A 72,089-nucleotide genomic window follows, 5' to 3' on the forward strand; every position below is an offset into this window, starting at 1 on the left:
AAGAAAAACACATAATAAGATAATATGAACACATGTTCCTTTTTTCACAGTAAATGCATACGGAATCAAAATAAATTATGTTGTCCTTCAACACTATGCAAAATTGAATGTTTCTAAAGTGGAATTGTTATTCTAACATAGTTTGATACATCACTACAGCTGAATCTTAAATAGCGACTTTCGTTACATTAGACCGTCAAAATTGACGCTACAGAGCAAGAAAAACACATAAACAGTAATAAGAACACATGTTCCTTTTTTCACAGTAAATACATACGGAATCAAAATAAATTATGTTGTCCTTCAACACTATGCACAATTGAATGTTTCTAAAGTGGAATTGTTATTCTAACATAGTTTGACACATCACTACAGCTGAATCTTAAATAATGACATTCGTTACATTAGACCGTCAAAATTGAGGCTTCAGAGCGAGAAATGCACATAATGAGACAATATGAACACATGTTCTTTTTTTCACAATAAATACATACGGAATCAAAATAAATTATGTTGTCCTTCAACACTATGCACAAGTGAATGTTTCTAAACTGGAATTGTTATTCTAACATAGTTTGATACATCACCACAGCTGAATCTTAAATAGTGACTTTCGCTGCATTAGACCGTCAAAATTGACGCTTTCAAGGGGAGAAATGCACATAAAGAGCAATATGAACACATGTTCTTTTGTTCACAGTAAATGCATACGGAATCAAAATAAACTATGTTGTCCTTCAACACTATGCACAATTGAATGTTTCTAAAGTGGAATTGTTATTCTAACATAGTTTGACACATCACTACAGCTGAATCTTAAATAATGACATTCGTTAAATTAGACCGTCAAAATTGACGCTTTCAGAGGGAGAAATGCACATAAAGAGCAATATGAACACATGTTCCTTTTTTCACAGTAAATGCAGACAGAATCAAAATAAACTATGTTGTCCTTCAACACTATGCACAATTGAATGTTTCTAAAGTGGAATTGTTATTCTAACATAGTTTGACACATCACTACAGCTGAATCTTAAATAATGACATTCGTTACATTAGACCGTCAAAATTGACGCTTTCAGAGGGAGAAATGCACATAAAGAGCAATATGAACACATGTTCCTTTTTTCACAGTAAATGCAGACGGAATCAAAATAAATTATGTTGTCCTTCAACACTATGCACAAGTGAATGTTTCTAAAGTGGAATTGTTATTCTAACATAGTTTGACACATCACTACAGCTGAATCTTAAATAATGACATTCGTTACATTAGACCGTCAAAATTGACGCTTTCAGATGGAGAAATGCACATAAAGAGCAATATGAACACATGTTCCTTTTTTCACAGTAAATGCAGACAGAATCAAAATAAATTATGTTGTCCTTCAACACTATGCACAAGTGAATGTTTCTAAAGTGGAATTGTTATTCTAACATAATTTGATACATCACTACAGCTGAATCTTAAATAGTGACTTTCGTTACATTAGACCGTCAAAATTGACGCTACAGAGCGAGAAAAACACATAAACAGTAATATGAACACATGTTCCTTTTTTCACAGTAAATACATACGGAATCAAAATAAATTATGTTGTCCTTCAACACTATGCACAATTGAATGTTTCTAAAGTGGAATTGTTATTCTAACATAGTTTGACACATCACTACAGCTGAATCTTAAATAATGACATTCGTTACATTAGACCGTCAAAATTGACGCTTTCAGAGGGAGAAATGCACATAAAGAGCAATATGAACACATGTTCCTTTTTTCACAGTAAATGCAGACGGAATCAAAATAAATTATGTTGTCCTTCAACACTATGCACAAGTGAATGTTTCTAAAGTGGAATTGTTATTCTAACATAGTTTGACACATCACTACAGCTGAATCTTAAATAGTGACATTCGCTGCATTAGACCGTCAAAATTGACGCTTTCAGAGCCAGAAAAACACATAATGAGACAATATGAACACGTGGTTGTTTTCACAGTAACTGCATACAGAATCAAAATAAACTATGTTGTCCTTCAATAATATGCATAAATGAATGTTTCTAAAGTGGAATTGTCATTCTAACATAGTTTGATACATCACCACAGCTGAATCTTAAATAGTGACTTTCGCTGCATTAGACCGTCAAAATTGACGCTTCAAAGCGAGAAAAACACATAATAAGATAATATGAACACATGTTCCTTTTTTCACAGTAAATACATAGGGAATCAAAATAAATTATGTTGTCCTTCAACACTATGCAAAATTGAATGTTTCTAAAGTGGAATTGTTATTCTAACATAGTTTGACACATCACTACAGCTGAATCTTAAATAATGACATTCGTTACATTAGACCGTCAAAATTGACGCTTTCAGAGGGAGAAATGCACATAAAGAGCAATATGAACACATGTTCCTTTTTTCACAGTAAATGCAGACGGAATCAAAATAAATTATGTTGTCCTTCAACACTATGCACAAGTGAATGTTTCTAAAGTGGAATTGTTATTCTAACATAGTTTGACACATCACTACAGCTGAATCTTAAATAATGACATTCGTTACATTAGACCGTCAAAATTGACGCTTTCAGAGGGAGAAATGCACATAAAGAGCAATATGAACACATGTTCCTTTTTTCACAGTAAATGCAGACGGAATCAAAATAAATTATGTTGTCCTTCAACACTATGCACAAGTGAATGTTTCTAAAGTGGAATTGTTATTCTAACATAGTTTGACACATCACTACAGCTGAATCTTAAATAGTGACATTCGCTGCATTAGACCGTCAAAATTGACGCTTTCAGAGCCAGAAAAACACATAATGAGACAATATGAACACGTGGTTGTTTTCACAGTAACTGCATACAGAATCAAAATAAACTATGTTGTCCTTCAATAATATGCATAAATGAATGTTTCTAAAGTGGAATTGTCATTCTAACATAGTTTGATACATCACCACAGCTGAATCTTAAATAGTGACTTTCGCTGCATTAGACCGTCAAAATTGACGCTTCAAAGCGAGAAAAACACATAATAAGATAATATGAACACATGTTCCTTTTTTCACAGTAAATACATAGGGAATCAAAATAAATTATGTTGTCCTTCAACACTATGCAAAATTGAATCTTTCTAAAGTGGAATTGTTATTCTAACATAGTTTGACACATCACTACAGCTGAATCTTAAACAATGACATTCGTTACATTAGACCGTCAAAATTGACGCTACAGAGCGAGAAAAACACATATGAACACATGTTCCTTTTTTCACAGTAAATGCATACGGAATCAAAATAAACTATGTTGTCCTTCAACACTATGCACAAGTGAATGTTTCTAAACTGGAATTGTCATTCTAACATAGTTTGACACATCACTAGAGCTGAATCTTAAATAATGACATTCGTTACATTAGACCGTCAAAATTGACGCTTTCAGAGGGAGAAATGCACATAAAGAGCAATATGAACACATGTTCCTTTTTTCACAGTAAATGCAGACGGAATCAAAATAAATTATGTTGTCCTTCAATAATATGCATAAATGAATGTTTCTAAAGTGGAATTGTTATTCTAACATAGTTTGACACATCATTACAGCTGAATCTTAAATAATGACATTCGTTACATTAGACCGTCAAAATTGACGCTTCAAAGCAAGAAAAACACATAATAAGATAATATGAACACATGTTCCTTTTTTCACAGTAAATGCATACGGAATCAAAATAAATTATGTTGTCCTTCAACACTATGCAAAATTGAATGTTTCTAAAGTGGAATTGTTATTCTAACATAGTTTGACACATCACTACAGCTGAATCTTAAATAATGACATTCGTTACATTAGACCGTCAAAATTGACGCTTCAAAGCGAGAAAAACACATAATAAGATAATATGAACACATGTTCTTTTTTCACAGTAAATGCATACGGAATCAAAATAAATTATGTTGTCCTTCAACACTATGCAAAATTGAATGTTTCTAAAGTGGAATTGTCATTCTGACATAATTTGATACATCACTACAGCTGAATCTTAAATAGTGACTTTCGCTGCATTAGACCGTCAAAATTGACGCTTCAGAGCGAGAAAAACACATATGAACACATGTTCCTTTTTTCACAGTAAATGCATACGGAATCAAAATAAACTATGTTGTCCTTCAACACTATGCACAAGTGAATGTTTCTAAACTGGAATTGTCATTCTAACATAGTTTGACACATCACTAGAGCTGAATCTTAAATAATGACATTCGTTACATTAGACCGTCAAAATTGACGCTTTCAGAGGGAGAAATGCACATAAAGAGCAATATGAACACATGTTCCTTTTTTCACAGTAAATGCAGACGGAATCAAAATAAATTATGTTGTCCTTCAATAATATGCATAAATGAATGTTTCTAAAGTGGAATTGTTATTCTAACATAGTTTGACACATCATTACAGCTGAATCTTAAATAATGACATTCGTTACATTAGACCGTCAAAATTGACGCTTCAAAGCAAGAAAAACACATAATAAGATAATATGAACACATGTTCCTTTTTTCACAGTAAATGCATACGGAATCAAAATAAATTATGTTGTCCTTCAACACTATGCAAAATTGAATGTTTCTAAAGTGGAATTGTTATTCTAACATAGTTTGACACATCACTACAGCTGAATCTTAAACAATGACATTCGTTACATTAGACCGTCAAAATTGACGCTTCAAAGCGAGAAAAACACATAATAAGATAATATGAACACATGTTCTTTTTTCACAGTAAATGCATACGGAATCAAAATAAATTATGTTGTCCTTCAACACTATGCAAAATTGAATGTTTCTAAAGTGGAATTGTCATTCCGACATAATTTGATACATCACTACAGCTGAATCTTAAATAGTGACTTTCGCTGCATTAGACCGTCAAAATTGACGCTTCAGAGCGAGAAAAACACATAAACAGTAATATGAACACATGTTCCTTTTTTCACAGTAAATACATACGGAATCAAAATAAATTATGTTGTCCTTCAACACTATGCAAAATTGAATGTTTCTAAACTGGAATTGTTATTCTAACATAGTATGACACATCACTACAGCTGAATCTTAAATAATGACATTCGTTACATTAGACCGTCAAAATTGACGCTTCAGAGCGAGAAATGCACATAAAGAGCAATATGAACACATGTTCCTTTTTTCACAGTAAATGCAGACGGAATCAAAATAAATTATGTTGTCCTTCAACACTATGCACAAGTGAATGTTTCTAAAGTGGAATTGTTATTCTAACATAGTTTGATACATCACTACAGCTGAATCTTAAATAATGACATTCGTTACATTAGACCGTCAAAATTGAGGCTTCAGAGCGAGAAATGCACATAATGAGACAATATGAACACATGTTCTTTTTTTCACAATAAATACATACGGAATCAAAATAAATTATGTTGTCCTTCAACACTATGCACAAGTGAATGTTTCTAAAGTGGAATTGTTATTCTAACGTAGTTTGATACATCACTACAGCTGAATCTTAAATAGTGACTTTCGCTGCATTAGACCGTCAAAATTGACGCTTTCAAGGGGAGAAATGCACATAAAGAGCAATATGAACACATGTTCTTTTGTTCACAGTAAATGCATACGGAATCAAAATAAACTATGTTGTCCTTCAACACTATGCACAATTGAATGTTTCTAAAGTGGAATTGTTATTCTAACATAGTTTGACACATCACTACAGCTGAATCTTAAATAATGACATTCGTTACATTAGACCGTCAAAATTGACGCTTTCAGAGGGAGAAATGCACATAAAGAGCAATATGAACACATGTTCCTTTTTTCACAGTAAATGCAGACGGAATCAAAATAAATTATGTTGTCCTTCAACACTATGCAAAATTGAATGTTTCTAAAGTGGAATTGTCATTCTGACATAGTTTGATACATCACTACAGCTGAATCTTAAATAGTGACTTTCGCTGCATTAGACCGTCAGAGCGTGAAAAGCACATACACAGTAATATGAACACATGTTTGACACATCACTACAGCTGAATCTTAAATAATGACATTCGTTACATTAGACCGTCAAAATTGACGCTTCAGAGCGAGAAATGCACATAAAGAGCAATATGAACACATGTTCCTTTTTTCACAGTAAATGCAGACGGAATCAAAATAAACTATGTTGTCCTTCAACACTATGCACAAGTGAATGTTTCTAAAGTGGAATTGTCATTCTGACATAATTTGATACATCACTACAGCTGAATCTTAAATAGTGACTTTCGCTGCATTAGACCGTCAAAATTGACGCTACAGAGCGAGAAAAACACATAAACAGTAATATGAACACATGTTCCTTTTTTCACAGTAAATACATACGGAATCAAAATAAATTATGTTGTCCTTCAACACTATGCAAAATTGAATGTTTCTAAAGTGGAATTGTTATTCTAACATAGTTTGACACATCACTACAGCTGAATCTTAAATAATGACATTCGCTGCATTAGACCGTCAAAATTGATGCTTCAAAGCGAGAAAAACACATAATAAGATAATATGAACACATGTTCCTTTTTTCACAGTAAATGCATACGGAATCAAAATAAACTATGTTGTCCTTCAACACTATGCACAACTGAATGTTTCTAAAGTGGAATTGTTATTCTGACATAATTTGATACATCACTACAGCTGAATCTTAAATAGTGACTTTCGCTGCATTAGACCGTCAAAATTGACGCTTCAGAGCGAGTAATGCACATAAAGAGCAATATGAACACATGTACCTTTTTTCACAGTAAATGCAGACGGAATCAAAATAAATTATGTTGTCCTTCAACACTATGCACAAGTGAATGTTTCTAAAGTGGAATTGTTATTCTAACGTAGTTTGATACATCACTACAGCTGAATCTTAAATAGTGACTTTCGCTGCATTAGACCGTCAAAATTGACGCTTTCAAGGGGAGAAATGCACATAAAGAGCAATATGAACACATGTTCTTTTGTTCACAGTAAATGCATACGGAATCAAAATAAACTATGTTGTCCTTCAACACTATGCACAATTGAATGTTTCTAAAGTGGAATTGTTATTCTAACATAGTTTGACACATCACTACAGCTGAATCTTAAATAATGACATTCGTTACATTAGACCGTCAAAATTGACGCTTTCAGAGGGAGAAATGCACATAAAGAGCAATATGAACACATGTTCCTTTTTTCACAGTAAATGCAGACGGAATCAAAATAAATTATGTTGTCCTTCAACACTATGCAAAATTGAATGTTTCTAAAGTGGAATTGTCATTCTGACATAGTTTGATACATCACTACAGCTGAATCTTAAATAGTGACTTTCGCTGCATTAGACCGTCAGAGCGTGAAAAGCACATACACAGTAATATGAACACATGTTTGACACATCACTACAGCTGAATCTTAAATAATGACATTCGTTACATTAGACCGTCAAAATTGACGCTTCAGAGCGAGAAATGCACATAAAGAGCAATATGAACACATGTTCCTTTTTTCACAGTAAATGCAGACGGAATCAAAATAAACTATGTTGTCCTTCAACACTATGCACAAGTGAATGTTTCTAAAGTGGAATTGTCATTCTGACATAATTTGATACATCACTACAGCTGAATCTTAAATAGTGACTTTCGCTGCATTAGACCGTCAAAATTGACGCTACAGAGCGAGAAAAACACATAAACAGTAATATGAACACATGTTCCTTTTTTCACAGTAAATACATACGGAATCAAAATAAATTATGTTGTCCTTCAACACTATGCAAAATTGAATGTTTCTAAAGTGGAATTGTTATTCTAACATAGTTTGACACATCACTACAGCTGAATCTTAAATAATGACATTCGCTGCATTAGACCGTCAAAATTGATGCTTCAAAGCGAGAAAAACACATAATAAGATAATATGAACACATGTTCCTTTTTTCACAGTAAATGCATACGGAATCAAAATAAACTATGTTGTCCTTCAACACTATGCACAACTGAATGTTTCTAAAGTGGAATTGTTATTCTGACATAGTTTGACACATCACTACAGCTGAATCTTAAATAATGACATTCGTTACATTAGACCGTCAAAATTGACGCTTCAGAGCGAGAAAAACACATAATAAGATAATATGAACACATGTTCCTTTTTTCACAGTAAATGCATACGGAATCAAAATAAACTATGTTGTCCTTCAACACTATGCAAAATTGAATGTTTCTAAAGTGGAATTGTCATTCTGACATAGTTTGATACATCACTACAGCTGAATCTTAAATAGTGACTTTCGCTGCATTAGACCGTCAGAGCGTGAAAAGCACATACACAGTAATATGAACACGTTTGACACATCACTACAGCTGAATCTTAAATAGTGACTTTCGCTGCATTAGACCGTCAAAATTGACGCTACAGAGCGAGAAAAGCACATAAACAGTAATATGAACACATGTTCCTTTTTTCACAGTAAATGCAGACAGAATCAAAATAAACTATGTTGTCCTTCAACACTATGCACAATTGAATGTTTCTAAAGTGGAATTGTCATTCTGACATAGTTTGATACATCACTACAGCTGAATCTTAAATAGTGACTTTCGCTGCATTAGACCGTCAAAATTGACGCTTTCAGGGGGAGAAATGCACATAAAGAGCAATATGAACACATGTTCCTTTTTTCACAGTAAATGCATACGGAATCAAAATAAATTATGTTGTCCTTCAACACTATGCACAAGTGAATGTTTCTAAAGTGGAATTGTTATTCTAACATAGTTTGACACATCACTACAGCTGAATCTTAAATAATGACATTCGTTACATTAGACCGTCAAAATTGACGCTTCAGAGCGAGAAAAACACATAATAAGATAATATGAACACATGTTCCTTTTTTCACAGTAAATGCATACGGAATCAAAATAAACTATGTTGTCCTTCAACACTATGCACAATTGAATTTTTCTAAAGCGGAATTGTCATTCAAACATAGTTTGATACATAAAAACAAATGAATTTCAAATGTGATTTTACATTCAAAACCACACTGTGTGAGCAACACAAGTACAAAATCCACACAAAAATCAAGACAAAGTCAAATTAAACCATGCTGTCCTTCAACAACCATTATAATTTCCAAGTTTCTAAAGTGGAATTGTCATTAGTGGACAGTTTGGCACATAAAGAAACAACAGTTCATTTACAAAATGGGGTCATTTGTTTTTTGTTTTTTTTTCTCTTCAAATCACACTATATAAGCTTGTCACGCTAGCTAGACAAGCATAATGAGCACATGTTGTTTTTGTCACAGGAACTGCAAAGGAATTCAGATTAACCATGCTGTCCTTCAAAAACATTCACACTTGAAGGTTTCTCAAGTGGATTTTTCATTCTAAGACAGTCTGGAATATAACAACAGCTGAACCATGTCAGGCCATGCTGACCTTCAAAAACATTCCCATTTGAGTGTTGTTCAGCTGCAGATTTATTTCTGAAACAGTTTGGCACATAAAAACAGCCAAACCTTAAATAGTGACTAGTGATATTAATGCTTCTTCTCGTAAGTTTGTATTTCCTTCTCGCGATTTGCTGTGTATGTGCAGCAACTGCAATGTAAATCAAATGAAGCCACATTTTAATTCATGAACATCCACATTTGAGTGTGTCTGAGATGGACATTTCATTTGAAAAAAAGGATTGTTTTGTTAATGTGTTCTTGTGTGCTTGTGTGTGTGTGTGCGTGCTACCACTGTAGAATGTGTACAGTCTGGAGATCTCATGTGTTCCATCCGATGCAGCCACAGGTATGATCAAGTAAGCTGAGCAGTGTAGATCACACTCTCCTCAGATGAAAGGGATCCTGGATTGCTGTGTTTCGCTTCATGTTGTTCCACAATATGAGGACACTAATGAAAAAAAGCTTTACAGAAATAATAATTTCCTAATTATCAAAATAATATTTTATAGCTACAGCTTATACAGCACTTTTCAGGGTACAACAGTGCAAGTAATGAAATAAATGAATAGATCAATACATACATACATACATACATACATACACATGGCAGTTGACATGCTCACAATCTTTGGCTCCTTTCTTCTTTGAAATGGTAAAACCTAAAACAACATACTCCACTACGAGACCTCTCCAGATTGCTGTCTCTCTGAATTTCCTCAGCCAAGGTAATGTGCTCTTCTCAAAGGTACTTAGTGTTTTTAATAACAGGCAAAGCTCACCAGAGAGAGCCTCTCTGGTGAGCTCATGTTGTAACTACACTTGTTAAAATTTACTGGCTGGTCATTGTATGTGGGCCACACTGATACCCGTCAAAAATATCCACAGTTGAATGTCTCTGAGCTCACATTTGTTTTATGCAGGGAACATTTCCAATTTAAGCAAAACAAAACTAAGCCATACTTCATTGATACTCACATTTGAGTGTGTCTGAGATGGAAAGAAAAAATGAGAATTTAAAATGAGAATAAGGGAGCAGCACTGGGTCAGTACTGGGATGTTCCTCAGTAAATTAATAAATCACCTCAGGAATGTGCCATATCATATCATATATTCACAATAATGCTAGTACAATTTCTGTGATTACAAAATTCATATTGTCTCGTCTCTCATCTCGTCGTCTTCTACTTATCGGGGTCTTATCAGCCTCAGCAACGACGCCCAGACAGCCCTCTCCACAGCCACTTCCACCAGCTCCTGCTGAGGGATCCCAAGGCGTTCCCAGGCCAGCCGAGAGACATAATCCCTCCTGCTTGTCCTGGGTCCTCCCTGACGGTCCGATCCCCAGACACAGAAGCTGTCTGAAATTCATATTGTGATAATAGTAACATTTTGACAAGCTGAAAAGAATCTGTTTGTGTGGAACTACAGTTTATCTTTGTGGATTGTTTTGCCAAATTGACAAGAAGACAGCCAAAATATAATATGCCCTTTATCTTGTGTTTCTGGAGTAATGTGTTTGTGCGGACACATACATATATGAATACATCAAATTTCTTGAAGGGAGATTGGTATAATGTTTTCCCCAGAGACCACAGGGAATTCAAATGCTATATATGTGTGTGTGTGTGTGTGTGTGTGTGTGTGTGTGTGTGTGTGTGTGTATTATATATATATATATATATATATATATATATATATATATATATATATATATATATATATATATATATATATATATATTTATTTATTTATTTATTTATTTATTTTTATTTTTTTTAAGGTTTTGTCACAACCACAAAAACAATAGGTAACTGCTTAAGTATGGCAGAGTTGTCTGACAGCTTAGTTATTGATTTGATTAATGGTTTACAGTCTAATAATTTGTTTGTATTGAATACTGACGGTGGCTGAAAAGGCTAATTACCAGCTACAAAAGCTAATATTTCTCTCTATTTATCTCCTCTTTTTGTGCTGCCGAACGCTGCCTAAATGCTGCATCTCCCGTGCCGTTAACATTATCAGGGACTCTTTACATCCCCACCATGGTCTGATCTCCCTGCTGGCCTCTGGAAAGAGGTTCTGCAGCATTCGCTGCAGGACCACCAGGTTCTGCAACAGATTTTTCCCTCAGTCCATCAGACTGCTGAACTCTAAATGAGCATCTTTGCACCACTGATGTCACCTCAGGTCATTCTTCTCTTATACATTTTAAAATTACTTATTACTTAAAACTTATTACTTGTATATTTGTGCTGCTTGTTTTTCACTTACCGCATATTTCTGCTGCTATTCCTTAACTTAACCTATATTCTACTGTTTATTGAACACACTGTTGATTTGACATACTGTTTATATATACACTGTATATGCAAAATTATACCGCCATTTATTTTAACATTCTTTACGATAATTGTAAATATTTTCACCACCTACTGTTCATTTATACATATACTGTACTGTGTATACACACACACACACACACACACACACACACACACACACACACATATATACTTTTTAACTATTTTCTACCCTGTGCTGAGCCTGCTGGATTTAGAAATGTCATTCAGTATACACCTGCTGTTTAATGAATGACAATAAAGTTTGTCTATGTCTCTTTTTGTCAGCTGCGTGTGTTTTATGTTTAGCATGTCAAAAATGATTTCATTCATTTTTGTGACTGCTCTTATGAGCTCAGACTCAGCTGCTAATAGTTACATGGGTGCTGAAACTCTACTGCCCTGTTGCACTGACCTCAACCATCATGATGCTTTGAAAGGCTCGCCATGCAACAAATAAATTCCAGCCTCCCACCTCTCCTGGACCCATTTCAGTTTGCATTCCAGGCCAACCGGTCCACTGATGATGCAGTCTCCTCTGCTCTCCACTCGGCTCTCGCCCACCTTCACACAAGAGAATCTTACATGAGAATGTTGTTCACAGACGTCAGTTTACCATCCAACACTGTCATCCCTCAGCAGTTACCAGCTTGGCCTGTGCAACCTCCTCTGGAATTGGTGGCAGGACTTTGTTACAGAGAGATCACATGCAGTACTGGTCGGCATCAGCAACAGAGATGAGACCAACTACAGGCACGAGGTGAACCCACTGGCCATGTGGTATGGAAATACCAATCTCTCCCTAAATGTGGAGACAACAAAGGAGATTGAAATTGACTTCTGGAGAACCCACCCCCAACACCCCCCACTTACCACAAATCATTCTACTGTGAGAGGGTGAGCAGCACCAAATTACTGAGGACCTCTCTTGAACAAGACACACTGCATCAGTGGCAAAGAAAGCCCAGCATTGCCTCTACTTCCTGCTCAAATTAAGGAGAGTGAGAGCCCCAGCACCCATCATATGCTCTTTCTACTGAGGCGCCATGCAAGCTCCACCAGACTAAACTATTTATCCTCACGCTTTTAACAATTACAATTAATTTGTCATTTGGCAGACGCTTTTATTCCAAAGCGCCATATATATGAGATTTTCATAACTCATAACATTTTTTTTTTTGGTTGTTTCGCACACAGGGGACTTACTTGGACCCCTCTTTATGTCCTGTACATGTGGTGTTAATGACACAAAGTTGATTTTTGACTTTGACCTGTAGCCCATCTATAGACTTAAGTTTATTGTTGAAATTTAACAATAACAATTGATATAATGATTTGCATTTTTAAAAATCAGCCAAGACAGAATTCTGTGGAAAGGTTGAATTTTCAGTTTGCAGTTTGAAGGTCAAGTGAATTTTATCTAATTTTATTTTCTATATAGCGCCAGCTCACAACAACGCTCCTAGTAATGAATGGACAGTAAAATCAACCGATCATATAACTTGGACTGCATTAAGAAATGTGTAATCGTGACATTAATTTTATGTCATGATGATGAACCTCAGCAAAATTAAATTAATTGCAACACAGCTTCAAAATGTTCGAACGTACCTCATTCATATGCCGATTATATTGATTTGCTTATTATAACATTTACTGTCCATGCTGTTAAGTTTACTACTTAATGTATTTGATATGAATGGTGGACACAGACTCAGCTGTCAGCAATTCCTGTGTTTGCTGGCGTCCTTGTAAAAGACGGTTAGATTTGGCAGAATGACCAAAACAGCGAACGAAAAGAGAACAAGAAAGCCAAGAGCAGTGCCTGCTGTTGGCACAGCTTATGGATGAAAATAAAAGAGTATTAAGAGGGAAAGTGGATTACAGACAAAGGGAAGAGGCAGACTTGGGAGCGCATTGCCCAGCAGATCAATGCGTCGTTCCCTCTCCTTTTACGCATGTGCGACGAGCGTGAGAAGCGCTGGTACGTGCTGCAATCCCTGTCTGTTTAAGACACTCTTAGGCTTCTTAAACGTCCTCCTTCCTCCTCCCTCCTCCTAACAGTTTTTCACAGTAGGAGCTCTCTTAAGGCCTAAGACGCTTTGTGAATAACTTTTATCTTACCAAGGGAAAATTCTAAGAAAAATCTTAGAATTCGAAGAATTTGGAGATTTTCGAGGGATGACGTCATTAAGAGCTACTTTTAGCCTTAGGATGCTTTGTGAATACGGGCCCAGGTCTATATCTTGTCCTTTTATGAAACAAACTAAATATCTTTATATTATTTATCTCATTTACAGGTTGGCATGCCATGTCTGTCTCTACATGGTCGCACGTTTACAATTCTCCTTTGCTCTCTGGATAGGTGCGCGCGTTGTGTGTTCTCCTCTGCAGCGGAGTTCCGCCCCGATGTCCGCCTGCGGCCCACTTTTGGACCGTGACCCGCCAGTTGAGAATCACTGATTTAGAGTACAGTTGAGAAAAGTTGAGAAAAAAAAATCACCACATAGAAATGCCCTTGCAGATACAGAGAGCATTAAGAGTGCATGATAAATTTACCTGGTGTGGGATCAATAAAGTCTTGTCAATGATAACGAATTCATTAAATTCATCATACCTAGTGACAACAAATCAGCCCTTCTTGTGTGTTGTCCTTTCTCTGTTATGAAATATTGCACATTTACACAAAAATTTGTATTATGTATCTCAGTGGAGCCAAACTGTGAGACTGCACCTTCAACATGTTCAGAGGAACACGGCAAGTTGCCTTTACGTTGTGAGGCAGGAGGACCAAGCTGATAAATAGGCCTCAAAATGTCTTTCTGAAAGAATGAAACATACATTTTTACAATTGTGCAAATGGCGTACTGATAACTCTTTCAGAAGCAAATTTAATCTATTCAAGGTACATGTCTGTCCTCACTCATGTACATTCTGAATCTCCTCATCAGTATTCTGAATAGCAGATGCTGGAATAAAATACCATTCCTCTAAATTTATGTAAAACATACACACATTTTAGAGACGCGATTCACTGAATTAAGACATGTCCCCAACAATGTCCTCAGTATCTGACACACTGACAGTTTCCTGTATGGCAGTTACATGAAAATACAAGTGAATGGATTCTGAAGCAGCAATAATATTACATCTTAAAAATCAAACCCGCATATATCCACCATGAAACTAACAGCGTAACGTTAACGATACTATATGGCACATTAGCCTTGTTCCATTTCAGTCATGCCTGGAAATGGAGACCACATTTTTTCAAAAGCATTTTTGCCAGACTCGCTAAAAACAGACTCACAATGTCCCATTATGGTGAGCATGCAGGACATCCACAAAAAAAAAAACAAAAAAACAAAAACCACCAGCTTTCAACACACATGAATATTCAAGCGAGCAGATTCTCCGCAAGTGAAACAGCAATAATATTACATCTTAAAAATCAAATCCGCATATATCCACCATGAAACGATCAGCGTAACGTTAACGATGGCACATTAGCCTTGTTCCATTTCAGTCATGCCTGGAAATGGAGACCACAGTTTTTCAAAAGCATTTTAGCCAGACTCGCTAAAAACAGACTCACAATGTCCCATTATGGTGAGCATGCAGCACATCCAAAAAAAAAAAAAAAAAAACCCACCAGCTTTCAACACACATGAATATTTAAGCGAGCAGATTCTCCGCAAGTGAAACAGCAATAATATTACATCTTAAAAATCAAACCCGCATATATCCACCATGAAACGATCAGCGTAACGTTAACAATACTATATGGCACATTAGCCTTGTTCCATTTCAGTCATGCCTGGAAATGGAGACCACATTTTTTCAAAAGCATTTTTGCCAGACTCGCTAAAAACAGACTCACAATGTCCCATTATGGTGAGCATGCAGCACATCCAAAAACCAAAAAAACCCCACCAGCTTTCAACACACATAAATATTCAATATGACAATATGACACACATCTAGCATGAAACTAACAGCATAATGTTAGCTAACTCTCAGCATGGCATTTTAGCCTGTAATGTCATGCAGCGAAACAAGGTCCACGTTTTACCAAAGCACTTTTGCGACAATCAGTAGTCACAGACAATTTTGTCGGAGACACAAAGAAAATAAATGCTTTCAGTGTTAACATTGGCTTAACATGCATGAACAATCTTAATGATTCCAATCATATTACAGTGCTTACCTTGCTAATATTGACTTGATCTTGCCGGTAACTGAAGATGTGCTGTAACAATGTCCAAAATTCAGACGAGGACAGTGGGCGCTGTCTCTGCTGTTTGAATGACGCTTCAAAGATGTTTGAATGTAAGCGCTCCTTCTGTTCACAAGAAGAGGGGGGGGGGGGGGGGGGGGCAACAAAAAAAAAAACAAAAAACAAGTGCACCTGGACTCCAGAATAGAAACAACTTTGATGTGTAGTTCATCCAGCACATCAAAAGACATCATGTGTGCACATGTCTGTGTGTGTGACACACACACACACACACACACACACACACACACACACACACACACACACACACACACACACACACACACACACACACACACGTGTGCACCCACCCACCAGCGGGCAGAGAGTGCTTTTTCACTGAATACATGTGGTCCACGATTTGGTTTTATTTTCTATATAGCGCCAGATCACAACATAAGTCATTTGAGAATAGTTTTCCTTTTGAACAGGTCTATACCTTGTGCCTTTATTAAACAAACTCAATAGCCTTATCTTATATCTCTCATTTACAGGAAGGCATGTCATTTGTCTCTACATGGTCGCACGTTTACACTTCTCCTCTGCTCTCTGGATCGCGCATGGCGGAGTTCCGCCCCGATGTCCGTCTGCAACCCACTTTTGGACCGTGACCCGCCAGTTGAGAATCACTGATTTAGAGGACAGTTAAGAAAAAAATCACCACACAGCAATGGCCTTGCAGATACAGAGAGCATTAAGAGTCCATGATAAATTTACCTGGTGTGGGATCAATAAAGTCTCGTCTCATGTCAATGAGTTCGAGTTCATTAAATTCATCATACGTAGTGACAACAAATCAGCCCTTCTTGCATGTTATCCTTCCTCTGTTATGAAATATTGCACATTTACACAAAAATTTGTATTACGTATCTCAGTGGAGCCAAACTGTGAGACTGCACCTTCAACATGTTCAGAGGAACACGGCAAGTTGCCTTTACGTTGTGAGGCAGGAGGACCAAGCTGATAAATAGGCTTCAAAATGTCTTTCTGAAAGAATGAAACATACATTTTTACAATCGTTCAAATGGCGTACTGATAACTCTTTCAGAAGCAGATTTAATCTATTCAAGGAACATGTCTGTCCTCACTCATGTACATTCTGAATCTCCTCATCAGTATTCTGAATAGCAGATGCTGGAATAAAATACCATTCCTCTAAATTTATGTAAAACATACACACATTTTAGAGACACGATTCACTGAAATAAAACATGTCCCCAACAATGTCCTCAGTATCTAACACACTGACAGTTTCCTGTATGGCAGTTACATGAAGATACAAGTGAATGGATTCTCCGCAAGTGAAACAGCAATAATATTACATCTTAAAAATCAAACCCGCATATATCCACCATGAAACTAACAGCGTAACATTAACGATACTATATGGCACATTAACCTTGTTCCATTTCAGTCATGCCTGGAAATGGAGACCACAGTTTTTCAAAAGCATTTTAGCCAGACTGGCTAAAAACAGACTCACAATGTCCCATTATGGTGAGCATGCAGCACATCCAAAAAAAATAAATGAATAAAAAAACCCACCAGCTTTCAACACACATGAATATTCAAGCGAGCAGATTCTCCGCAAGTGAAACAGCAATAATATTACATCTTAAAAATCAAACCCGCATATATCCACCATGAAACTAACAGCGTAACGTTAACGATACTATATGGCACATTAGCCTTGTTCCATTTCAGTCATGCCTGGAAATGGAGACCACATTTTTTCAAAAGCATTTTTGCCAGACTCGCTAAAAGCAGACTCACAATGTCCCATTATGGTGAGCATGCAGCACATCCAAAAAAAAAAAATAAATAAAAAAACCCACCAGCTTTCAACACACATGAATATTCAAGCGAGCAGATTCTCCGCAAGTGAAACAGCAATAATATTACATCTTAAAAATCAAATCCGCATATATCCACCATGAAACTAACAGCGTAACGTTAACGATGGCACATTAGCCTTGTTCCATTTCAGTCATGCCTGGAAATGGAGACCACAGTTTTTCAAAAGCATTTTAGCCAGACTCGCTAAAAACAGACTCACAATGTCCCATTATGGAGAGCATGCAGCACATCCAAAAAAAAAAAAAAAACAAACAAACAAAAAAAACCCACGAGCTTTCAACACACATGAATATTCAAGCGAGCAGATTCTCCGCAAGTGAAACAGCAATAATATTACATCTTAAAAATCAAATCCGCATATATCCACCATGAAACTAACAGCGTACTGTTAACGATGGCACATTAGCCTTGTTCCATTTCAGTCATGCCTGGAAATGGAGACCACATTTTTTCAAAAGCATTTTAGCCAGACTCGCTAAAAACAGACTCTCAATGTCCCATTATGGAGAGCATGCAGCACATCCAAAAAAAAAAAAAAAACCCACCAGCTTTCAACACACATGAATATTCAAGCGAGCAGATTCTCCGCAAGTGAAACAGCAATAATATTACATCTTAAAAATCAAATCCGCATATATCCACCATGAAACTAACAGCGTAACGTTAACGATGGCACATTAGCCTTGTTCCATTTCAGTCATGCCTGGAAATGGAGACCACAGTTTTTCAAAAGCATTTTAGCCAGACTCGCTAAAAACAGACTCACAATGTCCCATTATGGAGAGCATGCAGCACATCCAAAAAAAAAAAAAAAAAAAAAAAAACCCACGAGCTTTCAACACACATGAATATTCAAGCGAGCAGATTCTCCGCAAGTGAAACAGCAATAATATTACATCTTAAAAATCAAACCCGCATATATCCACCATGAAACGATCAGCGTAACGTTAACAATACTATATGGCACATTAGCCTTGTTCCATTTCAGTCATGCCTGGAACTGGAGACCACATTTTTTCAAAAGTATTTTTGCCAGACTCGCTAAAAACATACTCACAATGTCCCATTATGGTGAGCATGCAGCACATCCAAAAACAAAAAAAAACCCACCAGCTTTCAACACACATAAATATTCAATATGACAATATGACACACATCTAGCATGAAACTAACAGCATAATGTTAGCTAACTCTCAGCATGGCATCTTAGCCTGTAATGTCATGCAGCGAAACAAGGTCCACGTTTTACCAAAGCACTTTTGCGACAATCAGTAGTCACAGACAATTTTGTCGGAGACACAAAGAAAATAAATGCTTTCAGTGTTAACATTTGCTTAACATGCATGAACAATCTTAATGATTCCAATCATATTACAGTGCTTACCTTGCTAATATTGACTTGATCTTGCCGGTAACTGAAGATGTGCTATAACAATGTCCAAAATTCAGACGAGGACAGTGGGCGCTGTCTCTGCTGTTTGAATGACGCGTCAAAGATGTTTGAATGTAAGCGCTCCTTCTGTTCACAAGAAGAGGGGGGCTACAAAAAAAAAAAAAAAAAACAACAAGTGCACCTGGACTCCAGAATAGAAACATCTTTGATGTGTAGTTCATCCACACACACACACACACACACACACACACACACACACACACACACACACACACACACACACACACACAGTTCATCCAGCACATCAAAAGACATCTTTGAAGTATTCTCAGTAGAAGTGACGCCATAGTCCCTCTGAGTTCTCTGGACTTCGGACGTCGTTGTTCCAGCCCGTCTTCCCTTGCCGGTCAGGTCAAGTCAACGTGAGCAAGGTAAGCGTTTTAATATAATCTGACTCACTTAGATTATCCTCTCTCACATAGACTAAATTGATAGTACTTTGTTGTATTTCTTTCGCTGATGAAATTGAGTGTGATTAGCAAGTCTTGCTAGCAAAGGTGCTTTGCAGGCATGACTGAACTTATAACAGGCTAATGTGCCATATGGTATCGTTAACGTTACGCTGTTAGTTTCATGGTGGATATATGCGGTTTAATTTTTGAGATGTAATATTATTTCTGTTTCACTTGCGGAGAATCCATTCACTTGTATTTTAATGTAACTGCCATACAGGAAACTGTCAGTGTGTCTCCGACAAAATTGTCTGTGACTACTGATTGTCGCCAGTTTCCCTGCATGACATTACAGGCTAATATGCCATGCTGAGAGTTAGCTAAATTATGCTGTTAGTTTCATGCTAGATGTGTGTCATATTGTCATATTGAATATTCATGTGTGTTGAAAGCTGGTGGGGTTTTTTTTTTTTTTTTGGATGTGCTGCATTCTCACCGTAATGGGACATTGTGAGTGTTTTTAGCGAGTCTGGCAAAAATGCTTTTGAAAAATGTGGTCTCCATTTCCAGGCATGACTGAAATGGAACAAGGCTAATGTGCCATATAGTATCGTTAATGTTACGCTGTTAGTTTCATGGTGGATATATGCGGGTTTGATTTTTAAGATGTAATATTATTGCTGTTTCACTTGCGGAGAATCTGTTCGCTTGAATATTCATGTGTGTTGAAAGCTGGTGGGTTTTTTTATTCATTTATTTTTTTTTGGATGTGCTGCATGCTCTCCATAATGGGACATTGTGAGTCTGTTTTTAGCCAGTCTGGCTAAAATGCTTTTGAAAAACTGTGGTCTCCATTTCCAGGCATGACTGAAATGGAACAAGGCTAATGTGCCATATAGTATCGTTAATGTTACGCTGTTAGTTTCATGGTGGATATATGCGGGTTTGATTTTTAAGATGTAATATTATTGCTGTTTCACTTGCGGAGAATCCATTCACTTGTATCTTCATGTAACTGCCATACAGGAAACTGTCAGTGTGTTAGATACTGAGGACATTGTTGGGGACATGTTTTATTTCAGTGAATCGTGTCTCTAAAATGTGTGTATGTTTTACATAAATTTAGAGGAATGGTATTTTATTCCAGCATCTGCTATTCAGAATACTGATGAGGAGATTCAGAATGTACATGAGTGAGGACAGACATGTTCCTTGAATAGATTAAATCTGCTTCTGAAAGAGTTATCAGTACGCCATTTGAACAATTGTAAAAATGTATGTTTCATTCTTTCAGAAAGACATTTTGAGGCCTATTTATCAGCTTGGTCCTCCTGCCTCACAACGTAAAGGCAACTTGCCGTGTTCCTCTGAACATGTTGAAGGTGCAGTCTCACAGTTTGGCTCCACTGAGATACGTAATACAAATTTTTGTGTAAATGTGCAATATTTCATAACAGAGGAAGGATAACATGCAAAAAGGGCTGATCTGTTGTCACTACGTATGATGAATTTAATGAACTCGAACTCATTGACATGAGACGAGACTTTATTGATCCCACACCAGGTAAATTTATCATGGACTCTTAATGCTCTCTGTATCTGCAAGGCCATTGCTGTGTGGTGATTTTTTTCTTAACTGTCCTCTAAATCAGTGATTCTCAACTGGCGGGTCACGGTCCAAAAGTGGGTTGCAGACGGACATCGGGGCGGAACTCCGCCATGCGCGATCCAGAGAGCAGAGGAGAAGTGTAAACGTGCGACCATGTAGAGACAAATGACATGCCTTCCTGTAAATGAGATATATAAGATAAGGCTATTGAGTTTGTTTAATAAAGGCACAAGGTATAGACCTGTTCAAAAGGAAAACTATTCTCAAATGACTTATGTTGTGATCTGGCGCTATATAGAAAATAAAACCAAATCGTGGACCACATGTATTCAGTGAAAAAGCACTCTCTGCCCGCTGGTGGGTGTGTGTGTGTGTGTGTGTGTGTGTGTGTGTGTGTGTGTGTGTGTGTGTGTGTGTGTGTGTGTGTGTGTGTGTGTGTGTGCGTGTGTGTGTGTGTGTGTGTGTCACACACACAGACATGTGCACACATGATGTCTTTTGATGTGCTGGATGAACTACACATCAAAGTTGTTTCTATTCTGGAGTCCAGGTGCACTTGTTTTTTGTTTTTTGTTTTTTTTTTTGTTGCCCCCCTCTTCTTGTGAACAGAAGGAGCGCTTACATTCAAACATCTTTGACGCGTCATTCAAACAGCAGAGACAGCGTCCACTGTCCTCGTCTGAATTTTGGACATTGTTATAGCACATCTTCAGTTACCGGCAAGATCAAGTCAATATTAGCAAGGTAAGCACTGTAATATGATTGGAATCATTAAGATTGTTCATGCATGTTAAGCAAATGTTAACACTGAAAGCATTTATTTTCTTTGTGTCTCCGACAAAATTGTCTGTGACTACTGATTGTCGCAAAAGTGCTTTGGTAAAACGTGGACCTTGTTTCGCTGCATGACATTACAGGCTAAGATGCCATGCTGAGAGTTAGCTAACATTATGCTGTTAGTTTCATGCTAGATGTGTGTCATATTGTCATATTGAATATTTATGTGTGTTGAAAGCTGGTGGTTTTTTTTTTGTTTTTGGATGTGCTGCATGCTCACCATAATGGGACATTGTGAGTATGTTTTTAGCGAGTCTGGCAAAAATACTTTTGAAAAAATGTGGTCTCCATTTCCAGGCATGACTGAAATGGAACAAGGCTAATGTGCCATATAGTATTGTTAACGTTACGCTGATCGTTTCATGGTGGATATATGCGGGTTTGATTTTTAAGATGTAATATTATTGCTGTTTCACTTGCGGAGAATCTGCTCGCTTGAATATTCATGTGTGTTGAAAGCTCGTGGGTTTTTTTTTTTTTTTTTTTTTTTTTTTTTTGGATGTGCTGCATGCTCTCCATAATGGGACATTGTGAGTCTGTTTTTAGCGAGTCTGGCTAAAATGCTTTTGAAAAACTGTGGTCTCCATTTCCAGGCATGACTGAAATGGAACAAGGCTAATGTGCCATCGTTAACGTTACGCTGTTAGTTTCATGGTGGATATATGCGGATTTGATTTTTAAGATGTAATATTATTGCTGTTTCACTTGCGGAGAATCTGCTCGCTTGAATATTCATGTGTGTTGAAAGCTGGTGGGTTTTTTTTTTTTTTTTGGATGTGCTGCATGCTCTCCATAATGGGACATTGAGAGTCTGTTTTTAGCGAGTCTGGCTAAAATGCTTTTGAAAAAATGTGGTCTCCATTTCCAGGCATGACTGAAATGGAACAAGGCTAATGTGCCATCGTTAACAGTACGCTGTTAGTTTCATGGTGGATATATGCGGATTTGATTTTTAAGATGTAATATTATTGCTGTTTCACTTGCGGAGAATCTGCTCGCTTGAATATTCATGTGTGTTGAAAGCTGGTGGGTTTTTTTTGTTTGTTTGTTTTTTTTTTTTTTTGGATGTGCTGCATGCTCACCATAATGGGACATTGTGAGTCTGTTTTTAGCGAGTCTGGCAAAAATGCTTTTGAAAAAATGTGGTCTCCATTTCCAGGCATGACTGAAATGGAACAAGGCTAATGTGCCATCGTTAACGTTACGCTGTTAGTTTCATGGTGGATATATGCGGATTTGATTTTTAAGATGTAATATTATTGCTGTTTCACTTGCGGAGAATCTGCTCGCTTGAATATTCATGTGTGTTGAAAGCAGGTGTTTTTTTGTTTTTTTTTTGGGATGTGCTGCATGCTCACCATAATGGGACATTGTGAGTCTGTTTTTAGCGAGTCTGGCAAAAATGCTTTTGAAAAAAATGTGGTCTCCATTTCCAGGCATGACTGAAATGGAACAAGGTTAATGTGCCATATAGTATCTTTAACGTTACACTGATCGCTTCATGGTGGATATATGCGGGTTTGATTTTAAGATGTAATATTATTGCTATTTCACTTGCGGAGAATCTGCTCGCTTGAATATTCATGTGTGTTGAAAGCTGGTGGTGTTTTTTTTTTTTTTTCTTTTTTTTTTTTTTTTTTGGATGTGCTGCATGCTCTCCATAATGGGACATTGTGAGTCTGTTTTTAGCGAGTTTGGCTAAAATGCTTTTGAAAAAATGTGGTCTCCATTTCCAGGCATGACTGAAATGGAACAAGGCTAATGTGCCATCGTTAACGTTACGCTGTTAGTTTCATGGTGGATATATGCGGATTTGATTTTTAAGATGTAATATTATTGCTGTTTCACTTGCGGAGAATCTGCTCGCTTGAATATTCATGTGTGTTGAAAGCTGGTGTTTTTTTTTTTTTTTTGGATGTGCTGCATGCTCTCCATAATGGAACATTGAGAGTCTGTTTTTAGCGAGTCTGGCTAAAATGCTTTTGAAAAAATGTGGTCTCCATTTCCGGGCATGACTGAAATGGAACAAGGCTAATGTGCCATCGTTAACGGTACGCTGTTAGTTTCATGGTGGATATATGCGGATTTGATTTTTAAGATGTAATATTATTGCTGTTTCACTTGCGGAGAATCTGCTCGCTTGAATATTCATGTGTGTTGAAAGCTGGTGGGGGTTTTTTGTTTTCTTTTCTTTTTTGGATGTGCTGCATGCTCTCCATAATGGGACATTGTGAGTCTGTTTTTAGCGAGTCTGGCTAAAATGCTGCTCCTCCGCATCGAGAGGAGTCAGCTGAGGTGGCTCGGGCATCTCTATCGGATGCCCCCTGGACGCCTCCCTAGGGAGGTGTTCCAGGCATGTCCCACCGGGAGGAGGCCCCGGGGAAGACCCAGGACACGCTGGGGTGACTACGTCACTCGGCTGGCCTGGGAACGCCTCGGGATCCCCCCGGAAGAGTTGGAGGAAGTGTCCAGGGAGAGGGAAGTCTGGGCGTCCCTGCTCAGACTGCTCCCCCCGCAACCCGGCCCCGGATAAGCGGAAGACAATGGATGGATGGATGGATGGCTAAAATGCTTTTGAAAAAATGTGGTCTCCATTTCCAGGCATGACTGAAATGGAACAAGGCTAATGTGCCATCGTTAACGTTGCGCTGTTAGTTTCATGGTGGATATATGCGGATTTGATTTTTAAGATGTAATATTATTGCTGTTTCACTTGCGGAGAATCTGCTCGCTTGAATATTCATGTGTGTTGAAAGCTGGTGGGGGTTTTTTGTTTTGTTTTTTTTTACATGTACATGGGTGAGGACAGACATGTACCTTGAATAGATTAAATTTGCTTCTGAAAGAGTTATCAGTAGGTAATTTGCACAATTGTAAAAATGTATGTTTCATTCTTTCAGAAAGACATTTTGAGGCCTATTTATCAGCTTGGTCCTCCTGCCTCACAACGTAAAGGCAACTTGCCGTGTTCCTCTGAACATGTTGAAGGTGCAGTCTCACAGTTTGGCTCCACTGAGATACGTAATACAAATTTTTGTGTAAATGTGCAATATTTCATAACAGAGGAAGGACAACACACAAGAAGGGCTGATTTGTTGTCACTAGGTATGATGAATTTAATGAACTCGTTATCATTGACAAGACTTTATTGATCCCACACCAGGTAAATTTATCATGCACTCTTAATGCTCTCTGTATCTGCAAGGCCATTTCTATGTGGTGATTTTTTTTTTCCTCAACTGTACTGTAAATCAGTGATTCTCAACTGGCGGGTCACGGTCCAAAAGTGGGTCGCAGACGGACATCGGGGCGGAACTCCGCCGTGCGCGATACAGAGAGCCGAGAGCAAAGGAGAATTGTAAACGTGCGACCATGTAGAGACAGACATGACATGCCAAATTGTAAATGAGATAAATAACATAAAGATATTTAGTTTGTTTAATAAAAGGACAAGATATAGACCTGGGCCCGTATTCATAAAGCATCCTAAGGCTAAAAGTAGCTCTTAGTGACGTCATTCCTCGAAAAACGCCCCCCCCCCCCCCCCCTTTGGAACAACCAATCACAGTTTCTAGACGAATACGTCATACCTAGCAACGGGATCAACCACACCTCCTCACTAAGATAAAAGTTGCTCTCAGACACTTCCTGAATCACTCTTAAGCTAAGATTCCTTGCTCGGAATTTGAAGGCTAAGTTAGGAGGACTCTAAGAAGCTTTGTGAATACGAGCCCTGTTCTATAGGAGAGCTATTCTCAAATGGCTTATGTTGTGAGCTGGCGCTATATAGAAAATAAAATTAGATAAAATTCACTTGACTTTCAAACTGCAAACTGAAAATTCAACCTTTCCACAGAATTCTGTCTTGGCTGATTTTTACAAATGCAAATCATTATATTAATTGTTATTGTTAAATTTCAACAATAAAATTAAGTCTATAGATGGGCTACAGGTCAAAGTCAAAAATCAACTTTGTGTCGATAACACCACATGTACAGGACATAAAGAGGGGTCCAAGTAAGTCCCCTGTGTGCGAAACAAACAAACAAAAATGCTCTATATAAAGGTTAAAACAATAACAATACAAGAATAAAGACAAAAACATGACAAGTGTTTAAAATAAATACAGGGGTATACAAAACTACTGAAAAGTACCAAGACATAAAAAGTGATCATAAAAAACTGTGAGTTATGAAAATCTCATGTATACGGCGCTTTGGAATAAAAGCGTCTGCCAAATGACAAATTAATTGTAATTGTTAAAAGTGTGAGGATAAATAGTTTAGTCTGGTGGAGCTTGCATGGCGCCTCAGTAGAAAGAGCATATGATGGGTGCTAGGGCTCTCACTCTCCTTAATTTGTGCAGGAAGTAGAGGCAATGCTGGGCTTTCTTTGCCACTGATGCAGTGTTTCTTGTTCAAGAGAGGTCCTCAGTAATTTGGTGCTGCTCACCGTCTCACAGTAGAATGATTTGTGGTAAGTGGGGGGTGTTGGGGGTGGGTTCTCCAGAAGTCAATTTCAATCTCCTTTGTTGTCTCCACATTTAGGGAGAGATTGGTATTTCCATACCACATGGCCAGTGGGTTCACCTCGTGCCTGTAGTTGGTCTCATCACTGTTGCTGATGCCAACCAGTACTGCATGTGATCTCTCTGTAACAAAGTCCTGCCACCAATTCCAGAGGAGGTTGCACAGGCCAAGCTGGTAACTGCTGAGGGATGACAGTGTTGGATGGTAAACTGACGTCTGTGAACAACATTCTCATGTAAGATTCTCTTGTGTGAAGGTGGGCGAGAGCTGAGTGGAGAGCAGAGGAGATTGCATCATCAGTGGACCGGTTGGCCTGGAATGCAAACTGAAATGGGTCCAGGAGAGGTGGGAGGCTGGAATTTATTTGTTGCATGGCGAGCCTTTCAAAGCATCATGATGGTGGAGGTCAGTGCAACAGGGCAGTAGAGTTTCAGCACCCATGTAACTATTAGCAGTTGAGTCTGAGCTCATAAGAGCAGTCACAAAAATGAATGAAATCACAGAAAATAGTTAAAAAGTATACATATATATATATGTATGTGTGTGTGTGTGTGTGTGTGTGTGTGTGTGTGTGTGTGTGTGTGTGTGTGTGTGTGTATATACACAGTACAGTATATGTATAAATGAAGAGTAGGTGGTGAAAATATTTACAATTATCGTAAAGAATGTTAAAATAAATGGCAGTATAATTTTGCATATACAGTGTATATATAAACAGCATGTCAAATCAACAGTGTGTACAATAAACAGTAGAATATAGGTTAAGGAATTAAGGAACTAGTTAAGGAATAGCAGCAGGGATATGGGGTAAGTGAAAAACAAGCAGCACAAATATACAAGTAATAAGTTTTAAGTAATAAGTAATTTTAAAATGTATGAGAGAAGAATAACCTGAGGTGACATCAGTGGTGCAAAGATGCTCATTTAGAGTTCAGCAGTCTGATGGACTGAGGGAAAAATCTGTTGCAGAACCTGGTGGTCCTGCAGCGAATGCTGCAGAACCTCTTTCCAGAGGCCAGCAGGGAGATCAGACCATGGTGGGGATGTAAAGAGTCCCTGATACTGTTAACGGCACGGGAGATGCAGCATTTAGGCAGCGTTCGGCAGCGCAAAAAGAGGAGATAAATAGAGAGAAATATTAGCTTTTGTAGCTGGTAATTAGCCTTTTCAGCCACTATCAGTATTCAATACAAACAAATTATTAGACTGTAAACCATTAATCAAATCAATAACTAAGCTGTCAGACAACTCTGCCATACTTAAGCAGTTACCTAGTGTTTTTGTGGTTGTGATAAAACCTTAAAAAAAAAAAAAAATATATATATATATATATAAAATACACACACACACACACACACACACACACACACACACACACACACACACACACACACACACACACACACACATAGCATTTGAATTCCCTGTGGTCTCTGGGGAAAACATTATACCAATCTCCCTTCAAGAAATTTGATGTATTGATATATGTATGTGTCCGCACAAACACATTACTCCAGAAACACAAGATAAAAGGCATATTATATTTTGGCTGTCTTCTTGTCAATTTGGCAAAACAATCCACAAAGATAAACTGTAGTTCCACACAAACAGATTCTTTTCAGCTTGTCAAAATGTTACTATTATCACAATATGAATTTCAGACAGCTTCTGTGTCTGGGGATCGGACCGTCAGGGAGGACCCAGGACAAGCTGGAGGGATTTTGTCTCTCGGCTGGCCTGGGAACGCCTTGGGATCCCTCAGCAGGTGGAAGTGGCTGCGGAGAGGGCTGTCTGGGCGTCATTGCTGAGGCTGCTACCCCGCGACCCAGACCCCGATAAGTAGAAGACGACGAGATGAGAGACGAGACAATATGAATTTTGTAATCACAGAAATTGTACTAGCATTATTGTGAATATATGATATGATATGGCACATTCCTGAGGTGATTTATTAATTTTCTGAGGAACATCCCAGTACTGTCCCAGTACTGCTCCCTTACTCTCATTTTAAATTCTCATTTTTTCTTTCCATCTTAGACACACTCAAATGTGAGTATCAATGAAGTATGGCTTAGTTTTGTTTTGTTTAAATTGGAAATGTTCCCTGCATAAAACAAATGTGTATTTGGTGCCTCTGACACTGAGGCCATGTGATGTTGACACTTAGGTAACTTAGGTCTGAGTATCAAACTTCCAGCTCACAGACATTCAACTGTGGATATTTTTGAAGGGTATCAGTGTGGCCCACATACAATGACCAGCCAGTAAATTTTAACAAGTGTAGATACAACATGAGCTCACCAGAGAGGCTCTCTCTGGTGACCTTTGCCTGTTATTAAAAACACTAAGTACCTTTGAGAAGAGCACATTACCTTGGCTGAGGAAATTCAGAGAGACAGCAATCTGGAGAAGTCTCGTAGTGGAGTATGTTGTTTTAGGTTTTACCATTTCAGAGAAGAAAGGAGCCAAAGATTGTGAGCATGTCAACTGCCATGTGTATGTATGTATGTATGTATGTATGTATTGATCTATTCATTTATTTCATTACTTGCACTGTTGTACCCTGAAAAGTGCTGTATAAGCTGTAGCTATAACATATTATTTTGATTATTATTTTTGATAATAAGGAAATTATTATTTCTGTAATGCTTTTTTTCATTAGTGTCCTCATATTGTGGAACAACATGGAGCAAAACACAGCAATCCAGGATCCCTTTCATCTGAGGAGAGTGTGATCTACACTGCTCAGCTTACTTGATCATACCTGTGGCTGCATCGGATGGAACACATGAGATCTCCAGACTGTACACATTCTACAGTGGTAGCACACACGCACACAAGAACACATAAACAAAACAATCCTTTTTTTCAAATGAAATGTCCATCTCAGACACACTCAAATGTGGATGTTCATGAATTAAAATGTGGCTTCATTTGATTTACATTGCAGTTGCTGCACATACACAGCAAATCGCGAGAAGGAAATACAAACTTACGAGAAGAAGCATTAATATCACTAGTCACTATTTAAGGTTTGGCTGTTTTTATGTGCCAAACTGTTTCAGAAATAAATCTGCAGCTGAACAACACTCAAATGGGAATGTTTTTGAAGGTCAGCATGGCCTGACATGGTTCAGCTGTTGTTATATTCCAGACTGTCTTAGAATGAAAAATCCACTTGAGAAACCTTCAAGTGTGAATGTTTTTGAAGGACAGCATGGTTAATCTGAATTCCTTTGCAGTTCCTGTGACAAAAACAACATGTGCTCATTATGCTTGTCTAGCTAGCGTGACAAACTTATATAGTGTGATTTGAAGAGAAAAAAAAACAAAAAACAAATGACCCCATTTTGTAAATGAACTGTTGTTTCTTTATGTGCCAAACTGTCCACTAATGACAATTCCACTTTAGAAACTTGGAAATGTTAATGGTTGTTGAAGGACAGCATGGTTTAATTTGACTTTGTCTTGATTTTTGTGTGGATTTTGTACTTGTGTTGCTCACACAGTGTGGTTTTGAATGTAAAATCACATTTGAAATTCATTTGTTTTTATGTATCAAACTATGTTTGAATGACAATTTCGCTTTAGAAAAATTCAATTGTGCATAGTGTTGAAGGACAACATAGTTTATTTTGATTCCGTATGCATTTACTGTGAAAAAAGGAACATGTGTTCATATTATCTTATTATGTGTTTTTCTCGCTCTGAAGCGTCAATTTTGACGGTCTAATGTAACGAATGTCATTATTTAAGATTCAGCTGTAGTGATGTGTCAGACTATGTTAGAATAACAATTCCACTTTAGAAACATTCACTTGTGCATAGTGTTGAAGGACAACATAATTTATTTTGATTCCGTATGCATTTACTGTGAAAAAAGGAACATGTGTTCATATTGCTCTTTATGTGCATTTCTCCCCCTGAAAGCGTCAATTTTGACGGTCTAATGTAACGAATGTCATTATTTAAGATTCAGCTGTGGTGATGTATCAAACTATGTCAGAATGACAATTCCACTTTAGAAACATTCAGTTGTGCATAGTGTTGAAGGACAACATAATTTATTTTGATTCCGTATGCATTTACTGTGAAAAAAGGAACATGTGTTCATATTACTATTTATGTGTTTTTCTCGCTTTGAAGCGTCAATTTTGACGGTCTAATGCAGCGAAAGTCACTATTTAAGATTCAGCTGTAGTGATGTATCAAACTATGTCAGAATGACAATTCCACTTTAGAAACATTCAATTGTGCATAGTGTTGAAGGACAACATAATTTATTTTGATTCCGTATGCATTTACTGTGAAAAAAGGAACATGTGTTCATATTATCTTATTATGTGTTTTTCTCGCTTTGAAGCGTCAATTTTGACGGTCTAATGTAACGAATGTCATTATTTAAGATTCAGCTGTAGTGATGTGTCAAACTATGTTAGAATGACAATTCCACTTCAGAAACATTCATTTATGCATATTATTGGAGGACAACATAGTTTATTTTGATTCTGTATGCAGTTACTGTGAAAACAGCCACGTGTTCATATTGTCTTATTATGTGTTTTTCTGGCTCTGAAAGCGTTAATTTTGACGGTCTAATGCAGCGAATGTCACTATTTAAGATTCAGCTGTGGTGATGTATGTTAGAATAACAATTCCACTTTAGAAACTTTAGAAACATTCACTTGTGCATAGTGTTGAAGGACAACATAGTTTATTTTGATTCCGTATGCATTTACTGTGAAAAAAGGAACATGTGTTCATATTACTGTTTATGTGCTTTTCACGCTCTGTAGCGTCAATTTTGACGGTCTAATGTAACGAATGTCATTATTTAAGATTCAGCTGTAGTGATGTATCAAACTATGTCAGAATGACAATTCCACTTTAGAAACATTCAATTTTGCATAGTGTTGAAGGACAACATAGTTTATTTTGATTCCGTATGCATTTACTGTGAAAAAAGGAACATGTGTTCATATTATCTTATTATGTGTTTTTCTCGCTCTGAAGCATCAATTTTGACGGTCTAATGCAGCGAAAGTCACTATTTAAGATTCAGCTGTAGTGATGTATCAAACTATGTCAGAATGACAATTCCACTTTAGAAACATTCAATTGTGCATAGTGTTGAAGGACAACATAATTTATTTTGATTCCGTATGCATTTACTGTGAAAAAAGGAACATGTGTTCATATTGCTCTTTATGTGCATTTCTCCCCCTGAAAGCGTCAATTTTGACGGTCTAATGTAACGAATGTCATTATTTAAGATTCAGCTGTGGTGATTTACCAAACTATGTTAGAATGACAATTCCACTTCAGAAACATTCATTTATGCATATTATTGAAGGACAACATAGTTTATTTTGATTCTGTATGCAGTTACTGTGAAAACAGCCACGTGTTCATATTGTCTTATTATGTCTTTTTCTGGCTCTGAAAGCGTTAATTTTGACGGTCTGATGCAGCGAATGTCACTATTTAAGATTCAGCTATGGTGATTTACCAAACTATGTTAGAATGACAATTCCACTTTAGAAACATTCATTTATGCATATTATTGAAGGCCAACATAGTTTATTTTGATTTCGTATGCAGTTACTTTGAAAACAGCCACATGTGTTCATATTGTCTCATTATGTGTTTTTCTGGCTCTGAAAGCGTCATATTTGACGGTCTGATGCAGCGACTGTCACTATTTAAGATTCAGCTGTGGTGATTTACCAAACTATGTTAGAATGACAATTCCACTTTAGAAACATTCATTTAAGCGTATTATTGAAGGCCAACATTTTTTTTTTTTTGATTTCGTATGCAGTTACTTTGAAAACAGCCACATGTGTTCATATTGTCTCATTATGTGTTTCTCTGGCTCTGAAAGCGTCTGATTACAACGAATGTCACTATTTAAGATTCAGCTGTGGTGATTTACCAAACCATGTTAGAATGACAATTCCACTTTAGAAACATTCATTTTTGCATATTATTGAAGGCCAACATAGTTTATTTTGATTTCGTATGCAGTTACTTTGAAAACAGCCACATGTGTTCATATTGTCTCATTATGTGTTTTTCTGGCTCTGAAAGCGTCATATTTGACGGTCTGATGCATCGAATGTCACTATTTAAGATTCAGCTGTGGTGATTTACCAAACTATGTTAGAATGACAATTCCACTTTAGAAACATTCATTTATGCATATTATTGTAGGCCAACATAGTTTATTTTGATTTCGTATGCAGTTACTTTGAAAACAGCCACATGTGTTCATATTGTCTCATTATGTGTTTTTCTGGCTCTGAAAGCGTCATATTTGACGGTCTGATGCAGCGAATGTCACTATTTAAGATTCAGCTGTGGTGATTTACCAAACTATGTTAGAATGACAATTCCACTTTAGAAACATTCATTTATGCATATTATTGAAGGCCAACATAGGTTATTTTGATTTCGTATGCAGTTACTTTGAAAACAGCCACATGTGTTCATATTGTCTCATTATGTGTTTCTCTGGCTCTGAAAGCGTCTGATTACAACGAATGTCACTATTTAAGATTCAGCTGTGGTGATTTACCAAACTATGTTAGAATGACAATTCCACTTTAGAAACATTCATTTTTGCATATTCTTGAAGGCCAACATAGTTTATTTTGATTTCGTATGCAGTTACTTTGAAAACAGCCACATGTGTTCATATTGTCTCATTATGTGTTTTTCTGGCTCTTAAAGCGTCAATTTTGACGGTCTGATGCAGCGAATGTCACTATTTAAGATTCAGCTGTGGTGATGTATCAAACTATGTCAGAATGACAATTCCACTTTAGAAACATTCACTTGTGCATAGCGTTGAAGGACAACATAATTTATTTTGATTCCGTATGCATTTACTGTGAAAAAAAGAACATGTGTTCATATTATCTTATGATGTGTTTTTCTCGCTTTGAAGCGTCAATTTTGACGGTCTAATGTAACGAATGTCATTATTTAAGATTCAGCTGTGGTGATGTATCAAACTATGTCAGAATGACAATTCCACTTTAGAAACATTCAGTTGTGCATAGTGTTGAAGGACAACATAGTTTTATTTTGATTCCGTATGCATTTACTGTGAAAAAAGGAACATGTGTTCATATTACTATTTATGTGCTTTTCACGCTCTGTAGCGTCAATTTTGACGGTCTAATGTAACGAATGTCATTATTTAAGATTCAGCTGTGGTGATGTATCAAACTATGTCAGAATGACAATTCCACTTTAGAAACATTCAGTTGTGCATATTATTTAAGGACAACATAGTTTATTTTGATTCTGTATGCAGTTACTGTGAAAACAGCCACGTGTTCATATTGTCTTATTATGTCTTTTTCTGGCTCTGAAAGCGTTAATTTTGACGGTCTGATGCAGCGAATGTCACTATTTAAGATTCAGCTATGGTGATTTACCAAACTATGTTAGAATGACAATTCCACTTTAGAAACATTCATTTATGCATATTATTGAAGGCCAACATAGTTTATTTTGATTTCGTATGCAGTTACTTTGAAAACAGCCACATGTGTTCATATTGTCTCATTATGTGTTTTTCTGGCTCTGAAAGCGTCATATTTGACGGTCTGATGCAGCGACTGTCACTATTTAAGATTCAGCTGTGGTGATTTACCAAACTATGTTAGAATGACAATTCCACTTTAGAAACATTCATTTAAGCGTATTATTGAAGGCCAACATTTTTTTTTTTTGATTTCGTATGCAGTTACTTTGAAAACAGCCACATGTGTTCATGTTGTCTCATTATGTGTTTCTCTGGCTCTGAAAGCGTCTGATTACAACGAATGTCACTATTTAAGATTCAGCTGTGGTGATTTACCAAACTATGTTAGAATGACAATTCCACTTTAGAAACATTCATTTTTGCATATTATTGAAGGCCAACATAGTTTATTTTGATTTCGTATGCAGTTACTTTGAAAACAGCCACATGTGTTCATATTGTCTCATTATGTGTTTTTCTGGCTCTGAAAGCGTCATATTTGACGGTCTGATGCATCGAATGTCACTATTTAAGATTCAGCTATGGTGATTTACCAAACTATGTTAGAATGACAATTCCACTTTAGAAACATTCATTTATGCATATTATTGTAGGCCAACATAGTTTATTTTGATTTCGTATGCAGTTACTTTGAAAACAGCCACATGTGTTCATATTGTCTCATTATGTGTTTTTCTGGCTCTGAAAGCGTCATATTTGACGGTCTGATGCAGCGAATGTCACTATTTAAGATTCAGCTGTGGTGATTTACCAAACTATGTTAGAATGACAATTCCACTTTAGAAACATTCATTTATGCATATTATTGAAGGCCAACATAGGTTATTTTGATTTCGTATGCAGTTACTTTGAAAACAGCCACATGTGTTCATATTGTCTCATTATGTGTTTCTCTGGCTCTGAAAGCGTCTGATTACAACGAATGTCACTATTTAAGATTCAGCTGTGGTGATTTACCAAACTATGTTAGAATGACAATTCCACTTTAGAAACATTCATTTATGCATATTATTGAAGGCCAACATAGTTTATTTTGATTTTGTATGCAGTTACTTTGAAAACAGCCACATGTGTTCATATTGTCTCATTATGTGTTTCTCTGGCTCTGAAAGCGTCTGATTACAACGAATGTCACTATTTAAGATTCAGCTGTGGTGATTTACCAAACTATGTTAGAATGACAATTCCACTTTAGAAACATTCATTTTTGCATATTATTGAAGGCCAACATAGTTTATTTTGATTTCGTATGCAGTTACTTTGAAAACAGCCACATGTGTTCATATTGTCTCATTATGTGTTTTTCTGGCTCTTAAAGCGTCAATTTTGACGGTCTGATGCAGCGAATGTCACTATTTAAGATTCAGCTGTGGTGATGTATCAAACTATGTCAGAATGACAATTCCACTTTAGAAACATTCACTTGTGCATAGCGTTGAAGGACAACATAATTTATTTTGATTCCGTATGCATTTACTGTGAAAAAAGGAACATGTGTTCATATTACTATTTATGTGCTTTTCACGCTCTGTAGCGTCAATTTTGACGGTCTAATGTAACGAATGTCATTATTTAAGATTCAGCTGTGGTGATGTATCAAACTATGTCAGAATGACAATTCCACTTTAGAAACATTCAGTTGTGCATAGTGTTGAAGGACAACATAGTTTATTTTGATTCCGTATGCATTTACTGTGAAAAAAGGAACATGTGTTCATATTACTGTTTATGTGCTTTTCGCGCTCTGTAGCGTCAATTTTGACGGTCTAATGTAACGAATGTCATTATTTAAGATTCAGCTGTGGTGATGTATCAAACTATGTTAGAATGACAATTCCACTTTAGAAACATTCAATTGTGCATAGTGTTGAAGGACAACATAATTTATTTTGATTCCGTATGCATTTACTGTGAAAAAAGGAACATGTGTTGATATTATCTTATTATGTGTTTTTCTCGCTTTGAAGCGTCAATTTTGACGGTCTAATGTAACGAATGTCATTATTTAAGATTCAGCTGTGGTGATGTATCAAACTATGTCAGAATGACAATTCCACTTTAGAAACATTCAGTTGTGCATAGTGTTAAAGGACAACATAGTTTTATTTTGATTCCGTATGCATTTACTGTGAAAAAAGGAACATGTGTTCATATTACTATTTATGTGCTTTTCACGCTCTGTAGCGTCAATTTTGACGGTCTAATGTAACGAATGTCATTATTTAAGATTCAGCTGTGGTGATTTACCAAACTATGTTAGAATGACAATTCCACTTCAGAAACATTCATTTATGCATATTATTGAAGGACAACATAGTTTATTTTGATTCTGTATGCAGTTACTGTGAAAACAGCCACGTGTTCATATTGTCTTATTATGTCTTTTTCTGGCTCTGAAAGCGTTAATTTTGACGGTCTGATGCAGCGAATGTCACTATTTAAGATTCAGCTGTGGTGATGTATCAAACTATGTCAGAATGACAATTCCACTTTAGAAACATTCATTTATGCATATTATTGTAGGCCAACATAGTTTATTTTGATTTCGTATGCAGTTACTTTGAAAACAGCCACATGTGTTCATATTGTCTCATTATGTGTTTTTCAGGCTCTGAAAGCGTCATATTTGACGGTCTGATGCAGCGAATGTCACTATTTAAGATTCAGCTGTGGTGATTTACCAAACTATGTTAGAATGACAGTTCCACTTTAGAAACATTCATTTATGCATATTATTGAAGGCCAACATAGGTTATTTTGATTTCGTATGCAGTTACTTTGAAAACAGCCACATGTGTTCATATTGTCTCATTATGTGTTTCTCTGGCTCTGAAAGCGTCTGATTACAACGAATGTCACTATTTAAGATTCAGCTGTGGTGATTTACCAAACTATGTTAGAATGACAATTCCACTTTAGAAACATTCATTTATGCATATTATTGAAGGCCAACATAGTTTATTTTGATTTTGTATGCAGTTACTTTGAAAACAGCCACATGTGTTCATATTGTCTCATTATGTGTTTCTCTGGCTCTGAAAGCGTCTGATTACAACGAATGTCACTATTTAAGATTCAGCTGTGGTGATTTACCAAACTATGTTAGAATGACAATTCCACTTTAGAAACATTCATTTTTGCATATTATTGAAGGCCAACATAGTTTATTTTGATTTCGTATGCAGTTACTTTGAAAACAGCCACATGTGTTCATATTGTCTCATTATGTGTTTTTCTGGCTCTTAAAGCGTCAATTTTGACGGTCTGATGCAGCGAATGTCACTATTTAAGATTCAGCTGTGGTGATGTATCAAACTATGTCAGAATGACAATTCCACTTTAGAAACATTCACTTGTGCATAGCGTTGAAGGACAACATAATTTATTTTGATTCCGTATGCATTTACTGTGAAAAAAAGAACATGTGTTCATATTATCTTATTATGTGTTTTTCTCGCTTTGAAGCGTCAATTTTGACGGTCTAATGTAACGAATGTCATTATTTAAGATTCAGCTGTGGTGATGTATCAAACTATGTCAGAATGACAATTCCACTTTAGAAACATTCAGTTGTGCATAGTGTTGAAGGACAACATAGTTTTATTTTGATTCCGTATGCATTTACTGTGAAAAAAGGAACATGTGTTCATATTACTATTTATGTGCTTTTCACGCTCTGTAGCGTCAATTTTGACGGTCTAATGTAACGAATGTCATTATTTAAGATTCAGCTGTGGTGATGTATCAAACTATGTCAGAATGACAATTCCACTTTAGAAACATTCAGTTGTGCATATTATTGAAGGACAACATAGTTTATTTTGATTCTGTATGCAGTTACTGTGAAAACAGCCACGTGTTCATATTGTCTTATTATGTCTTTTTCTGGCTCTGAAAGCGTTAATTTTGACGGTCTGATGCAGCGAATGTCACTATTTAAGATTCAGCTGTGGTGATTTATCAAACTATGTTAGAATGACAATTCCACTTTAGAAACATTCATTTATGCATATTATTGAAGGCCAACATAGTTTATTTTGATTTCGTATGCAGTTACTTTGAAAACAGCCACATGTGTTCATATTGTCTCATTATGTGTTTTTCTGGCTCTTAAAGCGTCAATTTTGACGGTCTGATGCAGCGAATGTCACTATTTAAGATTCAGCTGTGGTGATGTATCAAACTATGTCAGAATGACAATTCCACTTTAGAAACATTCACTTGTGCATAGCGTTGAAGGACAACATAATTTATTTTGATTCCGTATGCATTTACTGTGAAAAAAAGAACATGTGTTCATATTATCTTATTATGTGTTTTTCTCGCTTTGAAGCGTCAATTTTGACGGTCTAATGTAACGAATGTCATTATTTAAGATTCAGCTGTGGTGATGTATCAAACTATGTCAGAATGACAATTCCACTTTAGAAACATTCAGTTGTGCATAGTGTTGAAGGACAACATAGTTTTATTTTGATTCCGTATGCATTTACTGTGAAAAAAGGAACATGTGTTCATATTACTATTTATGTGCTTTTCACGCTCTGTAGCGTCAATTTTGACGGTCTAATGTAACGAATGTCATTATTTAAGATTCAGCTGTGGTGATGTATCAAACTATGTCAGAATGACAATTCCACTTTAGAAACATTCAGTTGTGCATAGTGTTGAAGGACAACATAGTTTATTTTGATTCCGTATGCATTTACTGTGAAAAAAGGAACATGTGTTCATATTACTGTTTATGTGCTTTTCGCGCTCTGTAGCGTCAATTTTGACGGTCTAATGTAACGAATGTCATTATTTAAGATTCAGCTGTGGTGATTTACCAAACTATGTTAGAATGACAATTCCACTTTAGAAACATTCATTTATGCATATTATTGAAGGCCAACATAGTTTATTTTGATTTCGTATGCAGTTACTTTGAAAACAGCCACATGTGTTCATATTGTCTCATTATGTGTTTTTCTGGCTCTTAAAGCGTCAATTTTGACGGTCTGATGCAGCGAATGTCACTATTTAAGATTCAGCTGTGGTGATGTATCAAACTATGTCAGAATGACAATTCCACTTTAGAAACATTCACTTGTGCATAGCGTTGAAGGACAACATAATTTATTTTGATTCCGTATGCATTTACTGTGAAAAAAGAACATGTGTTCATATTATCTTATTATGTGTTTTTCTCGCTTTGAAGCGTCAATTTTGACGGTCTAATGTAACGAATGTCATTATTTAAGATTCAGCTGTGGTGATGTATCAAACTATGTCAGAATGACAATTCCACTTTAGAAACATTCAGTTGTGCATAGTGTTGAAGGACAACATAGTTTTATTTTGATTCCGTATGCATTTACTGTGAAAAAAGGAACATGTGTTCATATTACTATTTATGTGCTTTTCACGCTCTGTAGCGTCAATTTTGACGGTCTAATGTAACGAATGTCATTATTTAAGATTCAGCTGTGGTGATGTATCAAACTATGTCAGAATGACAATTCCACTTTAGAAACATTCAGTTGTGCATAGTGTTGAAGGACAACATAGTTTATTTTGATTCCGTATGCATTTACTGTGAAAAAAGGAACATGTGTTCATATTACTGTTTATGTGCTTTTCGCGCTCTGTAGCGTCAATTTTGACGGTCTAATGTAACGAATGTCATTATTTAAGATTCAGCTGTGGTGATTTACCAAACTATGTTAGAATGACAATTCCACTTTAGAAACATTCATTTATGCATATTATTGAAGGCCAACATAGTTTATTTTGATTTCGTATGCAGTTACTTTGAAAACAGCCACATGTGTTCATATTGTCTCATTATGTGTTTTTCTGGCTCTTAAAGCGTCAATTTTGACGGTCTGATGCAGCGAATGTCACTATTTAAGATTCAGCTGTGGTGATGTATCAAACTATGTCAGAATGACAATTCCACTTTAGAAACATTCACTTGTGCATAGCGTTGAAGGACAACATAATTTATTTTGATTCCGTATGCATTTACTGTGAAAAAAGAACGTGTGTTCATATTATCTTATTATGTGTTTTTCTCGCTTTGAAGCGTCAATTTTGACGGTCTAATGTAACGAATGTCATTATTTAAGATTCAGCTGTGGTGATGTATCAAACTATGTCAGAATGACAATTCCACTTTAGAAACATTCAGTTGTGCATAGTGTTGAAGGACAACATAGTTTTATTTTGATTCCGTATGCATTTACTGTGAAAAAAGGAACATGTGTTCATATTACTATTTATGTGCTTTTCACGCTCTGTAGCGTCAATTTTGACGGTCTAATGTAACGAATGTCATTATTTAAGATTCAGCTGTGGTGATGTATCAAACTATGTCAGAATGACAATTCCACTTTAGAAACATTCAGTTGTGCATAGTGTTGAAGGACAACATAGTTTATTTTGATTCCGTATGCATTTACTGTGAAAAAAGGAACATGTGTTCATATTACTGTTTATGTGCTTTTCGCGCTCTGTAGCGTCAATTTTGACGGTCTAATGTAACGAATGTCATTATTTAAGATTCAGCTGTGGTGATGTATCAAACTATGTTAGAATGACAATTCCACTATAGAAACATTCAGTTGTGCATAGTGTTGAAGGACAACATAATTTATTTTGATTCCGTATGCATTTACTGTGAAAAAAGGAACATGTGTTCATATTACTGTTTATGTGTTTTTCTCGCTTTGAAGCGTCAATTTTGACGGTCTAATGCAGCGAAAGTCACTATTTAAGATTCAGCTGTAGTGATGTATCAAACTATGTCAGAATGACAATTCCACTTTAGAAACATTCAATTGTGCATAGTGTTGAAGGACAACATAATTTATTTTGATTCCGTATGCATTTACTGTGAAAAAAGGAACATGTGTTGATATTATCTTATTATGTGTTTTTCTCGCTTTGAAGCGTCAATTTTGACGGTCTAATGTAACGAATGTCATTATTTAAGATTCAGCTGTGGTGATGTATCAAACTATGTCAGAATGACAATTCCACTTTAGAAACATTCATTTTTGCATATTATTGAAGGCCAACATAGTTTATTTTGATTTCGTATGCAGTTACTTTGAAAACAGCCACATGTGTTCATATTGTCTCATTATGTGTTTTTCTGGCTCTTAAAGCGTCAATTTTGACGGTCTGATGCAGCGAATGTCACTATTTAAGATTCAGCTGTGGTGATGTATCAAACTATGTCAGAATGACAATTCCACTTTAGAAACATTCACTTGTGCATAGCGTTGAAGGACAACATAATTTATTTTGATTCCGTATGCATTTACTGTGAAAAAAGGAACATGTGTTCATATTACTATTTATGTGCTTTTCACGCTCTGTAGCGTCAATTTTGACGGTCTAATGTAACGAATGTCATTATTTAAGATTCAGCTGTGGTGATTTACCAAACTATGTTAGAATGACAATTCCACTTCAGAAACATTCATTTATGCATATTATTGAAGGACAACATAGTTTATTTTGATTCTGTATGCAGTTACTGTGAAAACAGCCACGTGTTCATATTGTCTTATTATGTCTTTTTCTGGCTCTGAAAGCGTTAATTTTGACGGTCTGATGCAGCGAATGTCACTATTTAAGATTCAGCTGTGGTGATGTATCAAACTATGTCAGAATGACAATTCCACTTTAGAAACATTCATTTATGCATATTATTGTAGGCCAACATAGTTTATTTTGATTTCGTATGCAGTTACTTTGAAAACAGCCACATGTGTTCATATTGTCTCATTATGTGTTTTTCAGGCTCTGAAAGCGTCATATTTGACGGTCTGATGCAGCGAATGTCACTATTTAAGATTCAGCTGTGGTGATTTACCAAACTATGTTAGAATGACAGTTCCACTTTAGAAACATTCATTTATGCATATTATTGAAGGCCAACATAGGTTATTTTGATTTCGTATGCAGTTACTTTGAAAACAGCCACATGTGTTCATATTGTCTCATTATGTGTTTCTCTGGCTCTGAAAGCGTCTGATTACAACGAATGTCACTATTTAAGATTCAGCTGTGGTGATTTACCAAACTATGTTAGAATGACAATTCCACTTTAGAAACATTCATTTATGCATATTATTGAAGGCCAACATAGTTTATTTTGATTTTGTATGCAGTTACTTTGAAAACAGCCACATGTGTTCATATTGTCTCATTATGTGTTTCTCTGGCTCTGAAAGCGTCTGATTACAACGAATGTCACTATTTAAGATTCAGCTGTGGTGATTTACCAAACTATGTTAGAATGACAATTCCACTTTAGAAACATTCATTTTTGCATATTATTGAAGGCCAACATAGTTTATTTTGATTTCGTATGCAGTTACTTTGAAAACAGCCACATGTGTTCATATTGTCTCATTATGTGTTTTTCTGGCTCTTAAAGCGTCAATTTTGACGGTCTGATGCAGCGAATGTCACTATTTAAGATTCAGCTGTGGTGATGTATCAAACTATGTCAGAATGACAATTCCACTTTAGAAACATTCACTTGTGCATAGCGTTGAAGGACAACATAACTTATTTTGATTCCGTATGCATTTACTGTGAAAAAAAGAACATGTGTTCATATTATCTTATTATGTGTTTTTCTCGCTTTGAAGCGTCAATTTTGACGGTCTAATGTAACGAATGTCATTATTTAAGATTCAGCTGTGGTGATGTATCAAACTATGTCAGAATGACAATTCCACTTTAGAAACATTCAGTTGTGCATAGTGTTGAAGGACAACATAGTTTTATTTTGATTCCGTATGCATTTACTGTGAAAAAAGGAACATGTGTTCATATTACTATTTATGTGCTTTTCACGCTCTGTAGCGTCAATTTTGACGGTCTAATGTAACGAATGTCATTATTTAAGATTCAGCTGTGGTGATGTATCAAACTATGTCAGAATGACAATTCCACTTTAGAAACATTCAGTTGTGCATATTATTGAAGGACAACATAGTTTATTTTGATTCTGTATGCAGTTACTGTGAAAACAGCCACGTGTTCATATTGTCTTATTATGTCTTTTTCTGGCTCTGAAAGCGTTAATTTTGACGGTCTGATGCAGCGAATGTCACTATTTAAGATTCAGCTATGGTGATTTACCAAACTATGTTAGAATGACAATTCCACTTTAGAAACATTCATTTATGCATATTATTGAAGGCCAACATAGTTTATTTTGATTTCGTATGCAGTTACTTTGAAAACAGCCACATGTGTTCATATTGTCTCATTATGTGTTTTTCTGGCTCTTAAAGCGTCAATTTTGACGGTCTGATGCAGCGAATGTCACTATTTAAGATTCAGCTGTGGTGATGTATCAAACTATGTCAGAATGACAATTCCACTTTAGAAACATTCACTTGTGCATAGCGTTGAAGGACAACATAATTTATTTTGATTCCGTATGCATTTACTGTGAAAAAAAGAACATGTGTTCATATTATCTTATTATGTGTTTTTCTCGCTTTGAAGCATCAATTTTGACGGTCTAATGTAACGAATGTCATTATTTAAGATTCAGCTGTGGTGATGTATCAAACTATGTCAGAATGACAATTCCACTTTAGAAACATTCAGTTGTGCATAGTGTTGAAGGACAACATAGTTTTATTTTGATTCCGTATGCATTTACTGTGAAAAAAGGAACATGTGTTCATATTACTATTTATGTGCTTTTCACGCTCTGTAGCGTCAATTTTGACGGTCTAATGTAACGAATGTCATTATTTAAGATTCAGCTGTGGTGATGTATCAAACTATGTCAGAATGACAATTCCACTTTAGAAACATTCAGTTGTGCATAGTGTTGAAGGACAACATAGTTTATTTTGATTCCGTATGCATTTACTGTGAAAAAAGGAACATGTGTTCATATTACTGTTTATGTGCTTTTCGCGCTCTGTAGCGTCAATTTTGACGGTCTAATGTAACGAATGTCATTATTTAAGATTCAGCTGTGGTGATTTACCAAACTATGTTAGAATGACAATTCCACTTTAGAAACATTCATTTATGCATATTATTGAAGGCCAACATAGTTTATTTTGATTTCGTATGCAGTTACTTTGAAAACAGCCACATTTGTTCATATTGTCTCATTATGTGTTTTTCTGGCTCTTAAAGCGTCAATTTTGACGGTCTGATGCAGCGAATGTCACTATTTAAGATTCAGCTGTGGTGATGTATCAAACTATGTCAGAATGACAATTCCACTTTAGAAACATTCACTTGTGCATAGCGTTGAAGGACAACATAATTTATTTTGATTCCGTATGCATTTACTGTGAAAAAAGAACATGTGTTCATATTATCTTATTATGTGTTTTTCTCGCTTTGAAGCGTCAATTTTGACGGTCTAATGTAACGAATGTCATTATTTAAGATTCAGCTGTGGTGATGTATCAAACTATGTCAGAATGACAATTCCACTTTAGAAACATTCAGTTGTGCATAGTGTTGAAGGACAACATAGTTTTATTTTGATTCCGTATGCATTTACTGTGAAAAAAGGAACATGTGTTCATATTACTATTTATGTGCTTTTCACGCTCTGTAGCGTCAATTTTGACGGTCTAATGTAACGAATGTCATTATTTAAGATTCAGCTGTGGTGATGTATCAAACTATGTCAGAATGACAATTCCACTTTAGAAACATTCAGTTGTGCATAGTGTTGAAGGACAACATAGTTTATTTTGATTCCGTATGCATTTACTGTGAAAAAAGGAACATGTGTTCATATTACTGTTTATGTGCTTTTCGCGCTCTGTAGCGTCAATTTTGACGGTCTAATGTAACGAATGTCATTATTTAAGATTCAGCTGTGGTGATGTATCAAACTATGTTAGAATGACAATTCCACTTTAGAAACATTCAGTTGTGCATAGTGTTGAAGGACAACATAATTTATTTTGATTCCGTATGCATTTACTGTGAAAAAAGGAACATGTGTTCATATTACTGTTTATGTGTTTTTCTCGCTTTGAAGCGTCAATTTTGACGGTCTAATGCAGCGAAAGTCACTATTTAAGATTCAGCTGTAGTGATGTATCAAACTATGTCAGAATGACAATTCCACTTTAGAAACATTCAATTGTGCATAGTGTTGAAGGACAACATAATTTATTTTGATTCCGTATGCATTTACTGTGAAAAAAGGAACATGTGTTCATATTATCTTATTATGTGTTTTTCTCGCTTTGAAGCGTCAATTTTGACGGTCTAATGTAACGAATGTCATTATTTAAGATTCAGCTGTGGTGATGTATCAAACTATGTCAGAATGACAATTCCACTTTAGAAACATTCAGTTGTGCATAGTGTTGAAGGACAACATAGTTTATTTTGATTCCGTATGCATTTACTGTGAAAAAAGGAACATGTGTTCATATTACTGTTTATGTGCTTTTCACGCTCTGTAGCGTCAATTTTGACGGTCTAATGTAACGAATGTCATTATTTAAGATTCAGCTGTGGTGATGTATCAAACTATGTTAGAATGACAATTCCACTTTAGAAACATTCAGTTGTGCATAGTGTTGAAGGACAACATAATTTATTTTGATTCCGTATGAATTTACTGTGAAAAAAGGAACATGTGTTCATATTACTGTTTATGTGTTTTTCTCGCTTTGAAGCGTCAATTTTGACGGTCTAATGCAGCGAAAGTCACTATTTAAGATTCAGCTGTAGTGATGTATCAAACTATGTCAGAATGACAATTCCACTTTAGAAACATTCAATTTTGCATAGTGTTGAAGGACAACATAGTTTATTTTGATTCCGTATGCATTTACTGTGAAAAAAGGAACATGTGTTCATATTATCTTATTATGTGTTTTTCTCGCTCTGAAGCATCAATTTTGACGGTCTAATGCAGCGAAAGTCACTATTTAAGATTCAGCTGTAGTGATGTATCAAACTATGGCAGAATGACAATTCCACTTTAGAAACATTCAATTGTGCATAGTGTTGAAGGACAACATAATTTATTTTGATTCCGTATGCATTTACTGTGAAAAAAGGAACATGTGTTCATATTGCTCTTTATGTGCATTTCTCCCCCTGAAAGCGTCAATTTTGACGGTCTAATGTAACGAATGTCATTATTTAAGATTCAGCTGTGGTGATGTATCAAACTATGTCAGAATGACAATTCCACTTTAGAAACATTCATTTATGCATATTATTGAAGGACAACATAGTTTATTTTGATTCTGTATGCAGTTACTGTGAAAACAGCCACGTATTCATATTGTCTTATTATGTGTTTTTCTGGCTCTGAAAGCGTTAATTTTGACGGTCTAATGCAGCGAATGTCACTATTTAAGATTCAGCTGTGGTGATGTATCAAACTATGTTAGAATAACAATTCCACTTTAGAAACATTCAATTGTGCATAGTGTTGAAGGACAACATAGTTTATTTTGATTCCGTATGCATTTACTGTGAAAAAAGGAACATGTGTTCATATTACTGTTTATGTGCTTTTCACGCTCTGTAGCGTCAATTTTGACGGTCTAATGTAACGAATGTCATTATTTAAGATTCAGCTGTGGTGATGTATCAAACTATGTTAGAATGACAATTCCACTTTAGAAACATTCAGTTGTGCATAGTGTTGAAGGACAACATAATTTATTTTGATTCCGTATGCATTTACTGTGAAAAAAGGAACATGTGTTCATATTGTCTCATTTTTTTTTTTCTGGCTCTGAAAGCGTTAATTTTGACGGTCTAATGCAGCGAATGTCACTATTTAAGATTCAGCTGTGGTGATTTATCAAAGTATGTTAGAATGACAAACATAGTTTGGTAAATCACCACAGCTGAAGTACATAAAGAGCAATATGAACACAAGTTACTGTTATCACAGTAAATACATACGGAATCAAAATAAACTATGTTGGCCTTCAATACTTTGCATAAATGAATGTTTCTAAAGTGGAATTGTCATTCTAACATAATTTGGTAAATCACCACAGCTGAATCTTAAATAGTGACATTCGCTGCATGAGACTGTCAAAATTAACGCTTTCAGAGCGAGAGAAGTACATAAAGAGCAATATGAACAATTTTTGTTTTTTTCACAGTAAATGCATACGGAATCAAAATAAACTATGTTGGCCTTCAATACTATGCATAAATGAATGTTTCTAAAGTGGAATTGTCATTCTAACTTAGTTTGATAAATCACCACAGCTGAATCTTAAATAGTGACATTCGCTGCATTAGACCGTTGAAATTGACGCTTTCAGAGCCAGAAAAACACATAATGAGACAACATGAACACATGTGGCTGTTATCACAGTAAATGCATACGGAATCAAAATAAACTATGTTGGCCTTCAATACTATGCATAAATGAATGTTTCTAAAGTGGAATTGTCATTCTAACATAGTTTGGTAAATCACCACAGCTGAATCTTAAACAGTGACATTCGCTGCATTAGACTGTCAAAATTAACGCTTTCCGAGCGAGAGAAGTACATAAAGAGCAATATGAACACAAGTTACTGTTATCACAGTAAATGCATACGGAATCAAAATAAACTATGTTGGCCTTCAATACTATGCATAAATGAATGTTTCTAAAGTGGAATTGACATTCTAACATAGTTTGATAAATCACCACAGCTGAATCTTAAATAGTGACATTCGCTGCATTAGACCGTCAAAATTAACGCTTTGAGAGCGAGAGAAGTACATAAAGAGCAATATGAACAATTTTTGTTTTTTTCACAGTAAATGCATACGGAATCAAAATAAACTATGTTGGCCTTCAATACTATGCATAAAGGAATGTTTCTAAAGTGGAATTGTCATTCTAACATAGTTTGATAAATCACCACAGCTGAATCTTAAATAGTGACATTCGCTGCATTAGACTGTCAAAATTAACGCTTTCAGAGCGAGAGAAGTACATAAAGAGCAATATGAACAATTTTTGTTTTTTTCACAGTAAATGCATACGGAATCAAAATAAACTATGTTGGCCTTCAATACTATGCATAAATGAATGTTTCTAAAGTGGAATTGTCATTCTAACATAGTTTGATAAATCACCACAGCTGAATCTTAAATAGTGACATTCGCTGCATTAGACTGTCAAAATTAACGCTTTCAGAGCGATAAAAGCACATAATAAGACAATATGAACACATGTGGCTGTTATCACAGTAAATGCATACGGAATCAAAATAAACTATGTTGGCCTTCAATACTATGCATAAATGAATGTTTCTAAAGTGGAATTGTCATTCTAACATAGTTTGATAAATCACCACAGCTGAATCTTAAATAGTGACATTCGCTGCATTAGACCGTTGAAATTAACGCTTTCAGAGCCAGAAAAACACATAATGAGACAACATGAACACATGTGGCTGTTATCACAGTAAATGCATACGGAATCAAAATAAACTATGTTGGCCTTCAATACTTTGCATAAATGAATGTTTCTAAAGTGGAATTGTCATTCTAACATAGTTTGATAAATCACCACAGCTGAATCTTAAATAGTGACATTCGCTGCATTAGACCGTCAAAATTAACGCTTTCAGAGCGAGAGAAGTACATAAAGAGCAATATGAACACAAGTTACTGTTATCACAGTAAATGCATACGGAATCAAAATAAACTATGTTGGCCTTCAATACTAAGCATAAATGAATGTTTCTAAAGTGGAATTGTCATTCTAACATAGTTTGATAAATCACCACAGCTGAATCTTAAATAGTGACATTCGCTGCATTAGACTGTCAAAATTAACGCTTTCAGAGCGAAAGAAGTACATAAAGAGCAATATGAACAATTTTTGTTTTTTTCACAGTAAATGCATACGGAATCAAAATAAACTATGTTGGCCTTCAATACTTTGCATAAATGAATGTTTCTAAAGTGGAATTGTCATTCTAACATAGTTTGATAAATCACCACAGCTGAATCTTAAATAGTGACATTCGCTGCATTAGACCGTTGAAATTAACGCTTTGAGAGCGAGAGAAGTACATAAAGAGCAATATGAACACAAGTTACTGTTATCACAGTAAATGCATACGGAATCAAAATAAACTATGTTGGCCTTCAATACTATGCATAAATGAATGTTTCTAAAGTGGAATTGTCATTCTAACATAGTTTGATAAATCACTACAGCTGAATCTTAAATAGTGACATTCGATGCATTAGACCGTTGAAATTAACGCTTTCAGAGCCAGAAAAACACATAATGAGACAACATGAACACATGTGGCTGTTATCACAGTAAATGCATACGGAATCAAAATAAACTATGTTGGCCTTCAATACTTTTCATAAATGAATGTTTCTAAAGTGGAATTGTCATTCTAACATAGATTGATAAATCACCACAGCTGAATCTTAAATAGTGACATTCGCTGCATTAGACTGTCAAAATTAACGCTTTCAGAGCGAGAGAAGTACATAAAGAGCAATATGAACAATTTTTGTTTCTTTCACAGTAAATGCATACGGAATCAAAATAAACTATGTTGGCCTTCAATACTATGCATAAATGAATGTTTCTAAAGTGGAATTGTCATTCTAACATAGTTTGATAAATCACCACAGCTGAATCTTAAATAGTGACATTCGCTGCATTAGACTGTCAAAATTAACGCTTTCAGAGCGAGAGAAGTACATAAAGAGCAATATGAACAATTTTTGTTTTTTTCACAGTAAATGCATACGGAATCAAAATAAACTATGTTGGCCTTCAATACTATGCATAAATGAATGTTTCTAAAGTGGAATTGTCATTCTAACATAGTTTGATAAATCACCACAGCTGAATCTTAAATAGTGACATTCGCTGCATTAGACTGTCAAAATTAACGCTTTCAGAGCGATAAAAGCACATAATAAGACAATATGAACACATGTGGCTGTTATCACAGTAAATGCATACGGAATCAAAATAAACTATGTTGGCCTTCAATACTATGCATAAAGGAATGTTTCTAAAGTGGAATTGTCATTCTAACATAGTTTGATAAATCACCACAGCTGAATCTTAAATAGTGACATTCGCTGCATTAGACTGTCAAAATTAACGCTTTCAGAGCGAGAGAAGTACATAAAGAGCAATATGAACAATTTTTGTTTTTTTCACAGTAAATGCATACGGAATCAAAATAAACTATGTTGGCCTTCAATACTATGCATAAAGGAATGTTTCTAAAGTGGAATTGTCATTCTAACATAGTTTGATAAATCACCACAGCTGAATCTTAAATAGTGACATTCGCTGCATTAGACTGTCAAAATTAACGCTTTCAGAGCGAGAGAAGTACATAAAGAGCAATATGAACAATTTTTGTTTTTTTCACAGTAAATGCATACGGAATCAAAATAAACTATGTTGGCCTTCAATACTATGCATAAATGAATGTTTCTAAAGTGGAATTGTCATTCTAACATAGTTTGATAAATCACCACAGCTGAATCTTAAATAGTGACATTCGCTGCATTAGACTGTCAAAATTAACGCTTTCAGAGCGAGAGAAGTACATAAAGAGCAATATGAACAATTTTTGTTTTTTTCACAGTAAATGCATACGGAATCAAAATAAACTATGTTGGCCTTCAATACTATGCATAAATGAATGTTTCTAAAGTGGAATTGTCATTCTAACATAGTTTGATAAATCACCACAGCTGAATCTTAAATAGTGACATTCGCTGCATTAGACCGTTGAAATTAACGCTTTCAGAGCCAGAAAAACACATAATGAGACAACATGAACACATGTGGCTGTTATCACAGTAAATGCATACGGAATCAAAATAAACTATGTTGGCCTTCAATACTTTGCATAAATGAATGTTTCTAAAGTGGAATTGTCATTCTAACATAGTTTGATAAATCACCACAGCTGAATCTTAAATAGTGACATTCGCTGCATTAGACCGTCAAAATTAACGCTTTGAGAGCGAGAGAAGTACATAAAGAGCAATATGAACACAAGTTACTGTTATCACAGTAAATGCATACGGAATCAAAATAAACTATGTTGGCCTTCAATACTTTGCATAAATGAATGTTTCTAAAGTGGAATTGTCATTCTAACATAGTTTGATAAATCACCACAGCTGAATCTTAAATAGTGACATTCGCTGCATTAGACCGTCAAAATTAACGCTTTCAGAGCGAGAGAAGTACATAAAGAGCAATATGAACACAAGTTACTGTTATCACAGTAAATGCATACGGAATCAAAATAAACTATGTTGGCCTTCAATACTTTGCATAAATGAATGTTTCTAAAGTGGAATTGTCATTCTAACATAGTTTGATAAATCACCACAGCTGAATCTTAAATAGTGACATTCGCTGCATTAGACCGTTGAAATTGACGCTTTCAGAGCCAGAAAAACACATAATGAGACAACATGAACACATGTGGCTGTTATCACAGTAAATGCATACGGAATCAAAATAAACTATGTTGGCCTTCAATACTTTGCATAAATGAATGTTTCTAAAGTGGAATTGTCATTCTAACATAGTTTGATAAATCACCACAGCTGAATCTTAAATAGTGACATTCGCTGCATTAGACCGTCAAAATTAACGCTTTGAGAGCGAGAGAAGTACATAAAGAGCAATATGAACACAAGTTACTGTTATCACAGTAAATGCATACGGAATCAAAATAAACTATGTTGGCCTTCAATACTTTGCATAAATGAATGTTTCTAAAGTGGAATTGTCATTCTAACATAGTTTGATAAATCACCACAGCTGAATCTTAAATAGTGACATTCGCTGCATTAGACCGTCAAAATTAACGCTTTCAGAGCGAGAGAAGTACATAAAGAGCAATATGAACACAAGTTACTGTTATCACAGTAAATGCATACGGAATCAAAATAAACTATGTTGGCCTTCAATACTAAGCATAAATGAATGTTTCTAAAGTGGAATTGTCATTCTAACATAGTTTGATAAATCACCACAGCTGAATCTTAAATAGTGACATTCGCTGCATTAGACCGTTGAAATTAACGCTTTCAGAGCCAGAAAAACACATAATGAGACAACATGAACACATGTGGCTGTTATCACAGTAAATGCATACGGAATCAAAATAAACTATGTTGGCCTTCAATACTTTGCATAAATGAATGTTTCTAAAGTGGAATTGTCATTCTAACATAGTTTGATAAATCACCACAGCTGAATCTTAAATAGTGACATTCGCTGCATTAGACCGTCAAAATTAACGCTTTCAGAGCGAGAGAAGTACATAAAGAGCAATATGAACACAAGTTACTGTTATCACAGTAAATGCATACGGAATCAAAATAAACTATGTTGGCCTTCAATACTAAGCATAAATGAATGTTTCTAAAGTGGAATTGTCATTCTAACATAGTTTGATAAATCACCACAGCTGAATCTTAAATAGTGACATTCGCTGCATTAGACTGTCAAAATTAACGCTTTCAGAGCGAAAGAAGTACATAAAGAGCAATATGAACAATTTTTGTTTTTTTCACAGTAAATGCATACGGAATCAAAATAAACTATGTTGGCCTTCAATACTTTGCATAAATGAATGTTTCTAAAGTGGAATTGTCATTCTAACATAGTTTGATAAATCACCACAGCTGAATCTTAAATAGTGACATTCGCTGCATTAGACCGTTGAAATTAACGCTTTGAGAGCGAGAGAAGTACATAAAGAGCAATATGAACACAAGTTACTGTTATCACAGTAAATGCATACGGAATCAAAATAAACTATGTTGGCCTTCAATACTATGCATAAATGAATGTTTCTAAAGTGGAATTGTCATTCTAACATAGTTTGATAAATCACTACAGCTGAATCTTAAATAGTGACATTCGATGCATTAGACCGTTGAAATTAACGCTTTCAGAGCCAGAAAAACACATAATGAGACAACATGAACACATGTGGCTGTTATCACAGTAAATGCATACGGAATCAAAATAAACTATGTTGGCCTTCAATACTTTTCATAAATGAATGTTTCTAAAGTGGAATTGTCATTCTAACATAGATTGATAAATCACCACAGCTGAATCTTAAATAGTGACATTCGCTGCATTAGACTGTCAAAATTAACGCTTTCAGAGCGAGAGAAGTACATAAAGAGCAATATGAACAATTTTTGTTTCTTTCACAGTAAATGCATACGGAATCAAAATAAACTATGTTGGCCTTCAATACTATGCATAAATGAATGTTTCTAAAGTGGAATTGTCATTCTAACATAGTTTGATAAATCACCACAGCTGAATCTTAAATAGTGACATTCGCTGCATTAGACTGTCAAAATTAACGCTTTCAGAGCGAGAGAAGTACATAAAGAGCAATATGAACAATTTTTGTTTTTTTCACAGTAAATGCATACGGAATCAAAATAAACTATGTTGGCCTTCAATACTATGCATAAATGAATGTTTCTAAAGTGGAATTGTCATTCTAACATAGTTTGATAAATCACCACAGCTGAATCTTAAATAGTGACATTCGCTGCATTAGACTGTCAAAATTAACGCTTTCAGAGCGATAAAAGCACATAATAAGACAATATGAACACATGTGGCTGTTATCACAGTAAATGCATACGGAATCAAAATAAACTATGTTGGCCTTCAATACTATGCATAAAGGAATGTTTCTAAAGTGGAATTGTCATTCTAACATAGTTTGATAAATCACCACAGCTGAATCTTAAATAGTGACATTCGCTGCATTAGACTGTCAAAATTAACGCTTTCAGAGCGAGAGAAGTACATAAAGAGCAATATGAACAATTTTTGTTTTTTTCACAGTAAATGCATACGGAATCAAAATAAACTATGTTGGCCTTCAATACTATGCATAAAGGAATGTTTCTAAAGTGGAATTGTCATTCTAACATAGTTTGATAAATCACCACAGCTGAATCTTAAATAGTGACATTCGCTGCATTAGACTGTCAAAATTAACGCTTTCAGAGCGAGAGAAGTACATAAAGAGCAATATGAACAATTTTTGTTTTTTTCACAGTAAATGCATACGGAATCAAAATAAACTATGTTGGCCTTCAATACTATGCATAAATGAATGTTTCTAAAGTGGAATTGTCATTCTAACATAGTTTGATAAATCACCACAGCTGAATCTTAAATAGTGACATTCGCTGCATTAGACTGTCAAAATTAACGCTTTCAGAGCGAGAGAAGTACATAAAGAGCAATATGAACAATTTTTGTTTTTTTCACAGTAAATGCATACGGAATCAAAATAAACTATGTTGGCCTTCAATACTATGCATAAATGAATGTTTCTAAAGTGGAATTGTCATTCTAACATAGTTTGATAAATCACCACAGCTGAATCTTAAATAGTGACATTCGCTGCATTAGACCGTTGAAATTAACGCTTTCAGAGCCAGAAAAACACATAATGAGACAACATGAACACATGTGGCTGTTATCACAGTAAATGCATACGGAATCAAAATAAACTATGTTGGCCTTCAATACTTTGCATAAATGAATGTTTCTAAAGTGGAATTGTCATTCTAACATAGTTTGATAAATCACCACAGCTGAATCTTAAATAGTGACATTCGCTGCATTAGACCGTCAAAATTAACGCTTTGAGAGCGAGAGAAGTACATAAAGAGCAATATGAACACAAGTTACTGTTATCACAGTAAATGCATACGGAATCAAAATAAACTATGTTGGCCTTCAATACTTTGCATAAATGAATGTTTCTAAAGTGGAATTGTCATTCTAACATAGTTTGATAAATCACCACAGCTGAATCTTAAATAGTGACATTCGCTGCATTAGACCGTCAAAATTAACGCTTTCAGAGCGAGAGAAGTACATAAAGAGCAATATGAACACAAGTTACTGTTATCACAGTAAATGCATACGGAATCAAAATAAACTATGTTGGCCTTCAATACTTTGCATAAATGAATGTTTCTAAAGTGGAATTGTCATTCTAACATAGTTTGATAAATCACCACAGCTGAATCTTAAATAGTGACATTCGCTGCATTAGACCGTTGAAATTGACGCTTTCAGAGCCAGAAAAACACATAATGAGACAACATGAACACATGTGGCTGTTATCACAGTAAATGCATACGGAATCAAAATAAACTATGTTGGCCTTCAATACTTTGCATAAATGAATGTTTCTAAAGTGGAATTGTCATTCTAACATAGTTTGATAAATCACCACAGCTGAATCTTAAATAGTGACATTCGCTGCATTAGACCGTCAAAATTAACGCTTTGAGAGCGAGAGAAGTACATAAAGAGCAATATGAACACAAGTTACTGTTATCACAGTAAATGCATACGGAATCAAAATAAACTATGTTGGCCTTCAATACTTTGCATAAATGAATGTTTCTAAAGTGGAATTGTCATTCTAACATAGTTTGATAAATCACCACAGCTGAATCTTAAATAGTGACATTCGCTGCATTAGACCGTCAAAATTAACGCTTTCAGAGCGAGAGAAGTACATAAAGAGCAATATGAACACAAGTTACTGTTATCACAGTAAATGCATACGGAATCAAAATAAACTATGTTGGCCTTCAATACTAAGCATAAATGAATGTTTCTAAAGTGGAATTGTCATTCTAACATAGTTTGATAAATCACCACAGCTGAATCTTAAATAGTGACATTCGCTGCATTAGACCGTTGAAATTAACGCTTTCAGAGCCAGAAAAACACATAATGAGACAACATGAACACATGTGGCTGTTATCACAGTAAATGCATACGGAATCAAAATAAACTATGTTGGCCTTCAATACTTTGCATAAATGAATGTTTCTAAAGTGGAATTGTCATTCTAACATAGTTTGATAAATCACCACAGCTGAATCTTAAATAGTGACATTCGCTGCATTAGACCGTCAAAATTAACGCTTTGAGAGCGAGAGAAGTACATAAAGAGCAATATGAACACAAGTTACTGTTATCACAGTAAATGCATACGGAATCAAAATAAACTATGTTGGCCTTCAATACTTTGCATAAATGAATGTTTCTAAAGTGGAATTGTCATTCTAACATAGTTTGATAAATCACCACAGCTGAATCTTAAATAGTGACATTCGCTGCATTAGACCGTCAAAATTAACGCTTTCAGAGCGAGAGAAGTACATAAAGAGCAATATGAACACAAGTTACTGTTATCACAGTAAATGCATACGGAATCAAAATAAACTATGTTGGCCTTCAATACTAAGCATAAATGAATGTTTCTAAAGTGGAATTGTCATTCTAACATAGTTTGATAAATCACCACAGCTGAATCTTAAATAGTGACATTCGCTGCATTAGACTGTCAAAATTAACGCTTTCAGAGCGAAAGAAGTACATAAAGAGCAATATGAACAATTTTTGTTTTTTTCACAGTAAATGCATACGGAATCAAAATAAACTATGTTGGCCTTCAATACTTTGCATAAATGAATGTTTCTAAAGTGGAATTGTCATTCTAACATAGTTTGATAAATCACCACAGCTGAATCTTAAATAGTGACATTCGCTGCATTAGACCGTTGAAATTAACGCTTTGAGAGCGAGAGAAGTACATAAAGAGCAATATGAACACAAGTTACTGTTATCACAGTAAATGCATACGGAATCAAAATAAACTATGTTGGCCTTCAATACTATGCATAAATGAATGTTTCTAAAGTGGAATTGTCATTCTAACATAGTTTGATAAATCACCACAGCTGAATCTTAAATAGTGACATTCGCTGCATTAGACCGTTGAAATTGACGCTTTCAGAGCCAGAAAAACACATAATGAGACAACATGAACACATGTGGCTGTTATCACAGTAAATGCATACGGAATCAAAATAAACTATGTTGGCCTTCAATACTTTGCATAAATGAATGTTTCTAAAGTGGAATTGTCATTCTAACATAGTTTGATAAATCACCACAGCTGAATCTTAAATAGTGACATTCGCTGCATTAGACCGTCAAAATTAACGCTTTGAGAGCGAGAGAAGTACATAAAGAGCAATATGAACACAAGTTACTGTTATCACAGTAAATGCATACGGAATCAAAATAAACTATGTTGGCCTTCAATACTTTGCATAAATGAATGTTTCTAAAGTGGAATTGTCATTCTAACATAGTTTGATAAATCACCACAGCTGAATCTTAAATAGTGACATTCGCTGCATTAGACCGTCAAAATTAACGCTTTCAGAGCGAGAGAAGTACATAAAGAGCAATATGAACACAAGTTACTGTTATCACAGTAAATGCATACGGAATCAAAATAAACTATGTTGGCCTTCAATACTAAGCATAAATGAATGTTTCTAAAGTGGAATTGTCATTCTAACATAGTTTGATAAATCACCACAGCTGAATCTTAAATAGTGACATTCGCTGCATTAGACCGTTGAAATTAACGCTTTCAGAGCCAGAAAAACACATAATGAGACAACATGAACACATGTGGCTGTTATCACAGTAAATGCATACGGAATCAAAATAAACTATGTTGGCCTTCAATACTTTGCATAAATGAATGTTTCTAAAGTGGAATTGTCATTCTAACATAGTTTGATAAATCACCACAGCTGAATCTTAAATAGTGACATTCGCTGCATTAGACCGTCAAAATTAACGCTTTGAGAGCGAGAGAAGTACATAAAGAGCAATATGAACACAAGTTACTGTTATCACAGTAAATGCATACGGAATCAAAATAAACTATGTTGGCCTTCAATACTTTGCATAAATGAATGTTTCTAAAGTGGAATTGTCATTCTAACATAGTTTGATAAATCACCACAGCTGAATCTTAAATAGTGACATTCGCTGCATTAGACCGTCAAAATTAACGCTTTCAGAGCGAGAGAAGTACATAAAGAGCAATATGAACACAAGTTACTGTTATCACAGTAAATGCATACGGAATCAAAATAAACTATGTTGGCCTTCAATACTAAGCATAAATGAATGTTTCTAAAGTGGAATTGTCATTCTAACATAGTTTGATAAATCACCACAGCTGAATCTTAAATAGTGACATTCGCTGCATTAGACTGTCAAAATTAACGCTTTCAGAGCGAAAGAAGTACATAAAGAGCAATATGAACAATTTTTGTTTTTTTCACAGTAAATGCATACGGAATCAAAATAAACTATGTTGGCCTTCAATACTTTGCATAAATGAATGTTTCTAAAGTGGAATTGTCATTCTAACATAGTTTGATAAATCACCACAGCTGAATCTTAAATAGTGACATTCGCTGCATTAGACCGTTGAAATTAACGCTTTGAGAGCGAGAGAAGTACATAAAGAGCAATATGAACACAAGTTACTGTTATCACAGTAAATGCATACGGAATCAAAATAAACTATGTTGGCCTTCAATACTATGCATAAATGAATGTTTCTAAAGTGGAATTGTCATTCTAACATAGTTTGATAAATCACTACAGCTGAATCTTAAATAGTGACATTCGATGCATTAGACCGTTGAAATTAACGCTTTCAGAGCCAGAAAAACACATAATGAGACAACATGAACACATGTGGCTGTTATCACAGTAAATGCATACGGAATCAAAATAAACTATGTTGGCCTTCAATACTTTGCATAAATGAATGTTTCTAAAGTGGAATTGTCATTCTAACATAGATTGATAAATCACCACAGCTGAATCTTAAATAGTGACATTCGCTGCATTAGACTGTCAAAATTAACGCTTTCAGAGCGAGAGAAGTACATAAAGAGCAATATGAACAATTTTTGTTTCTTTCACAGTAAATGCATACGGAATCAAAATAAACTATGTTGGCCTTCAATACTATGCATAAATGAATGTTTCTAAAGTGGAATTGTCATTCTAACATAGTTTGATAAATCACCACAGCTGAATCTTAAATAGTGACATTCGCTGCATTAGACCGTTGAAATTAACGCTTTCAGAGCCAGAAAAACACATAATGAGACAACATGAACACATGTGGCTGTTATCACAGTAAATGCATACGGAATCAAAATAAACTATGTTGGCCTTCAATACTTTGCATAAATGAATGTTTCTAAAGTGGAATTGTCATTCTAACATAGTTTGATAAATCACCACAGCTGAATCTTAAATAGTGACATTCGCTGCATTAGACCGTCAAAATTAACGCTTTGAGAGCGAGAGAAGTACATAAAGAGCAATATGAACACAAGTTACTGTTATCACAGTAAATGCATACGGAATCAAAATAAACTATGTTGGCCTTCAATACTTTGCATAAATGAATGTTTCTAAAGTGGAATTGTCATTCTAACATAGTTTGATAAATCACCACAGCTGAATCTTAAATAGTGACATTCGCTGCATTAGACCGTCAAAATTAACGCTTTCAGAGCGAGAGAAGTACATAAAGAGCAATATGAACACAAGTTACTGTTATCACAGTAAATGCATACGGAATCAAAATAAACTATGTTGGCCTTCAATACTTTGCATAAATGAATGTTTCTAAAGTGGAATTGTCATTCTAACATAGTTTGATAAATCACCACAGCTGAATCTTAAATAGTGACATTCGCTGCATTAGACCGTTGAAATTGACGCTTTCAGAGCCAGAAAAACACATAATGAGACAACATGAACACATGTGGCTGTTATCACAGTAAATGCATACGGAATCAAAATAAACTATGTTGGCCTTCAATACTTTGCATAAATGAATGTTTCTAAAGTGGAATTGTCATTCTAACATAGTTTGATAAATCACCACAGCTGAATCTTAAATAGTGACATTCGCTGCATTAGACCGTCAAAATTAACGCTTTGAGAGCGAGAGAAGTACATAAAGAGCAATATGAACACAAGTTACTGTTATCACAGTAAATGCATACGGAATCAAAATAAACTATGTTGGCCTTCAATACTTTGCATAAATGAATGTTTCTAAAGTGGAATTGTCATTCTAACATAGTTTGATAAATCACCACAGCTGAATCTTAAATAGTGACATTCGCTGCATTAGACCGTCAAAATTAACGCTTTGAGAGCGAGAGAAGTACATAAAGAGCAATATGAACACAAGTTACTGTTATCACAGTAAATGCATACGGAATCAAAATAAACTATGTTGGCCTTCAATACTTTGCATAAATGAATGTTTCTAAAGTGGAATTGTCATTCTAACATAGTTTGATAAATCACCACAGCTGAATCTTAAATAGTGACATTCGCTGCATTAGACCGTCAAAATTAACGCTTTCAGAGCGAGAGAAGTACATAAAGAGCAATATGAACACAAGTTACTGTTATCACAGTAAATGCATACGGAATCAAAATAAACTATGTTGGCCTTCAATACTAAGCATAAATGAATGTTTCTAAAGTGGAATTGTCATTCTAACATAGTTTGATAAATCACCACAGCTGAATCTTAAATAGTGACATTCGCTGCATTAGACTGTCAAAATTAACGCTTTCAGAGCGAAAGAAGTACATAAAGAGCAATATGAACAATTTTTGTTTTTTTCACAGTAAATGCATACGGAATCAAAATAAACTATGTTGGCCTTCAATACTTTGCATAAATGAATGTTTCTAAAGTGGAATTGTCATTCTAACATAGTTTGATAAATCACCACAGCTGAATCTTAAATAGTGACATTCGCTGCATTAGACCGTTGAAATTAACGCTTTGAGAGCGAGAGAAGTACATAAAGAGCAATATGAACACAAGTTACTGTTATCACAGTAAATGCATACGGAATCAAAATAAACTATGTTGGCCTTCAATACTATGCATAAATGAATGTTTCTAAAGTGGAATTGTCATTCTAACATAGTTTGATAAATCACTACAGCTGAATCTTAAATAGTGACATTCGATGCATTAGACCGTTGAAATTAACGCTTTCAGAGCCAGAAAAACACATAATGAGACAACATGAACACATGTGGCTGTTATCACAGTAAATGCATACGGAATCAAAATAAACTATGTTGGCCTTCAATACTTTGCATAAATGAATGTTTCTAAAGTGGAATTGTCATTCTAACATAGATTGATAAATCACCACAGCTGAATCTTAAATAGTGACATTCGCTGCATTAGACTGTCAAAATTAACGCTTTCAGAGCGAGAGAAGTACATAAAGAGCAATATGAACAATTTTTGTTTCTTTCACAGTAAATGCATACGGAATCAAAATAAACTATGTTGGCCTTCAATACTATGCATAAATGAATGTTTCTAAAGTGGAATTGTCATTCTAACATAGTTTGATAAATCACCACAGCTGAATCTTAAATAGTGACATTCGCTGCATTAGACCGTTGAAATTAACGCTTTCAGAGCCAGAAAAACACATAATGAGACAACATGAACACATGTGGCTGTTATCACAGTAAATGCATACGGAATCAAAATAAACTATGTTGGCCTTCAATACTTTGCATAAATGAATGTTTCTAAAGTGGAATTGTCATTCTAACATAGTTTGATAAATCACCACAGCTGAATCTTAAATAGTGACATTCGCTGCATTAGACTGTCAAAATTAACGCTTTGAGAGCGAGAGAAGTACATAAAGAGCAATATGAACACAAGTTACTGTTATCACAGTAAATGCATACGGAATCAAAATAAACTATGTTGGCCTTCAATACTTTGCATAAATGAATGTTTCTAAAGTGGAATTGTCATTCTAACATAGTTTGATAAATCACCACAGCTGAATCTTAAATAGTGACATTCGCTGCATTAGACCGTCAAAATTAACGCTTTCAGAGCGAGAGAAGTACATAAAGAGCAATATGAACACAAGTTACTGTTATCACAGTAAATGCATACGGAATCAAAATAAACTATGTTGGCCTTCAATACTATGCATAAATGAATGTTTCTAAAGTGGAATTGTCATTCTAACATAGTTTGATAAATCACCACAGCTGAATCTTAAATAGTGACATTCGCTGCATTAGACCGTTGAAATTAACGCTTTCAGAGCCAGAAAAACACATAATGAGACAACATGAACACATGTGGCTGTTATCACAGTAAATGCATACGGAATCAAAATAAACTATGTTGGCCTTCAATACTTTGCATAAATGAATGTTTCTAAAGTGGAATTGTCATTCTAACATAGTTTGATAAATCACCACAGCTGAATCTTAAATAGTGACATTCGCTGCATTAGACCGTCAAAATTAACGCTTTGAGAGCGAGAGAAGTACATAAAGAGCAATATGAACACAAGTTACTGTTATCACAGTAAATGCATACGGAATCAAAATAAACTATGTTGGCCTTCAATACTAAGCATAAATGAATGTTTCTAAAGTGGAATTGTCATTCTAACATAGTTTGATAAATCACCACAGCTGAATCTTAAATAGTGACATTCGCTGCATTAGACTGTCAAAATTAACGCTTTCAGAGCGAAAGAAGTACATAAAGAGCAATATGAACAATTTTTGTTTTTTTCACAGTAAATGCATACGGAATCAAAATAAACTATGTTGGCCTTCAATACTTTGCATAAATGAATGTTTCTAAAGTGGAATTGTCATTCTAACATAGTTTGATAAATCACCACAGCTGAATCTTAAATAGTGACATTCGCTGCATTAGACCGTTGAAATTAACGCTTTGAGAGCGAGAGAAGTACATAAAGAGCAATATGAACACAAGTTACTGTTATCACAGTAAATGCATACGGAATCAAAATAAACTATGTTGGCCTTCAATACTATGCATAAATGAATGTTTCTAAAGTGGAATTGTCATTCTAACATAGTTTGATAAATCACTACAGCTGAATCTTAAATAGTGACATTCGATGCATTAGACCGTTGAAATTAACGCTTTCAGAGCCAGAAAAACACATAATGAGACAACATGAACACATGTGGCTGTTATCACAGTAAATGCATACGGAATCAAAATAAACTATGTTGGCCTTCAATACTTTTCATAAATGAATGTTTCTAAAGTGGAATTGTCATTCTAACATAGATTGATAAATCACCACAGCTGAATCTTAAATAGTGACATTCGCTGCATTAGACTGTCAAAATTAACGCTTTCAGAGCGAGAGAAGTACATAAAGAGCAATATGAACAATTTTTGTTTCTTTCACAGTAAATGCATACGGAATCAAAATAAACTATGTTGGCCTTCAATACTATGCATAAATGAATGTTTCTAAAGTGGAATTGTCATTCTAACATAGTTTGATAAATCACCACAGCTGAATCTTAAATAGTGACATTCGCTGCATTAGACCGTTGAAATTAACGCTTTCAGAGCCAGAAAAACACATAATGAGACAACATGAACACATGTGGCTGTTATCACAGTAAATGCATACGGAATCAAAATAAACTATGTTGGCCTTCAATACTTTGCATAAATGAATGTTTCTAAAGTGGAATTGTCATTCTAACATAGTTTGATAAATCACCACAGCTGAATCTTAAATAGTGACATTCGCTGCATTAGACTGTCAAAATTAACGCTTTGAGAGCGAGAGAAGTACATAAAGAGCAATATGAACACAAGTTACTGTTATCACAGTAAATGCATACGGAATCAAAATAAACTATGTTGGCCTTCAATACTTTGCATAAATGAATGTTTCTAAAGTGGAATTGTCATTCTAACATAGTTTGATAAATCACCACAGCTGAATCTTAAATAGTGACATTCGCTGCATTAGACCGTCAAAATTAACGCTTTCAGAGCGAGAGAAGTACATAAAGAGCAATATGAACACAAGTTACTGTTATCACAGTAAATGCATACGGAATCTAAATAAACTATGTTGGCCTTCAATACTTTGCATAAATGAATGTTTCTAAAGTGGAATTGTCATTCTAACATAGTTTGATAAATCACCACAGCTGAATCTTAAATAGTGACATTCGCTGCATTAGACCGTTGAAATTGACGCTTTCAGAGCCAGAAAAACACATAATGAGACAACATGAACACATGTGGCTGTTATCACAGTAAATGCATACGGAATCAAAATAAACTATGTTGGCCTTCAATACTTTGCATAAATGAATGTTTCTAAAGTGGAATTGTCATTCTAACATAGTTTGATAAATCACCACAGCTGAATCTTAAATAGTGACATTCGCTGCATTAGACCGTCAAAATTAACGCTTTGAGAGCGAGAGAAGTACATAAAGAGCAATATGAACACAAGTTACTGTTATCACAGTAAATGCATACGGAATCAAAATAAACTATGTTGGCCTTCAATACTTTGCATAAATGAATGTTTCTAAAGTGGAATTGTCATTCTAACATAGTTTGATAAATCACCACAGCTGAATCTTAAATAGTGACATTCGCTGCATTAGACCGTCAAAATTAACGCTTTCAGAGCGAGAGAAGTACATAAAGAGCAATATGAACACAAGTTACTGTTATCACAGTAAATGCATACGGAATCAAAATAAACTATGTTGGCCTTCAATACTAAGCATAAATGAATGTTTCTAAAGTGGAATTGTCATTCTAACATAGTTTGATAAATCACCACAGCTGAATCTTAAATAGTGACATTCGCTGCATTAGACCGTTGAAATTAACGCTTTCAGAGCCAGAAAAACACATAATGAGACAACATGAACACATGTGGCTGTTATCACAGTAAATGCATACGGAATCAAAATAAACTATGTTGGCCTTCAATACTTTGCATAAATGAATGTTTCTAAAGTGGAATTGTCATTCTAACATAGTTTGATAAATCACCACAGCTGAATCTTAAATAGTGACATTCGCTGCATTAGACCGTCAAAATTAACGCTTTGAGAGCGAGAGAAGTACATAAAGAGCAATATGAACACAAGTTACTGTTATCACAGTAAATGCATACGGAATCAAAATAAACTATGTTGGCCTTCAATACTTTGCATAAATGAATGTTTCTAAAGTGGAATTGTCATTCTAACATAGTTTGATAAATCACCACAGCTGAATCTTAAATAGTGACATTCGCTGCATTAGACCGTCAAAATTAACGCTTTCAGAGCGAGAGAAGTACATAAAGAGCAATATGAACACAAGTTACTGTTATCACAGTAAATGCATACGGAATCAAAATAAACTATGTTGGCCTTCAATACTAAGCATAAATGAATGTTTCTAAAGTGGAATTGTCATTCTAACATAGTTTGATAAATCACCACAGCTGAATCTTAAATAGTGACATTCGCTGCATTAGACTGTCAAAATTAACGCTTTCAGAGCGAAAGAAGTACATAAAGAGCAATATGAACAATTTTTGTTTTTTTCACAGTAAATGCATACGGAATCAAAATAAACTATGTTGGCCTTCAATACTTTGCATAAATGAATGTTTCTAAAGTGGAATTGTCATTCTAACATAGTTTGATAAATCACCACAGCTGAATCTTAAATAGTGACATTCGCTGCATTAGACCGTTGAAATTAACGCTTTGAGAGCGAGAGAAGTACATAAAGAGCAATATGAACACAAGTTACTGTTATCACAGTAAATGCATACGGAATCAAAATAAACTATGTTGGCCTTCAATACTATGCATAAATGAATGTTTCTAAAGTGGAATTGTCATTCTAACATAGTTTGATAAATCACTACAGCTGAATCTTAAATAGTGACATTCGATGCATTAGACCGTTGAAATTAACGCTTTCAGAGCCAGAAAAACACATAATGAGACAACATGAACACATGTGGCTGTTATCACAGTAAATGCATACGGAATCAAAATAAACTATGTTGGCCTTCAATACTTTGCATAAATGAATGTTTCTAAAGTGGAATTGTCATTCTAACATAGATTGATAAATCACCACAGCTGAATCTTAAATAGTGACATTCGCTGCATTAGACTGTCAAAATTAACGCTTTCAGAGCGAGAGAAGTACATAAAGAGCAATATGAACAATTTTTGTTTCTTTCACAGTAAATGCATACGGAATCAAAATAAACTATGTTGGCCTTCAATACTATGCATAAATGAATGTTTCTAAAGTGGAATTGTCATTCTAACATAGTTTGATAAATCACCACAGCTGAATCTTAAATAGTGACATTCGCTGCATTAGACCGTTGAAATTAACGCTTTCAGAGCCAGAAAAACACATAATGAGACAACATGAACACATGTGGCTGTTATCACAGTAAATGCATACGGAATCAAAATAAACTATGTTGGCCTTCAATACTTTGCATAAATGAATGTTTCTAAAGTGGAATTGTCATTCTAACATAGTTTGATAAATCACCACAGCTGAATCTTAAATAGTGACATTCGCTGCATTAGACCGTCAAAATTAACGCTTTGAGAGCGAGAGAAGTACATAAAGAGCAATATGAACACAAGTTACTGTTATCACAGTAAATGCATACGGAATCAAAATAAACTATGTTGGCCTTCAATACTTTGCATAAATGAATGTTTCTAAAGTGGAATTGTCATTCTAACATAGTTTGATAAATCACCACAGCTGAATCTTAAATAGTGACATTCGCTGCATTAGACCGTCAAAATTAACGCTTTCAGAGCGAGAGAAGTACATAAAGAGCAATATGAACACAAGTTACTGTTATCACAGTAAATGCATACGGAATCAAAATAAACTATGTTGGCCTTCAATACTAAGCATAAATGAATGTTTCTAAAGTGGAATTGTCATTCTAACATAGTTTGATAAATCACCACAGCTGAATCTTAAATAGTGACATTCGCTGCATTAGACTGTCAAAATTAACGCTTTCAGAGCGAAAGAAGTACATAAAGAGCAATATGAACAATTTTTGTTTTTTTCACAGTAAATGCATACGGAATCAAAATAAACTATGTTGGCCTTCAATACTTTGCATAAATGAATGTTTCTAAAGTGGAATTGTCATTCTAACATAGTTTGATAAATCACCACAGCTGAATCTTAAATAGTGACATTCGCTGCATTAGACCGTTGAAATTAACGCTTTGAGAGCGAGAGAAGTACATAAAGAGCAATATGAACACAAGTTACTGTTATCACAGTAAATGCATACGGAATCAAAATAAACTATGTTGGCCTTCAATACTATGCATAAATGAATGTTTCTAAAGTGGAATTGTCATTCTAACATAGTTTGATAAATCACTACAGCTGAATCTTAAATAGTGACATTCGATGCATTAGACCGTTGAAATTAACGCTTTCAGAGCCAGAAAAACACATAATGAGACAACATGAACACGTGGCTGTTATCACAGTAAATGCATACGGAATCAAAATAAACTATGTTGGCCTTCAATACTTTGCATAAATGAATGTTTCTAAAGTGGAATTGTCATTCTAACATAGTTTGATAAATCACCACAGCTGAATCTTAAATAGTGACATTCGCTGCATTAGACCGTTGAAATTAACGCTTTGAGAGCGAGAGAAGTACATAAAGAGCAATATGAACACAAGTTACTGTTATCACAGTAAATGCATACGGAATCAAAATAAACTATGTTGGCCTTCAATACTATGCATAAATGAATGTTTCTAAAGTGGAATTGTCATTCTAACATAGTTTGATAAATCACTACAGCTGAATCTTAAATAGTGACATTCGATGCATTAGACCGTTGAAATTAACGCTTTCAGAGCCAGAAAAACACATAATGAGACAACATGAACACATGTGGCTGTTATCACAGTAAATGCATACGGAATCAAAATAAACTATGTTGGCCTTCAATACTTTGCATAAATGAATGTTTCTAAAGTGGAATTGTCATTCTAACATAGATTGATAAATCACCACAGCTGAATCTTAAATAGTGACATTCGCTGCATTAGACTGTCAAAATTAACGCTTTCAGAGCGAGAGAAGTACATAAAGAGCAATATGAACAATTTTTGTTTCTTTCACAGTAAATGCATACGGAATCAAAATAAACTATGTTGGCCTTCAATACTATGCATAAATGAATGTTTCTAAAGTGGAATTGTCATTCTAACATAGTTTGATAAATCACCACAGCTGAATCTTAAATAGTGACATTCGCTGCATTAGACCGTTGAAATTAACGCTTTCAGAGCCAGAAAAACACATAATGAGACAACATGAACACATGTGGCTGTTATCACAGTAAATGCATACGGAATCAAAATAAACTATGTTGGCCTTCAATACTTTGCATAAATGAATGTTTCTAAAGTGGAATTGTCATTCTAACATAGTTTGATAAATCACCACAGCTGAATCTTAAATAGTGACATTCGCTGCATTAGACTGTCAAAATTAACGCTTTGAGAGCGAGAGAAGTACATAAAGAGCAATATGAACACAAGTTACTGTTATCACAGTAAATGCATACGGAATCAAAATAAACTATGTTGGCCTTCAATACTTTGCATAAATGAATGTTTCTAAAGTGGAATTGTCATTCTAACATAGTTTGATAAATCACCACAGCTGAATCTTAAATAGTGACATTCGCTGCATTAGACCGTCAAAATTAACGCTTTCAGAGCGAGAGAAGTACATAAAGAGCAATATGAACACAAGTTACTGTTATCACAGTAAATGCATACGGAATCTAAATAAACTATGTTGGCCTTCAATACTTTGCATAAATGAATGTTTCTAAAGTGGAATTGTCATTCTAACATAGTTTGATAAATCACCACAGCTGAATCTTAAATAGTGACATTCGCTGCATTAGACCGTTGAAATTGACGCTTTCAGAGCCAGAAAAACACATAATGAGACAACATGAACACATGTGGCTGTTATCACAGTAAATGCATACGGAATCAAAATAAACTATGTTGGCCTTCAATACTTTGCATAAATGAATGTTTCTAAAGTGGAATTGTCATTCTAACATAGTTTGATAAATCACCACAGCTGAATCTTAAATAGTGACATTCGCTGCATTAGACCGTCAAAATTAACGCTTTGAGAGCGAGAGAAGTACATAAAGAGCAATATGAACACAAGTTACTGTTATCACAGTAAATGCATACGGAATCAAAATAAACTATGTTGGCCTTCAATACTTTGCATAAATGAATGTTTCTAAAGTGGAATTGTCATTCTAACATAGTTTGATAAATCACCACAGCTGAATCTTAAATAGTGACATTCGCTGCATTAGACCGTCAAAATTAACGCTTTCAGAGCGAGAGAAGTACATAAAGAGCAATATGAACACAAGTTACTGTTATCACAGTAAATGCATACGGAATCAAAATAAACTATGTTGGCCTTCAATACTAAGCATAAATGAATGTTTCTAAAGTGGAATTGTCATTCTAACATAGTTTGATAAATCACCACAGCTGAATCTTAAATAGTGACATTCGCTGCATTAGACCGTTGAAATTAACGCTTTCAGAGCCAGAAAAACACATAATGAGACAACATGAACACATGTGGCTGTTATCACAGTAAATGCATACGGAATCAAAATAAACTATGTTGGCCTTCAATACTTTGCATAAATGAATGTTTCTAAAGTGGAATTGTCATTCTAACATAGTTTGATAAATCACCACAGCTGAATCTTAAATAGTGACATTCGCTGCATTAGACCGTCAAAATTAACGCTTTGAGAGCGAGAGAAGTACATAAAGAGCAATATGAACACAAGTTACTGTTATCACAGTAAATGCATACGGAATCAAAATAAACTATGTTGGCCTTCAATACTTTGCATAAATGAATGTTTCTAAAGTGGAATTGTCATTCTAACATAGTTTGATAAATCACCACAGCTGAATCTTAAATAGTGACATTCGCTGCATTAGACCGTCAAAATTAACGCTTTCAGAGCGAGAGAAGTACATAAAGAGCAATATGAACACAAGTTACTGTTATCACAGTAAATGCATACGGAATCAAAATAAACTATGTTGGCCTTCAATACTAAGCATAAATGAATGTTTCTAAAGTGGAATTGTCATTCTAACATAGTTTGATAAATCACCACAGCTGAATCTTAAATAGTGACATTCGCTGCATTAGACTGTCAAAATTAACGCTTTCAGAGCGAAAGAAGTACATAAAGAGCAATATGAACAATTTTTGTTTTTTTCACAGTAAATGCATACGGAATCAAAATAAACTATGTTGGCCTTCAATACTTTGCATAAATGAATGTTTCTAAAGTGGAATTGTCATTCTAACATAGTTTGATAAATCACCACAGCTGAATCTTAAATAGTGACATTCGCTGCATTAGACCGTTGAAATTAACGCTTTGAGAGCGAGAGAAGTACATAAAGAGCAATATGAACACAAGTTACTGTTATCACAGTAAATGCATACGGAATCAAAATAAACTATGTTGGCCTTCAATACTATGCATAAATGAATGTTTCTAAAGTGGAATTGTCATTCTAACATAGTTTGATAAATCACTACAGCTGAATCTTAAATAGTGACATTCGATGCATTAGACCGTTGAAATTAACGCTTTCAGAGCCAGAAAAACACATAATGAGACAACATGAACACATGTGGCTGTTATCACAGTAAATGCATACGGAATCAAAATAAACTATGTTGGCCTTCAATACTATGCATAAATGAATGTTTCTAAAGTGGAATTGTCATTCTAACATAGTTTGATAAATCACCACAGCTGAATCTTAAATAGTGACATTCGCTGCATTAGACCGTTGAAATTAACGCTTTCAGAGCCAGAAAAACACATAATGAGACAACATGAACACATGTGGCTGTTATCACAGTAAATGCATACGGAATCAAAATAAACTATGTTGGCCTTCAATACTTTGCATAAATGAATGTTTCTAAAGTGGAATTGTCATTCTAACATAGTTTGATAAATCACCACAGCTGAATCTTAAATAGTGACATTCGCTGCATTAGACCGTCAAAATTAACGCTTTGAGAGCGAGAGAAGTACATAAAGAGCAATATGAACACAAGTTACTGTTATCACAGTAAATGCATACGGAATCAAAATAAACTATGTTGGCCTTCAATACTTTGCATAAATGAATGTTTCTAAAGTGGAATTGTCATTCTAACATAGTTTGATAAATCACCACAGCTGAATCTTAAATAGTGACATTCGCTGCATTAGACCGTCAAAATTAACGCTTTCAGAGCGAGAGAAGTACATAAAGAGCAATATGAACACAAGTTACTGTTATCACAGTAAATGCATACGGAATCAAAATAAACTATGTTGGCCTTCAATACTAAGCATAAATGAATGTTTCTAAAGTGGAATTGTCATTCTAACATAGTTTGATAAATCACCACAGCTGAATCTTAAATAGTGACATTCGCTGCATTAGACTGTCAAAATTAACGCTTTCAGAGCGAAAGAAGTACATAAAGAGCAATATGAACAATTTTTGTTTTTTTCACAGTAAATGCATACGGAATCAAAATAAACTATGTTGGCCTTCAATACTTTGCATAAATGAATGTTTCTAAAGTGGAATTGTCATTCTAACATAGTTTGATAAATCACCACAGCTGAATCTTAAATAGTGACATTCGCTGCATTAGACCGTTGAAATTAACGCTTTGAGAGCGAGAGAAGTACATAAAGAGCAATATGAACACAAGTTACTGTTATCACAGTAAATGCATACGGAATC

Source organism: Chaetodon trifascialis, chromosome 1 (genome assembly GCF_039877785.1).
Source record: "Chaetodon trifascialis isolate fChaTrf1 chromosome 1, fChaTrf1.hap1, whole genome shotgun sequence".
NCBI lineage: Eukaryota > Metazoa > Chordata > Actinopteri > Chaetodontiformes > Chaetodontidae > Chaetodon > Chaetodon trifascialis.